At 30.0% G+C, this 72,089-nt stretch overlaps 3 protein-coding genes across 4 annotated transcripts; 2 read left to right on the forward strand and 1 right to left on the reverse strand.

The window, feature by feature from the left end:
* Positions 1 to 6,606: 6,606 nt before the first annotated feature.
* Positions 6,607 to 49,581, reverse strand: LOC111027740 (transcription factor 21). Of its 2 annotated transcripts, XM_022306159.1 has the most exons (4): positions 49,095 to 49,581; positions 48,049 to 48,131; positions 40,326 to 40,668; positions 6,607 to 6,974 (listed from the first exon to the last, which is right to left on the reverse strand). In XM_022306159.1, the coding sequence occupies exons 3-4, from the start codon at positions 40,659 to 40,661 to the stop codon at positions 6,825 to 6,827; spliced, it is 486 nt and encodes a 161-aa protein (XP_022161851.1). In that variant the 5' UTR covers positions 40,662 to 40,668; positions 48,049 to 48,131; positions 49,095 to 49,581; the 3' UTR covers positions 6,607 to 6,824. The 2 variants fall into 2 exon arrangements, with proteins under 2 accessions (XP_022161851.1, XP_022161850.1); XM_022306158.1 differs by lacking the exon at positions 48,049 to 48,131 and having other exon boundaries at positions 49,095 to 49,575.
* On the forward strand, positions 15,434 to 18,805 carry LOC111027739 (KRAB-A domain-containing protein 2-like). Its single transcript, XM_022306157.1, has 2 exons — positions 15,434 to 16,511; positions 18,202 to 18,805. The coding sequence occupies exons 1-2, from the start codon at positions 15,530 to 15,532 to the stop codon at positions 18,255 to 18,257; spliced, it is 1,038 nt and encodes a 345-aa protein (XP_022161849.1). The 5' UTR covers positions 15,434 to 15,529; the 3' UTR covers positions 18,258 to 18,805.
* Positions 49,582 to 65,028: 15,447 nt separating the features above from the next.
* LOC111027738 (UBA-like domain-containing protein 1) lies at positions 65,029 to 68,936 on the forward strand. Its single transcript, XM_022306156.1, has 4 exons — positions 65,029 to 65,633; positions 67,137 to 67,214; positions 67,274 to 67,382; positions 68,225 to 68,936. The coding sequence occupies exons 1-4, from the start codon at positions 65,526 to 65,528 to the stop codon at positions 68,326 to 68,328; spliced, it is 399 nt and encodes a 132-aa protein (XP_022161848.1). The 5' UTR covers positions 65,029 to 65,525; the 3' UTR covers positions 68,329 to 68,936.
* Positions 68,937 to 72,089: the final 3,153 nt, after the last annotated feature.

A 72,089-nucleotide genomic window follows, 5' to 3' on the forward strand; every position in this document is an offset into this window, starting at 1 on the left:
ACATCATGAGCATTTAATTATCAATTTTAAATTATAACTAATTTGAGTAGTAAAAATGAAGATTGAATCATAATAAGAATTAGATAAGAATGTAATTTTAATAATAATATTATAAAATACATATCAAAAAGTACTTGCAAATAGGATTCGGCGTATTCCATAGCCTCTTTCACCCCAATTACGCCTATTGTCATGTTTTAATCATAGTGCGTACTTATACCTTCGTTTTAACACATTCATAAAAAAACATTTACAAAATATATTATTTACCTGAGACGGTGCTATTTATATAAATTAACTAAAGAAAGTGTCAATAATATTTAATAATGCGCTGAGAACCAAGCACCTCTTATGTGTTTATATTCGTGTCCAGTGGTCATAAATAAAATGTATAAAAGTTACTTACACACTTTCAAAAACAGTAAGCCTAAACACAAATACAATCTGTTTATAATAATGTATTCATAAATATTCTATATGGGCCATTCGAATTGGAAATATTATAAACATTCGTGTAAGCTAAACATGATCTGTATAGGTACCGAAGACCAATAACGAATAGTAAAATTAAATCGAAACCTTTCGATTTGTATTCACGCGAGCCTGATGTCAAACATTTAAATAAAAGTAAAAATAAAATATTGCATGGTGCGCTAAAATGCTGTGCTCTCGAATTTCGTCGCAATTATTACTATGGTTTTTCAAACAACACAGTGTATCCAAATAGTGTACGTATGATGTTAATATACTATAAAGTAAGCTATTGTGTTATTTGATACTATTCAAAACAACCACCTACATGGCTACATCTATACATATTTATTAAATTAAATATCGTGCATATAAGGGCACGTTGTGCAATATAATTAAACAGATAACCAAGTTAAGACCGTAAATACCATCGAAACATAAAATTAATTTCAACTCTATATACGCTGCGCAGTGGCAGCCAATATAAATTTTGTAGAATATGGGTAATAACAACTAATAGGTAATAACAAGTGGGTAATAACTAAAATAAAATATACGGTGTAAAAGGAAAAGTGACCCAAACAAAAACAAAATACACTCTACATACATCGTGGTATTAATTTTAGCTTAAATAATGCCGCCGCTTTGATATTATTTTCCAATATCATTATCATTGCGATACCTAATTGGAAAAGTTTTCAGTACAAATAATTACAAAAATAATAACACTCGCTGGTTCAATAAGATATCACGTGATTGCCTACTCGGTACCTATCACCAATCCCTCGATTAAAATTCAAAAAAAAAGTCGACATGTCATGTCAACGACGGTAGTCGTCACTTATTGTCGGTCGACTGCACATCTTCTAATTGGATGGATATTAGAATAATATATTATATTCAATCCGGTACCCACCTCACGTGGGCAAATAGGGCCACCGGGAAATCGGGATCCGAGTATACAATAAATTAAGAATCTATACTTTGTGTATTTACCGTACAGAGAAAAATGTCTACAACATTGAATCCAAACAAACATTACCGTTTAACATTTTACTTTTTCACTCCGTGTATATAATTAACATTTAAAATTGACAAGTAAACTAATAATGACCGTCGACCGACATTCATAAAAAGAGAAAAAAAAATTATAGCAAACATTAAAGTGCCGAACTACAGTTTACCGTCCCCATCGAATGCCTACGCGATTCTTTTTTTCAACCTATATAAAAGTGTTGATGAACTATTGACAGAAACAAAATCAAAAATGGAAAAGTCGGCTTTTCAGTTATAAGAAACACTAGGTATGCAAAACACACCGTAAGTTGTACCTACTCGAAATCGTTGCATTTTACAAAAATTATGCAAAACATAAAAATGACTTTTTTCCCCGAGAATTCTTAATTTTGAACGTTCATCACGTTGGTGAAGTCTGAACTTGGCTTAAAGTTTAAGTTTCATATTCGAATAAAAAAAATTCGAAAACCACATGTTACTGAATACTGAAATACATCAACTATATATTTTGAGTAATTGCAAAACTTGTCGCTCCCGTAACTTCACTCTGAAAATGTTCCTGGACTTTTGTAAAATATCACATATAGGATAATATGCATCATGTAAACTTGTATAATTTTACACTTGTGTATTATACAGCAATTTTTCAAACTTTTTTTAACCCGTAGTCGAGGTCGTACCAACATTTTTAATGAACCTACCACCACTCCGGTTTTACATAAACGCTCATGAATTATACTCGTTAGATATATAATATAAACGACATAATATAGACTTCGATGTGATTTGAAAACAAGTTTCAAATTAACTTTGAAATTATTTTTTATTTCATATTCTTTTGAAATACTGGCGTCGCTCATAAGTCTTACGTCGATGGAGTTTTATTCTTAAAGGTGCCGTCTTTAAGTTTGTTAGCTCAAAACTCGTGTTTTATTTTTGTATTGTGAGGTGGAGTTGAGGTGAAGACCCTTCAAGCAGCCATCCGGTACTGTAGTTGTAGCTATATACTTCTTTGGGGGGGGGGGGGGTTGCTTGTTCTTGGATGAGTGACCCGCACGCAAAAATGAAAGTAACACTGCACATAATGTACCTATCTTTAATACAATATCAAAATCCATAATTGAGTTTTGAAACAATACATTTAGAGAACTAAACATTTTAAGCTACACTAAAAAAAAATTGCATACATTTTATTTTTTATTATGTATAACCTTTTCAATATCGAATAAATCGAATCTATATTAATAATATAATAAGTAGGTATAACAAATGCTTTGAGTTTATAGTCAATTAATATACAACTATTGAACTATATAGTTAATTTAAAAAAGTAAACGTAAAATTTTGATCTTGATACTTAATTTAAGTAATATTATTCCTATTATGTATAATATTTTGAACTTTTTTCGAATAAACAATATTACTTGATCAATTCAATTAGAGGTCGCAAGTATCCTTGAGGATACAATTGTATTTAAATTTAAATTCATCGTAAGCACTAAATAATACCCGAATGTATTTGATTAAATACCTAGTTAGGTTATTCAGATAAGTATATTTTATTATTCAGATGAATAATGATTATGTTTTCGAGTTGTACATAAAATTGTATTACACATTTCAAACCTGCGAATCCAATTTTACCATAACCAAGAGAAACCGTAGAGCAGAAGCAGTTTTAACTTAATGTTATTTTTCATTTAAATTTCCACGAATTTGAAAAATGAAAAGCAGAAAAGGCTTACCTTTCGATAAGATTCTCAAAATATATTTAAAAGTGTACACTACGTATATAAAGCAGCAAAGGACTGATCAATAAAACTATTTAATAATATTCAAAATTTGTTTGTTTTTTTTTTTTTATCAAACTCGAAAAATGAACATTGATAAGAAGGAGAACTAAATTTAATACAATTTAAAGAAAATTAAAAATGATATATTTTAAAACACAGAAAAGAAAAGCCAGAGAAAAGGGGTTGTGATCCCTGTTTCAATTACAACATAGCTGTATGGCAATAATTAAATTTTATCGTTTCATTATTATTTATTTTTTTAAATATTTGTATGTTTTTACATTATTTCTACCATCAAGGATGGGTTAGAAAATCAACTTTTTATTTGTCATAACATTGTTCATGATTTTTTAATTTAATTGTCTTACACTTAAAAATGGTAACATACTCCCATACTCCATATTTTATTTCATATATTATTTACTCCTGTTAATTTATTTTCCAATCCTTCGTGCAATTTTTTATTTCAAATGGTTTAAAAGTTAAAGATTTCAAATAGTTCGCAATTTATTGGGTATAAACATTTTAATAAACTGCAGTATCCTGCAGCTTATACAACAACATAATTGTATACTAAATTAAATTCGTATCCTTTTAAAAATTAATTTACCCGATAGTGACCACTCTCAATTGACCTTTGATCACTATTTTGCAGACTGCAATTATTATTAGACAGCATTTGAATACAATATACACGTTTATTTCATTACATTTTTGGTTTTTAAAATGCATTTAGTTTAATCTGCACTTTTTTCACGCGCGCAGTAAATTGTAATGACCTTAATGTTTTTTAATTTTTTATAATACATGCTTTAGATAGTGATCGCCGAGTGCTGACTATTACTAATATTGTATTGATAATGTTTTTTTTTTTTTGTATTTAACATTTTTAGTTTGTAACTATAAGTTGGCTGTTGTTATCCCTAAGGCCCTAACTTCTTCCACTACAAAATTGTCTACCACTCAAGTCGATACAATTGTTTTGTCTTTTAAAATGTATTTGTCTGAGGGTGCTATCAGATCCACTCACATATTTTTATTTTATAAAATATTTAAGTTCTTTCATTTTTATACTTTTTGCCTTCAACCCCCAACTGGCCATAGTACGATATATGATCGCATTTTTTTTAAATTTTCGTTTGTGTATCGATTTGTTATTGAAAATAGACTGGTCTCTGTTTTTTCAACAATATAGTTTTAAAATATATTTATTTATTTTAGTTTCTAGAAGTAATTTATCTGCGGGACTCCCGGACCCCTCTCATTTTTTCTGATAAAGTATGAGTTCTTTAATTGTTGATGCATATTTTATACTTTTTCCTTCGACTACCGAACCGACTATTTATCCTACTTATCATATTTTATTTATTTTTTCGTTTGTATATTATTATTTTTGGTCTGTTATTTAAAATAGACTGAAGTTTCTGTTTCCACTCTCATTTACTTGTGAGAGCATTAGTAGTGGATGACAGATGGAAATGAAATTTATTGTGTAAAGGTCCGTATCGGTAAATTGATAATTAGTGCTTTAAAATTTTTCATTTTTATGTTTTGGAATCAAAGAACAATGAACATAATATTATGATACATCATTAAATCGTACAGCTTTACAAATAAAGCAAAATATGTTATTCTTGCAGTTAACATGGTGTGGGTGGCTTTCTGTGAATCATGTTTTGTTTTGAGTTAAGACTTCAAACTCAAGATACAACAAAATATTTATTTTTTCTTATTTAATTGATTCAATTTCATTATTATTATACTATCATATTTATCATCATGTAAAGTTACATTATACTGTCGTACTTGCAGCTGTTATTATTTTTATGGACATAATTTGTTTTGTATTTTCGTTTTATTCAATTACGTTCTCGTTCTTATACGCCCTCGTATATTTCAAAATGTCGAAATTTCATTTTATAAATACAATCTGCAACGATGATATTATTTTAAGCTGGTGCATCAACATTAAAAGAAAAACGGTTAATAAAATTGAAACTCTCTATTTCTGCTTCAGTTTTATTAAAAAATATAAAATAATTATTACGAAATAGAATTCGTTATGCAAATGTTCTATTATTTCGCATAGTTTACATTTTATCACATAAGGTAAATATTTATTTGCATACACGAAAGTATTTTTAATTAAATGCATATTTTAAGTCCAATGCAATACTGAACAATAATTGCATATTATAAGACTAATAATGAACAATTTAATAACTGCACTGAATTTTTTCTTGAAAACCACCAGAAAATGATTCATATGACTTTGTTAAATTATTAAATGTTTGTTTATCATTCAATTAATATGGTATTTACAAAATATTAACAAATTATCGTCTAAGAAATACAAATTTCTTTTTCATTTTAGTTTCAGTCTGTCTATATAAAGGCAAAAAAATTTTAATGAACGAATAAATAAACACCCAATGGTGTTATTAAAAAAATATTATTAAAAATTAAAGGTTATCAAAGTCGTTTGGATTAAGTTGTAAAAACTATCAAAACAACACGTTCTGTCTTTAAGAAAATTATCGTAGGAGAACATTTGAGTAAAATAAAATTCTTAAAACGAAGTGATAAAACAGCAAGAATCGAACTCTTATAAACATAAAATACATTATGATACTTCAACCATTCAATCTCAGTCTTTCTAAATCAATATCGTTTTATCGATTCTGGCCAGCTAGCTTGGGAATTATTAAATAACCAAAAACATGAAACGTTATATTATATCTAACATAATATAACTTAATTTATACATCACTGTATAATTATTAGGTATAGTGAATGATGAAATTTCAAATCATAAGTTATATTGGTACCTAATTAAAATACAAATTCTCAAACATAGTAATTTTTTTTTTTTCAAATCATACTTGCTAGTCATTAAGTACGATAAATTAATCAACCGTTTTATCATATTATGATGATAAATGTGTCGATCAATATTAAAAACATTTTTTTACAATGTAACGTTTTCAGACGTTGAACAAAGCATTATATGTAGTTCACTCGTAGCTTGTTAATATCTCTGATACCAGTAGCACATATTTACAAGCAGATTATTTTATTTAAGAACCATCAATATATATTTGGAAAAGGTTAAAGGTTAGGTAAACTCGTTTTTCGATAAAATAATCACTTCGTGAATATCTTACACCTTATCCTAACCTTACACGTCGGATGATAGATAAGGTTTTCCCACAGACGATTTCATAATTATTTAGTCGGCATAATATTATGTCTAAGAAATTATCTATCTTAATTATGCTATACCATGTTTTATACGTACATGGTACATGCTCATAAAACCTGTTGGTTCAGTTTTCATAGTTTTTATTAAATCATCGTACAGTTTTTATTAAATTCCATTAACATTATTATGAAAATCCATAAATTAAACGTCAATCGACAAATATTACACGAATAGTTTTATTTTGCATGATGTGTTTAGTAAATAATCATGATGTATAATTTTTTAAGTACCTAGGTCTAAATTGAATAAATTAATTTGAGTACACGAATGGCACGAGTTATTCACGAGTTAATCGACGACTTGTAGTAAGTAGTGTCGTAAGTTGAATACGATTTTTCTTCCAATGTATCATTATAACAGTCGTATCTGTAGTCATCGTCGTCGGCCGATGAACATTCTTTAGCGGTGTTGTGTGCGTTATACGGCCAAGTCTGAAATAAAAAATGTGTAATAAATATTTTAAGTACCGGAAAAGACGATAATCGCATTTCACAGTTGTCGCAGTCGGTTATTATGAATACAAAACAAAATACCTAATGATTATTTATTTGTAGATGAAGTATTAACGAGGATTGTCAAATTCCTAAAGAAAGAATAGCCATTTATGCTAAAAGAAATTTGTACCGCCACATGATACTCCTTAATTAGTAACAATAATTTAGAGAATTTGAAAATAATTTGGTCTTTAAGTATATTTAAAAATTCCAAAATTCTGCTAGTGAATAAATGAATTATTAAAGGGAAAAATGGGGACGAGCCTACTTGGTGAATCAACATAGTACATCGAACAAAAAATAGTATTATGCATTCGCCTTATATTTGGCTATTCGGTGGAATCAAGAAAAACGTTGAGCTTCTAAATTTAAAAGTTATACTACTTGAACTATGCGTAAAGATCTTTTTACAAAAATATATTAATAAGTACAAATATTTTACAAAACTATAAATAGTTAAGAGCCCACAGTCAATTTTCTTAGGTAAGTTAAATTAACTTGATATACCTAACTTTTCAATTATAAGTTGAAAAAAAGGTACACAAATTATAAAATACTTACATAAGTACAATTATAATGCATAATTAATATTTATATTGACATTAATAAAATATATAACACTAATAAAATGGCTTTAAACAGTTTAATTAATTTCCTTAAATACAATTATTCCTTTTCTAATTTGTTTATTAATTTTCATATTATACACAAATAAAGCAATTAAACCAATATGACTTATGAGCATATTTATTTCATATTTTCATTACAAAAACTTCCTACGACTATATTATCCCTGATACTCTGGCATTGCGGTATCTCCGTAATAAAACCGATATGGAAAATGTCCACTGGGAATGTCCGTATCGTGCTAGAGATAATACCATTAGAATAACTAAAACCTCGATTTTAAATCGAATTTTTTTTTTATTTTTAAGATAACAATAGTAGGCTATAGGTAGTAAAATCTTTGAACGAATATGGATAAATAGTTTTTAAATTTCGAAGTAAAACATTTATGCTTTTAAACTATACAATGGTTTTAAAACGTTTTAAATAACTATCAGAGGAAAAATGTTCTTTTTTTAAAATACGGGGCTATTCAATTAAGGTCGGCACAAAATTATCAATGGGTATAGGGTATTTGAAAAATAAAACGTGCCTACAGCGTAGTTTCATCGACAGACATTATATTATTCTAGCGATCGTTTCTGAATATTATTGTGATAAACACGTTTCACATGTACTGCGGACGAGACCCGACCTACCCTTAATGCTTTGTGCGCATATCAATGCCCATTATTAGCTGCAGCAACAGACGGACACACACCATTAAAAGGGAACGACGGGTGGACAACCATTATTATAACCTTGGACTCTGTACACACCGAAGTCACAATGTGCTGCATGTGGTACTACCATAATATGGATAATATAAGATTAGATCCACTCCTATATATATTATATCGACAAAATAAGGGATCGTTGTCTGGAATGTGCGCATTATGTGACACAGAAACATTCTTATATTATACTCTATCGATACAACACAGCATTGCAATGTATCGATGGCGCCGAACCCGTGTATCAAGGGAAGTGCGACTACCCCCCCCCACCCTTTATGCTAGGTGAGGGAGCGTGTGGTAAACTAATCTGAGTATGGGGATTTGGGAATAATATTGTACATCAGTATATCTATAAATTAGCTGTATGCTGCCATTTCAAATTACAACACCAAATATAGCTATTCCTATTATTTTAAATTATATTTACCCGAGTATAGTGTATAAATAACAGGTCAACTGCCACGAGACCCTTTTGTGGGTCACACGAAGTTCGTCAAAACGTTTATCAGTTTGATTTTGCTAATCATAATAATATCATACAAATACTAAAATGTATAAGTATTATATTTTGATTGTGAACAAAATATTTCTGGTGCAGACGTGAAGATTTAAACAAGTATTATCGAGTCAGTCACTCAGTGGAATGTTGAATATTGTTAGGAAGACAGGCAACAGTGAAAGAACACAGTCCATATGCATAGCATATGTATGTTTGGTGAATACGCTGTGCAATTCGACTGAGTTTAATTATATAGATGCAGTAAGTAGTTGCACAGAAACATGTTTCATATTGTGCAATGCAGTAGGTTGAATTACTTTTTTCAAGTATTTGATTGAGAATAAAATTATTTATTGACAATAATTGAAAAACAAGTTTAAAAAATCAAAAATGCCTCAGGACTATACAGATAGCTCCAAAAGAGCTAAAATATTTTGTCGATTGTAGCATGTATGGTGAATGATATAACAAACATTTTGTGAATATTTCAAATAGCTACGGTAATTTGTTTTTCAATTTAAAAAAAAATAACAAAATAATTTATTAATAATATCCAATGCCCCAAAAAATTCAACCAAAAATGCTCATAAAAAATAATTTGACTTTTCAGTAAACTTGTTTTAATAAAAGTAAAATAAGTTATGAGCAATCTTGTCCTAAATTTTAAAATCTTAGAAATAATTACAAACAATTTTGTGAATTTCTGACAAATAGTTTGCAAATTTAATTGATTTTGACAGTTTATAGAATTACGAACGACTTTATTTTTATTTTTACTAACAACAGCTTATAAGGAACCTTGGATTAAATTTTCAAAATTAATGGGCGAAAATGAATCTCCAATAATTAAAAAAAATTAATACAAATCTAAAATGTCTTATTCCTATAAATAGCTCAAAATGAGTAAAAATATTTTGATAGCGTATAGTGAATAAAACAAAAAATAATATAAATGTTTGGTGAAAAGTTATAACTATGTTTTTTAGAGTTATACCTACCAAAAATCAAATTCAATTTTGTCAAAAACTGGTTTGTATAAAAATCTGGGATTTTCCTGACGCTTTTAAAAAGTCCTAGAATTTTCAATGTTGAACTCCTGAATGCGAATTGCTATCAGAAAATGAGATATTGCAGTCAAAAATTGAAGAGATATTTCGATTACTTGTCGTGTACACAAAAAATAAACAATTGAATTAATTAACTATTTTTATAATAAATTTAATATTTGTATTATATACGTGGGTTATATGTGTATACATAACACCTTTCCTATATTGCATTTTAATATATTTTTTTAATATTATACTTTTACATATATTCTTTTAAACAAAAAAACAATGCTCAACCAGTGTTGCATGCTTATGCACTTTATACATATTTTTATGCCTACTTATACCTTATACTTAATAAATAATATTGTAAAGAGACGTTATAATATACAAATATACTAATGGGTATCGGCGGCGGCGAAGCGACACACGATATCTCCAAGGGTGGCCAACATGAATATGTTTGGATAAATACAATTATATCCACAGCCAAAATGTTTCAATCATTAAATTGTGTACTCAACTTAAATTTATAGTTGCCGTCTTCAAAGAACAATTTCGAGACTTCAAGGTTTTTTTAGTAAATGTCATTGACAACAAGTGTCTGATATCACATCATATTTAAAAAAATTAATCAGATCTCGAAATAACTAAAATCTCAAAGAGTTCTTATTAAAACATTTAGGTGCTTTTACAATTTCAATTTTTTTTTTTCTTATACTCTTATTTATTTATATTTTATCGATTATTGTTTGTTCATTTATCAATAAAAACTTTTTTTTATAAATGTATACCAAAAAAATGTGCAGTAATGATAATAAGTCAATTTTTTGGTATTTGTAAATAAGGCGCGAGCTGCTCCGCGTTGGCTTACCTGCCTTAAATTACATAATATAGGTACCTATTGTGGCGTGCGACCGACGCCTTTTAGCTGACGCAATTACGGCGCACCGTGGAATGTGTTCGAGTGACTTTAACGACCCATTTACATTTATTGTTGAGATAGTATGTGGCCAGACGTGGTGCATCGGATTAGTATAGTTGTCACTTTTCGGTCTTCACGCTGTCATTTAGTAAAATACAATTTACGTTCTCAAGTGAAGTACCCCCTTCCCCTTAGTATTTTTACACTATGGGTAAATAAGTAAAAATATGAGCCTTCACATTTTTGTTTTTAAATTAGAGTCAGCAAAATCATATTATCCAATCAACTTAAAATTGATTTTATTTTTAATTTCGTAACAATTAAAAGTTATAGGCATTTGTCAAACAATTTAAAATTTAAAAATATTAATCATGATTCCTTTGAACAATTAATAATTAACAAAGTTTTATTAAAAAACTCACTGTACAAATTTTCTTTAATATTCTGATTGAATCGACTGTGAAATGTGCCATATGAAATGATAAATCAACTATTTTATAACATAGATGCATCTGTTTAAGCGATAAGAAATAATAATTATGCGATAAGTGTGATGACGCGAGCAAGGGAAATATGAATTAATTTAATATGATATAGATAAATTGTTGAATTTTACTTCTTGGAACAATTCTTATCTACACGCCGATCATACACATAAATTGACTGACAAAAAGGTCAGGTTGCAGGTAAATAGAAACCCGAGGGTCACTGCCATACCATACAATATGTTTACAGGCTTACAATCTACACGTTTATTTTCATTTATAACTTATTTTCAGCTCAACTTTCTTAATTTTATATTCCATAAGAACATTATCTTGACAATAACAAATACAAAAAAAAAATAATTAGCGAAATCGGTCCAGCCGCGATGCTCTTACCAAGGGAAATAGGGATTAAAATAGAGAAAAATATTTGGGGTGGGCCACCCTTAATACCTACTGGTTTAAAAAATAGTCCATGATCTATTCTTAAACCTACGAAATACACACAAAGAATTTCATGAACATCGGTCCACCTTCTGAGAAGTTTAATAACGAACACTGTGACCGGAGAATTGTATATTCATAAGATAATTGTTTAGATATACAGCCTATAACTTTTTGACTGTATTATTATTACCACACCAGCAAAACGTGTAATTTTTAAACTAAAAACTAAGCAAACACTAATCCTAAGTGTTAAGTCTTAAAGATTAAATAATGTCTGGGGAGGAGTAGGACATGTTACATTACACAAGCGAGTACTCGATGCACACATACAAAGAAGAATGTTATCTATATAATAAATTCTGAATAAAAACTAAATTTTTTTTAATATACAGTGATCGCTGCTTATTTTAATCACGGTTAATGTTATCAAACGTTTATTGTTATCGAAAAGTATAAGTACGGGCCGGATGTATACTTATATGTGTAAATTATGTCGGCTATTGTAATCATTATCAGTTTTAGGTCATAGAATCATCATTTTGTAACATACAATGTTTACAAAGTTTTCTCCAAATGTCTCACAATAAAGACATAAATGTCTATACAGTGTATAGAATGATATCACATTTATATCATTTATATCTACCTTTCGTTCGTACAGCATAAAGACAGTCGCTGCCCGTCGACCAGTATCGCTTTTGTATGCATCCGTACATATTAAACATATTTATTATTTATTTATATTTTATTTAATTTTTTTAAATTTTAAATTTTAAATTTTTCGTTTAGTGTTATCAATCGGATTATGTTATCAGTTATGTCCCGTACCAAAGTGATTACATGAAGCGGCGACCACTGTAATAAAATAATCATTGATACATGACATTTTAACAAAATATTTATAAAAGCATTTAACACTTTATAATTTTAAAAATATATTGACTTTTTTAATTATGTATAGGCATAAGAAAATGTTGAATTAATTAGTTTCTTTTAAATGATGTGAAAGTAAGATAAATTGTTAATATTTTTGTCTTTGCATGAGCAACTCGTAAAATATAAATAGTATATTATTATAGGTAGCTTAATAAAGTTAAAAATTAAACAATAATATAAATTAAAATTAAATGTATAGTCAATATTATATAATGTACCTAATCTCTATATATACAAAGGAAAATTACTTTAGCAATAATCAACGCAGAGCCAAACCTATTTGAGTTATAGACTTGAAATTTCGAGGATGGATTAATATTATAATGTCAAGTTCCACTAAGAAAAGATTTTTCAAAATTTTGATTTTAAATAGTTGAAATCGCAAAAATAAACTGTTTAAGTACACATTATATATATATCTCCAAATTTTACAGCACGGCGATCTATGGGTTTCTGTAGCGACATGCAACCATAACTTTTTGTCCGTCTAACTATATGTTTGATCGGTGTGCAGATTTGAATTGTTTTAGGTAAAATTTTACAACCTATCTATATCTATCTATGTATATAACAATAAATCCCTACTTCCCATAGTCGAGGCATTACGCTTATCGCTTATCGTTTACAACAGATCCATCTATCTTCTATCAATGACATAAAACAGTTAATTTATAATTTTTTAGAGCTCATTTCACAGTGGAATCAATCGGAAGATTAATGAACATTTTACATTATTTTGATAAGTGTTTGTTCATCATAGTTAGTTGAAGCAATCACGCTTAAAATGTTAAACAAACTTAAATCACCTTCGGGCCATCACCATGCCATACAATATGTGTATAGGTATACAATTTGCATGTTTATTTTAATTAATAACTTATTTTCCGCGCAACTTTCTTAATTTTTTAGTAGAACTTGGTATTTTTTTTAAATTTTTAGTTGCCGTTGGTTAATCCGGCAGATCATGTTTAAAAAGGCTTCAAATCGAATTTTAGTACATAGCCTACCAAGTTCACTGTTGGCTGAGTTACACTTATTGCCGTTCATCGGCATGTACACAGTCAAAAAATCAATTAAATTTAAATGAAACATATCGTATTATTCATATAGAGTGTGAACCTAGCGGGGTGCGCAATCCACCACAGATAGATAGCCTACCTGATAATATGCTACATACATTATAACAAGGGAGTCTCATATAGAATTGGCATTGTTAAAGGGCAACGAAGTGCAAGGGATCAGCTAGAAAAGATATAATATTGATGTAATAGATCTTTGTTTCGACACGACATTACGACAGTTAATTTGTCTACTGACGATCGTAAGTAGTAACAGCTGCAACCGCTATAATTATGACGTATAGGAATACTTGCTGAAATATTATAAACTACAAACTAACATAACAAATTTATTATCTAAGTTAAGAGTTGTATGGAAAACACTGAATAGCTGAATTATATAAATTGCGTTGTAAAAAAATAATGATACTTTTCTTATCGATAAACGAGTTTAACTATACAAATTATAATTATAGCCATAGAATCATTTTTTAATAACAACATGTATATAGAGTCATTAGAACTATTTGTAAATATTATTTTTATTTTTTGAAATGATTTTTCAAAATTAGACCTCTAAGGGGTAAAGGGGTTTTTTTATATAGCTATATAGTACACGGATAACGCCGTGACGGGACAGCTAGTATTTTATAGGTTATAGTTTTTGAGCAAAGTAAGAAAAAAATGTTTTGATTTTGAGTCAGCAAATTGATAGATCCTAGTTCCTCCCATGAATTGTATTTCGGGACAACACGGTGTTACTCCCCTCCTCCCATTGAAAATAGAACTGTGAAATTTCCGATTATTTTTGTAATATAATATAGTTTTATAACATGTATAGAGTATAATATTATTATTATTGTTGTAATAATAATTATTTAACACTGTGCTATGTTATCTAAGATATGTGTGTTACATTGAACAATTTTTTCTTCGAGACTATGCATATTAGAATTAAATATTATAAGTAACTGTTGAGTTAAACACAGTACCGTAAATTACAATTATACGCTTCATTTCTCGACAATAAATAAAATATATGACAGGAAGTCTTTCAAATTAAATATATGCCTATTTTAATACTTTAAATATTGTTTTAATGGTTTAGTAATGAATTAGTTCAATATAATATATAACTCGATATTAAAGGTTGGAATTCACTTAAAATTGTATATTGAAATAATAAAACAACAATATTGATGTTCTTAGAAATATTTTAGAAATACTATTGTACCTAAATTGAGTTAGGTCCTTAGTGTAGGTTCTAACCCCCATTAACAGCTGACGGGCGGATGCGCATTGTATCGACTTAAGGTTTGGGACAATCGGGTCTTCCTTCAAACTACATGTATATGTACACTGAAGATACACAGTGCTAAATAAAACCCAGCAATACAATATAATGCGTATAGAAATAATTGTGTACCATTATAAGTCGGGTCCGATAAACTAATATATAATATAATGTGGCACATGATAATCGCACATTAACAGTCGACCGGCGGTGGGTGGTCGGGTTTTTTTTTTAACTACCTAGAAATCGGTATTTTATAAAATGTCCGCCTATTGTGGCGATAGATTCTGGTGGGGCGTCGAATCGGTCGTGGCCGGCCAAAGGTCTTCGTTCGGGACGGTGTTCAGTCGAAAACGATTAGTGTGCGTAGTCAGTTACTCTATGCGTCGTGTGCTTGGTCGACGTGTGCTCCCATAGCCTAATAAACGTTACACACCTTATTTGCAGGCTGAGATCATGGAGTGGCAGACAAGGAAGTCATTTAACGACATGTGGAAGATTATTTTTGCCACTAAGCGACGTGGTAACAAGAAGAGTTTAAGCCGTGGTGAATATCAGGACCGGATTGCAATAGTTCGGCAACTGAAAGAGCATCTGAAAACAGGCAGAGGGACCGTATCGGCGAGGAATCTGCGATTACTTCACAAGTTTAACGTTATAATGAAGGGTGGTAGCGAATGGTTGGTAAAGCCATCGCCGTTGGTAGACTCGGACAAACTCCGCTTGTACGTGTCTAATGATGAACTGTTCGACGTGCTGCACGAGGCGCATCTGGAGACCAATCACGGTACTGAGGATCAAATGATTCACAGAATTCGATTGCGGTACTGCAACGTGACGAGGGAGGCGGTGTCCACTTACCTGGCACAGTGTCCGTACTGCCGCAACCCGAGAGGGGAGGACGCGGTGAGAGCGATATCTCCGAAGGCACCGATGGTGGTGGTGCCAATGCCGGTACAGGTATCGCCGGTATCGGCGGTACAGATGTGTCCGTCATCTCAGTTTTCTGAATATGGTTCATCGGTCTACTTCGGATTCATCGACATGCGTCCATGGACCCGTGATGGCTACTCATATATCATGGTCCACTGGGACATCAAGAGCAAATTTATGCACATAATGCCGCTCCAGAGCGTACACCATGTGAACGTGGCGGTCAGTTTGATGGATATTTATGCGACGTTTGGCATGCCACATTTTATCGACGCACCATACTGTGTGCAATATATCAAAGCGATAATCAATCACATAAAAGTAGTATGGAGGAATGAGGTGTTCATCAAACACAGGGCTTCAGATGATGTGAACGATATAACCAGTGGCTGGCATAATGTACAGGACTTATTGAAGCCATGGTTGACAAGAGAAAAAGTTAAGCGCAACTGGCCGTCGGAAGTCAAGTACATTCAATTTGCGATTAACAATCAGACATTTTCAGGTAACATTTATTAGCCACAATTTTGTACTTACAGGAACAATAGGAAGGGAAATTTAGGAATTCTTTTCAATTACAAATGTATGTATGAAAATGTATTGCCGGTTCCTTCGCATAAATTGTTCTTATAGCAATTTAAAAATATCAAAAATACATAGGCATAATCTTTTTATAGACATTCGAAATTCAATTATTGACGAAATTGAATATTTAAACGAACAGTTGAATTTCTTCTTTGAATGGTTTTATAATCAGTTTGTTGTAATTTTAAAAAATAACTATTTATTAAAAATCGTTTGAAATCCTTTCCATTACATATATTTTCATTTAGGTACTATTATATACAAAGAAATGTTCAAAATATTTAGGCTGATTTAAAGTTTTTTTTCCATAGAACATAGGTACCAATTCACCATAAATTAACTAAAAATGTAATAATTGCAATAATAGGTAAATGATAATAATAATTTATGATATAAATATTATAGGTGCTATGTACTATAATATTATAAAATATAAAAAAATAATACATTATTATTTATTACATTTATAATAATTAGGGTTGGGAATTTTATCGAGCAATTATTGTAATAGTCAAATAATTTTAAAAGTATTTTGAAAATAACCGAAAAAAATCTTATAATACGGGAAAATAATCAATGTAATTATTACAAATAATTAATTTTTTATCAACCAATTCCAAATGGGCACAAAAATAATTGTTGACTTATCAATAAAATAAACAGTTGACATTTTTTTCCATGTTGTTGTTTTTATCTTTATTTTTTTTATTTAGTATTTTATAACTATTTACGACTGCTTCATAGACGATAAATTAAAATTATTAAACTGGTTATTGTATTAATCGTCAAAAATCGATTATTCCTCAACATTCGGTAATCACTAATCGACTTACACATTTCTCAATCGTCTAGCCTTAATAATAATAACAATTTTGAAGGATTGTGTTACCACCAAAATTAATGTCTTAAAGAAATATAAATATATACAAGTAAGGTAGAAACCCACTGAAACCGAATATCTAAGATCCGAATCTATTTAGCTTGTCATTATGAGCTGTAATTCCAACAGGCAGGTGAATATAATATTACAAAATAATAGTTTATTAAACAAATTTTACGTTTACCTAAAAATGAATTTGTTATCAGGTAGTTTTAATGATATTACATTATTATTACCAATTGTGAAAAAGTCGATTCTTATTTTATTTTATTTATTTGTTCGCCCCATGTTTCGGCTAACAATCTAATCGGTTAATAGATGATGTCGACATTTATGAATTCGGAATAAAAGTCGTTGGCTAATTTATTCAACTTGTCCCATTGACCGTCACCCATAATAAGATATTATCTTTAGAAATAATATACACACTAAAGGCCCGTATCTGTTCAGAATTTCATTTTTCATGTAACGATCTATTGTCGAAATCAAATATTTAACACATCCATTACCACCCAATGACGTGGTACACTCGACACCTGCTATACAGCAGAGCGTATTCCCGGGGTGGTTTTTGTTTCTTTTGAACACTGACATATTTGCAATTTGCATACTTCAAGTGTCCCATACTATATAGTACGTTCCACTGTATCAAACCCTGCAGGCGCCACTACTAATTATCTGAATAGGTTTACCAATTATTCTGCTAACGTGTTTATTTGTTTTTTTACAGGATGCTCCTCGTCACTTTATACCAGACTGCCTTCGGATATCAATCCGTCGGTGTGATTGATCGTTTGATGTAAATTCCATCAGAAAAGGCGGCAGCAGCGGACGAGGGCCACTGGAATGATTGCACTACGGCGACGTTCTCGTTCTCCTGTTAAAAGTACAACTGCTGGCCGACACATCTTCCACATAAATTGTGTTCACTTTTTTTAATATTTCACTAGATTATACACTGTCTTCAACAAACCGGTAATTTTATTAGCATCATAGTATATCCCTTTAACACGTTTAATGTACACATATAAAAGATACAACATAGTATATATAGGTACATGTAATATGCTACTGTGATTGACAGTTTGAAGTTTAAATTCTCCCAGATTTATTTGCGGCTTTAAAAGCAATTAACAATCTGGTACATAATGGTTAGGTTACTCGTGTGACGCTTAAGTTATAATTAACTAGTATACTTATTACAATGTCGGTATATCCTTGTATTCAGGCAAAATGGCTCAGAACAAATAAGTTTTTTTACTGTTATTGAGATTAAAGTTTATTATAATATGTATATGATAAATAGATCTTTAAACTTAAATCTTAAAAAAAATCCATAGCATTAAAATATAAATACAATTCATTATTAATAGTATTGTTGTTAAATCATATCTAAAATTGTTATCTATAATAATAAAAAAATAGTATAATATAATAATATAATCATGTAAAATTTAAGTATTAAAATTAAATTTTCTTTTGGAAAAAAATTTTGCTTTACCAAATTTTATATTTATATATTCGCGTTTGTATAAATTAAATATTATGCATTGTAATATAAAAAAAAATATATGCCTAATGGCATATTTTTATACCTTTTATTATGTTTATTATGTTAAAGGGATTGCAAACTGCCAATTATTTCAACAAAAATGTATGTAATGATTATTTTTCATTGTGTTTAATTATTTCAATATATATTAAATTAAACTATGTTTTTTAAACTTTCTTAAATATGAATATAAAAGGATATAATTTATTATTTTGTCTGATTATTTTTTATTCAACGGTTGGTAATTTAAAGACCATTTTGTGCATTGTTTAACTCTCAATTTTTTTTGTTGCATTGCGTTTAATTTTAAAAAGTAAGTTTTTGATACATTGAATATGAATAAAGTAACATTAAATAATAAACTGTTTAAAACTGTAAATCATATTCTCGTTAACAATTAATGAAATATACAAGGGACTAATTCAAATCAATGCAAATATAATATTTTGACACTTTAATATTGTTTTTATGCTTTAAAAAAACGAATTAATTTAATGTGATTGGATATTAGAAGTTCAAGCGCATTTAAAATTGTAATACTTTTTAAAATCTAACGAATGTGTTTTATAAATTGTTATTATTTATTTTTAGTAGAAAAAAAATGATTACAATCCATACATACACTTATACAAATTATTAAGTAAAATTTCTATTGCAAACAATACGTTTTTTTAATTGTTTAATAGACATGTCAGTAGGTGCATACAATCGCTGGAACAGTTGTTTCACGACAATTTTACATTAATATTACTATTTTAGTCTTTTGGTTTTTTGTTACTGTAATAAAACAAAATTATATTTTATGGATCGCAATTTCAACCGACAATTCTAATATAATACCCACATTCTACGTTTATAATATGTATATTCATTACTATTAAGTTACACTAACACAAAACCAGGTTTATTATTCGAAAACAAATGAACGAGTGCTCGGGTTTTAAGCAGAGAAGAAAAAATGAGAGAGAAATATGGATTTCGTGTAGAATCTCGCGAAGGATAAAATTATGAAAAGCCTTAGCCCGTAGGAAAAAGAGTTTTTGCTTAAAGGTAAATAATAAACAGAAACGAAAAAATGTCTGGCGCGCATATGTACATTGCTTCTTATATAAGTAGGTATAAGGTAGGTAGGTTCACTATATAATATCCAGTCACACGTGGCCGAAAAAGCCAGGTACAATACAATTGGTAGGTAGGTAGGTAGGTAGGTAGGTAGGTAGGTAGGTAAGTGGTTAGTTTGTGGGTAGGGTAGAGTCATATTATTATTATTATTATTATTATTATTATAAGCACTCCGATCAAGCGTTAACGGTACACGTACTGCGCAGAATACAATATTATACTTGTGCAGTATACAGAGTGTAACATAAGAATTTAACGAAAAAAATGATGCCAGTATGAAGGTTGGGATAAAAGTTCAACCACAGATCGGGACATTTACGAAAATAATATCAACAACCTTTTTTCAATTATTCTCAATTATAAAATTTAGAACACAATGTAATATATGTGTGTATAGAATAAAATAGCATGACATTTTTAAATACTTATTTTACAGCGTCGTTCGAATTTTAAGTTTAAACATATATTATTGTTACAGGAATTAAATGAATGATACATTTGATTAATTAACTGAGATATATTTTTCTGACTTTTCCACCTATTTCAATAGCTCTGGCCTTCCCATGACATACGTATGCAATTTCAAACAAGTAATTTTGAAATTAAATTTGCTTTGAATGATACTTTCTGCAGTTTCAACTTGGAGACGGTTACGTTATTTTGTCCACTGGGTCATTATCAGTGAAAATATCTTCTCAATATTAGAGTTATGACCAGGGATAGCATATAAGTATTGGCCCATCAAAATTAAATTAAGTTTTCTTTCAAATATATCAGTTTTTTGAAAGAAATTTAACCATTTGTCATGAATATATTTTGCATATTTCCTTCAATTTCCTGTTTGTAATTTTTAAGGTACAATATGTCTTCAAAACAACCATACGTGATATCAATACTCTTTTCTAGATAGTTAAACGTGTGACAATAATGAAAATAGTATGGATAATAAATAATTTAAGAAATATAGGAACTTATGTCAAATAATTCGCAGAAATGATATTTTGAAAAAAGTTATTATAAGTTTTAAATTAATTTACTAGAAAAAAAATATTGCTATTTTAAAAATTCTATAAAGTAAACTACTTGACTTGCATACATGTTTTTAACGCAAAAATTCTTCTTATAACCCGATTAGCAAATTGGCAATTTTTGAATTGCCCAAAAAAATTTGAATCAAATTTATAATATAACGCAAGTCCCTATAAATTATGTATAACAAAACAATAAATATTGGTTATAACAAAAATTAATGGTGTAATCAGTTCATTCTGTTACGCCATGTATAAAAGTCATACGGATAAACGGGAAGATTTTACCAGCATTATCATACCTGTAAAATTATACGAAAACTTTTTTTTAATATATATATATTGATATAGCTTGAACAAAATTCAAACGAGTAGTTTCTAAATTATGAAAATGTCCATAGTATACTATACTAAAGATAATGGACAATTGTTTGACAAAAATATTAAATATTTGTAACATTTAATGTCTGGTAAATACAGAGTCCGGTTTTTGTTTTGTTTCTCTTTTTAAAAACAATTCAGATTGTCCCACCTGTGTCTGAAAAATTTGAATTTATGTTTGGTTTTGTTATCTTGTCCTTCGTGGACCGACATAACATGGTCATTTTAAACTCAGACAAATTTTACAATTTTAACAATTTATTAAATATTAATTAAAACAATTTATGTTGATTTTTAAATAGCTGTACATAACTCAATAATAATTAAATGTTGACCATTTAGTGAAATTCATGGTGAACCGTTTCATCAAGGTTGATCATGATGTAGAATATAAAAAACAATTGGCCTTTCGGTAGAGTATGAATATAAAACAGAAATAGACGAATACTTAAAGTATGTATGCTTAGATTGCCATTTCTTGATACACAGTCAGTCGGTGATTGATTTTCATTTAAACAAGTTGAGATATAAAACCAATACGTAATTTGTTAGTTGAAAATTATATTAACAATAGTTACCTACATATTCTCAATAACAAAAACAAAAGACCATAGTGTTTGTCTTACAATTAGTTTGATGTTTATGTAATTCGTGTAAATCTTTTCACTTAAAATTGAATTCCCAGTTTTATTCCACGCATCTAAATATTTACAATTTCAAAGATGTGTATTGTTTTTTCACCTAATACTTAAATTATAATAAGTAGCTCTTATATAAAAATAAATTATAGAAACATTATTCAAGACAAACTACAACTTATAGATAAACAAATTTTGAAATAGTTATATCCACAATATCAAATATACAATGTATATATAAGTATTAGCTTAAAAATGTAAGTCTACTAAATAATTTGGCTGAGGGCTCGATAAAATTTGATTTTAAATAATTGTTTTGTTTTTTTTTATTTTAGTGAATCATTATTATTCGTTTATAACTTATTAATATGCAGTTATGCAGTATAATAAATGTTATACTTAAATATGGGTAAATTAGGTACTTGTAATAGAATAATGATAATATAGATTTTAATATTATATTATATATTGAATCATTTTTATACGAAGACAGAAATCATTTTTCAACCATTTTGGTAACCAATGTGTCTATGATATAAACATTGAGATACCCGGTTGTGAAAATTCAATGGGTATCGACTACCTGGGTTTGGGAGCCGATTCAATTGCTCACATAAAAAGAAGATATACCTACCAAACGCCACGAGATACTCCCGTAAATGGCTTACGACAATTTAAGTATTTGAAAATAAGGTTCTTAATAATAAATATAATATGTCTATACTCTATACTGACGCCAGTAAGAACAGCAATGTGCACGAAATAGACATCAAATATGTATGAGTAAAAAATAAAAATAAAATAGAAGAAGTATTTCTGTACACTACATAATAATTGTTTGCTTATGTTTTCTTTTTACTGAAAAATTAATTAATTTAAAATATAATGTATATAGATATATTATTATTTAATTATTTATTTAATTAAAATATATATTTAGTAAATCCATTATTCAAAACGTAAGCTAAAGTGCTGGAATTTAGACCTTATAGACTCATTATCAAAAATACGAAGGTTATTACGGACCCGAAGTATTCGGCCTTTTGACTAATTTAAACTTTATATTTAACATATAATATGTTATCGAATACCTCATAAAAGATGGCCTTGGACCCTGTGAAAAAGTGAGAAACATCCGTCCCATATTTAGCAGGTGTTATTTACAATTATTTGAGTTAATGCAAAAATCAGAATTTCATTAGAGTGGTAGGTAACATTATTGATTGACCAGAATTTCAATAAACGAGATATTAAAGTAAAAATGTAGTGGTGATCATATTGGATAATTCACCCTGTATATAGTTATGTTATATTTAACTGTTTTACAAAAGTATAACAATAAAATGATAAAATAAAGTGTGGTCGTGCGATTGGTACCCATCCGACAAAAAATGCAACGACGACGTAGACCATATCTTTGACACTGGGAATTATGATACACCGTAAGTGGTAGGGAAGTCTTTAATATTATACGTTAACTATAGTATTACGTAGACTTGTTTGATGTTTTATTTTTTATTTTGTTCATAATAACGAAGGTCCGGGGTACTAGGTAAAAAAAACAAACTAGATGTGAGTTGCAGACTTGCAGTCGTTCAGAAAAACACTGGAAAAACATAAGAAAAGCGGGGTCAAATATAACTGACCTTTCGTAAAAAAGTATTACGCCTGGATATTATTTGGATCTCCTGGCTGACATAATATTTTGTACTATTTAGTATTTACAACGTTAATTTTGTCACGTAAATCGATAGATGTACTTCAAGTATAAATGCACGTGTTGTCTTTGGTAGTTTTTGTTTTGGCTGCAACACCTCGCCTAATTCGTTCCGACACGTCTCGTCGGTTGTTTATTTTAGTTTAATATTTTGGTTTTTGTTCTATTCTCCTGACCCACCGACGATGACTAAGAGACACGATTGACACACCATCGTCGCTGTGCGTTTGCCGCCGACGAGAAGAGATGTGACAAATTGCACCTGTCCGACGACCATTTGTCTCTTTTGGCCCGGTACCCATTAGTCAAACACGACCGCTGTTCGGTGGTATATTTATAAGTTTTTTTTATAGCTTCGGCAACCTCTCGTCGTGGAGTCGGCGGATCGTTTTTTTCGGAGATTGCGACATAATAATTATATTATTATATTATGGTGCGACGTCGTAGTTATGTTTCAGACTTGCCAGATCGGTGGTAATTTGAATCGAAAAGTGTATAGGTACTCACAGTGCATTGCGTATTCTATTATATCATTTGGACACACGAAGTACCACGGGACCACCGAAAGGGAGGGAAAGGGTTAGGTTTCGAAACTTTGGTCCTGAGGCCCGTGAAAATATTTTATAGGTAAATAATAAACAGTTAACCATGATTTATAATAATAGGTATGTGATGTGAACAAAATTATTCATAGAATACCATAATACACATAGGTAATTTAATATAAAAATAAATATTAATATTAAATTGTTTTTTGTTTGCATATCATAAACCGTATCCGTTTATTATATTATAAAAAGTATTAATCAGTAGTTGTTTGAGTTAGATTTGATTGTGCACAAAGTGTTATGGTACCTCATACATCGTTCATCGTTAACACACGATAGTTTATAGTATTAATTATTATAATCTATAGATAACAACGAGAAGACGAATAAAGGTATTATAAATAACATAATCGTACTAATTAATTGATAGGTAAGTATTATTATATTCGATAGAAAGTAAATCGTATATTTTATCTCTATCTAAATATATCTAATATTTGTATGCTAATAAAAGACAAAAAAAAATGTAAATTAGGTATTAATAAGGTATTTATATAGTTAATTAGTGACCAAAGTTACTAACTGTACCTGAGAAAAAATTCGTTTGTGAGGACCCTAATAGGAGGGGTAAGAGGAACGGTTGTAAATTCCACCGATTTATAGTTGGTCGATTTTAGGGTTGGATTGCCAAAGGATGTAAATTCCAAGGAGACTAATTTTTACCTGACAAAAATGTAAATTGCATCGGTAGATCTTTTTACCTTGGAAAACATGTTAACTACACCGATGGTACATCCACAGGTGACAGATTACAACTATACTATTTTTAGTATAGCTACACAACAATATCGTCTGATTTTAACTAGCTAGTGATCATTATTGATTTTTTTACTTGGTTTTTTAATTTTAAATAAAAAAATATGTATATAAGTAATAAATCTGTAGATAAACAATAATACAATACTTATTACCTACCTACATAGTGTTAAATAGAATTTGGAATTTTTCCGGTAACAACGAACTAGCGGATTTGAGGTTTTTTTCAGGTTATATAAAAGTACCAATTTCATACTATAAAAAAGTTCTAAAAAGTAGCAATTGGCCAAAGAATTTATACAACGATGTAACTCGTTTAAGCTCATTTCAATTTTCTTTACTTGAAAATTAACGACTGTTTTGGGCACAATAATAACTTAAACATACTCGTATGCGTATATATATATTTGTAAATTTATAACCTTTCTCTAGTAAATTAATTATCGGTCACAGACAACAATTCCAAAAATATAAAAAACAACTAGGCAGCAATCTTATACTACCTACTATACAGTGACCGATATTGAAGTGGGCCGCCATTTATGGATTTTACCGATACTGATCATGAATTTCGTAGAAGTAGGTTTGCAAATTTAATCTAGTTGGAACTTTTGAGAGTTCGATATTAAAAATGATCATTATTTTTTTTAAATAATTGGGAGTAAAAATACGAACAATTTGTTAAAACAAATTGTAATATTATTATTAAAATAGTTTGTAAGTGGCGTACTTATTATTAGTGGCTACCAAAAAGTTAAACAGTCTTCGCTTTGATCATTTTGGATTTGTTTTAGTTTTTTTTCTATAAATGCCAATAAAAAATGTTCACTCAGTCAAAAAGCTAAAAATATTAATAAAAGGGCCCTCATAAGTCGTCACTATATAGATATTTTAAAATATTAAAGAGGCGTTGGTACGATTTTTTTGGTGTAAAACATCTAATTTGCCTTTAAAAATAAAGAATATTTTTATTTTTTCATAAATCAATCTGAATATTTTATTTTCGCTTATATTATGTTTATTTTTATTTTATTTTATAAATCATACTTTAAACTGTCATGCTTGTTTTCCATGGAAAATAATTTTATTATCTGCCTGGCAATAGGGTCTTGCAATGGCTCACTTATTTTTCTAATTTTCATAAAATTTGTCAAAACTATGATAACTCGCTTACTATTTTGTAGTTAAAAATGTATCAACTGTTTATTTTTTATAGCTAAGGCTTGACAATTATTCAATACAATGTTCCTCGTAAGTAGTTCACAGTGTAACCAAAAAAAACTGAAAATTGTAGGATAATAGAGATGCAGATAACAATGTTTTTTTTGCAAAAATGAATTCAACTTATACTTACTATTACACTTATAGCAATATATAAAAAATATAAAACTAAACACATCTAACAATCTCCGATCAGAATGAGCAGAGTCATTTTTCGTATACAATATTACAATGATTGAATTAAAATTTAACAAATCCATTGCAGTGACCCAATCCAACATCTATAATACACACCAAAACGATACACACCATTTACCCACCTTGTTATCTCGAATTTATTATCTGTGAAAAATGAAAAGGCGTTATAGTCGATACAGAAATGAGACCTTTTTTCGTTTGACGAAAAGTAGTGATTTTGACTTGTTCCCTTTCACCCGCACCGCCGACCATGCGTTATTGCTTAAAACATATATACATATAATATGCTTAATGCGTAAATGTACGTGTTACTCCGACAAGTGAACAAAAACAATTCTTCGTCCAGTCGGTTAAGTGGATCTAATTTTGTCCCTCTTTATATTATCATTCTCTCGTTTTCTCAAAAGAACGTGTCCAAAACGTGTATGCCCTAACTGACCTACAGAGCACTTGTGTTCTGTTTTCTTTTCATATACGCGCTGAAAGTCCAGCCAAGACGTAAAAACCCGGACGTGCAACTACGCGATATAAGCTCTAATATAAATGTTAGTCTTTTATCGACTTTTATCAATTTTTAAAAAAATTAGTTCGTTTTGGCTAAAAGTGTACCCTGAGTGGGTTCGAGATTTTCGACGGTTCATTTTAGACGCAGAAAATAAAATCAAAATTATTTGGTAGATACGTCGCAATAAATTACCAAAATAATGTATTCCTTAATGATATTTTATTAATAAACTATCCAACGTTAGCACGTCGCCTGCAGAGACGAATCTATTAAGGTAGGTAATGGCATTATACCGTTAAAACAGTAATTACATTTCTCTAAAAATGTCAATATTTACTAAACTTTCATGTCGTATAAAAATATAAAACCGCATTATTTTGGTTTACGGTATTTTCACAAACTTAATTTTAACAAGGGATAACTTCTGACATAAAAAAAAAAATAAAAAAAAATAAAGAAGTTTGATCAAATTTTCAAACGTTTGCTTTTATTAGTTACTCGTATATTTTATAGTATAATAAAATATATAGTCAAGAATAAAATTGTTACTCGTACATTTTAATATGATGGTACGACAAATGACAATGAAAAAGAAAACCGTCTGAACTGTGGTTTTCGGGATCGAAGTTTATTATTAAAAATTTAAATTTAATAAAACTTCACTATTTATAATAAATACATACAACAACGCGTATAACATAAATGATTTATGAATTATATGAGCCCAAGGATATTTACAAGAAAATCTTTGTAGCCTTAGAGGTTAAACAAATTGGCATCTCGAGTCGACTTTTCCTTGATTAAATTTGAATATTACAGCTTGTTTGATTTATGTTGTATGTATAAATAATTGCCTACCAACGCCTTATAACTAGCGTATATGATTTTCTTTTATAGTTTTTCTAAACATTCAACTGTTGTATTTAACGACATGCATAATAGTGTAGTCATAAAATGCATTTAATTTTAACGCAAAACAAAACTTAGACCATTTTGTGAGTACTAATTAATTTTAAAACAAAAACAAAATAACATCATTGATTCATGATATTATTATGCTATCTTCGAATACAACAACGTCAAAAAAAAGGTATGATTTTCGATAGGACTTCAAAAACTATACTATTATATTAAATTGCAAAAAATTTTAAGAAAAACTACGTGAACAGATATTATGGTTCTGTTTGTGTTTACATTAAAATGTAATATTATGCAATTTTCATATATAGTTTCATAAGATATTGAAGTGGATTGAAGTTCAGCGAACTCCTTCTTAATTTTGGACCTCATAACTAATAAACATCATATTATACGATTGTTGAAAACATAAATCGTCATTTTTGAAAAACATATTAGAGGAAAAAATTCAACAAACTATTTCGAAATGTGTGTTCTTAATATTTAGACACAATATGTAATTTGATTTCAATTTATAATTCAGGTAAGTACTCTCTCTTTCGCGTCGTTAAATAATTAATACCTACTACCAGAAACGGCAAAAGCGGTGTACAAGATAAACATGATGTTATCAACGACATTATATCACAAAATAAATACTCTAATTAATGACTATATTTATGATGATTTAATAAATGTGTTTAAAATTCGACATTAACTGTTGTAGTTATTATCGCAGTTAGTTCCAACGGTTGTTTATTCGTGTACGGTGTATGTAAATAATTACATTTGAATTCCGGGCCATACGCAGGACGTAGCTGTAGGAAATACTTTAGTTTTGTATATTTTGTAACAAACAAAACCCGTCGTTATAGCCACCGCGCATGTGTGCTGGACGTGTAAACATAAATTCATTTTAAAAAGGTCGTGGGAACGCCGGCGATAAATACGCTGTAGGTCATGGCGACAAAACTAACCTACGAAAAATGCAAGTGACTAGATCGAGGGGGGCTCGATAAAATTAAGACCATAGGTCAACTCGTCACTCGTCCGTCGCTAAAAAAAAAAAATAAAAACGTGGGCGAAATCGAAAACATTAGAGTGAGCAAATAAAATATTAAATAAACTTTAAACGGTCCAAATTCAACCGAACAGTCGAAAAACAAACAGCAATCAAAACGTGTCGATTTATTCAGATATTCAAATGTAAACGCTCGCCATTAATGCTACTCGAAAATATGTAATATTAATATTACGATATAAATAATAATATTTGATTATGTTCTGATTAAATTGCTGTACTGCTCGTTGATTTCCAGCGAACACTTAGTAAATGTTAAAAGGTAAAATACAAATTATTGTTATAGAAACAATAATACAATATTATTGAGATCGTTTCGTAAAGCGAAATGTAGCTAAGCTAAGCGACAGAGCTAATACTTTTCAGAAGTGTAAAAACTACACTGTCGATTGCACACGAATGTGCAATGATAATGTCAGGTTAGACTCAAAATAAAAACACAGATAATACATGATTCGTTACTCAACAGTCATCGAAATACAGACCAGATCATCATATAATAAGAGTGTCAACTAGTGTCATTACCTACTATTAAGTACCCTATACATTAATATTCCAATATTAAGCCATTTACCATTTATGTTTAGCCGGTCCAATAATATTGTAAATCGTGTTTAAACTTTCGTTAGTATGTTTAGTGTTTACTCTAGATAGAAGTATAAGACCATAAGACTATGAGATTATGTTATTAATTATTATTATTTTTTTGTTGATCTCAATACAACTCGACAGCAAAGACCATGAGTTATCGTTACTTAATTTCTAGTATCTAAATATAGATTAACTATAGTTAAGCTGAGTTACAGTATATCACAAGAATTTAATTTTTTTAAGACTATATTTGGTTGGTTAAACTTAAATTGGTTACTTTTACCGATTTAATACCAATTGAAAAAAAATACTTTTACCATTGGCTACTTTTTAAAAGTTTAGAATGTTTTTGTTCTGATCGGGCTCCCAACCAAGTGCAGCTCCGATGCCTTCTGTCACGACCTGGGGATTTCGTCGATCCTGTTCATATGGTTGACATCTCGTTATTATAACGAATTGTACATTACTGTGAGGGTAATGTTTTTATATAATTGTAAATTATTTGTGTGAGCGATGTTGTTAGATACATATACATTTCGTTGTTCAATATGCAAATGTTAAGTTGTATGTATTTTTATCAATTGTTATTTATGTAAAAACATTGGACCATTTGTAAACGATTTTGTGTAAAGAAAACGGTGGTCACAGTTGTACAGTGCCTACTGATCGTGTTTCAAAGCATACAGATAATAATATGAACGTTTAGAAGTGTAAAGGATAAATGTATACAAAATGTCTATAAATATCAAATTCAAATCATGTTTGTCTCTACCGGAAGAATAGGTTTCTACTATCTATACGTTTAATCGTTCGACTCTTGAGTCACAAGTTCATCATTTTATTATTTTAGTTCCTGGAGGTCTGATTGTTTTAATCGCATTCTGGCTAAATGTTTGTTTGTATGCATCATTACAGAGAATAGGTGCAATTGTTTTTCACTTGGAGGGTACAGCACTCAGGTGAATCACTTCTTTCAGTGGTTTCAATGAGTACCAACAGTTCAAAAACACAAAATTAACTTTTACATTATGCTTCTACGGCTACTTGAATATATCGCTTATAATTTATATCTATTATTTTCCACGTAAAACTAGGAATTAAATAAAGAAATATTTCATGTTTAGTATTTATTTTTTATTTGTTTTTGTAGCTTGTTGTATAATGTGTTTAAATATTAATTTTAAAGTTAGGTACACGAGCGCATGGCTTTAAGTCATAAATAATGGGTGATCATTTCCTTACTTAACAGTATACCTACCAGCATAAATTATAATATATTATTTGAAAAAACATTTTAGGAATACAAGAAAACAGCAATCAGAATATCTTGAAAGTATTTTTAGAAATACACAATTTTAAATGTACTCAATTTTAAAATTAGAATAATACTTGTAAAATATTATATACATTTCATTTTTCACAAAAATAAAATATTTCATAGAATATTAAAAATTTCTGTCAACCACTAAGCAAGCTCATTAACCAATAACACAACTAATGCAATCAATAAAAAAAAACCATATATTTTAATAAGCTGGTATTTTTAAGGTTAGCTGGCACTTTACTTTGCTTTGATTAGGCTTGATTTGACTACTTTAGATAGGAGATAAGTTTTAAATTTTTTCTACAAATGTTTTGGATCAGTCTTCGTTTTCATACTTTTGCAACAGCAATATCGGCGATTTTATTCGAAGTTGAGAGATTGTATTACGGTCCATTGATTGAATATTATTATTATGGTTAGATTGATATTTAAAAAAAATATTGTTGTATCTACTCAACTGACAATTTGACACTAACATTTATTGACATTGACTACATTTATAAATAGTATGTATCAAATCAAATAGTCGTATATGTATACAATCGTTTAGTTTGTTGATTCGAGAAACTTACTTATTTTTTTCTACGAAATCATTTACAATTTTTGTATTGTCAAAATCATTTTTAAATAAACATTTGTATAAGTATTGTTAAAATTATATTACAAAAGATTTTGACGAAGAACCTCTAAGGTTCTAACAATATACTGTTAGTGTTTTTATCAATTTCCGTGCAACACACTGAACAACATGATCAAATAATTATTATGACATTTTACTACTCAATTTAATACTCAGCGATTTAATGAAACAGTGGTTCTAAAAGATTAAAATCAAAACCTTGTTTCAAATATAACGTACATTTATATTAAATCCAATACATAAATAATATAAAACATGATTTTAATAACACTATAGTATAATTGTAGTATAATTAAAATAGCATATTGACATTTAACTTGCATTTATATATGTACGATGTACCTAGAATGCTGTGCATGACTAATATAGAGTAATGTTTACCTGTAGTATAATTTGAGTTGTGTATATATATTTACATAATTTATGTATTGTTACTTCGGCTTCGGCTATTGACATCATTCTACTGAATTGGATTACAACGAATACGTGATTGGACGAGACATTTTGGGGACAGTCTGTTCTCGGGGACGCGCAGTATTTTTTTTTTCTTATTTTACTTTAAATAAACTATAATTCCTCATCCGGTAAATGCATATAAAAGTGATACATTTTAATTGGTAAAATATCGGACGAAAATTGATAGGTTGTGTTAATTAACATGGTACCTACCTATAATACAGGTATATACAGAAACGGACGAACAAGAAGTATTTGTTTAGGGTCTCCGGTGATCAAAGTGTATTGGTTCTACCCTAGTGCCATCTGAATATGTGTTTGTTCAGTATCTGGTGTTTCAAGGGCATAATTATTCAGGTAGATATGACCGCTCATTATAGATTCGAGTGAAGTTCGAATGTAACAGGGCGAAAAAAAAGAACGAGTTTCATATTACAATGTTAAATATTAGTTAAATATTATATTTTATTTATGATATTATTACTTGACTCGCTACCGAGTCAACAATTTTTTTTAAAATAAATATTTAGCGAATAATAAAACGTCACGAAACTTGAATTATTAAAACAGACGCAGATACAAATTTAGTTCTTGCCCTTCTTACTTCTACATGGCAGCTTAAAAATTCTATAATTTGCTGTCCACGTAACAATAAATTATAAATCTAAATCTCCTTTTTCTCTCGGAATTGAACCGTTCAAGTTTCACGGTCCAATAACGACATGAATTTCGTCAGAGACAGGATTTCCTTAAAATGTTAAGAATAAGAAGTTTTTATGCTCTAAAAGTCCATTAACGAATTATTTTATTGAGAAATAAGATATACTTTTACACAGTTAAATTGAATCAATAAAAAAAGTAATAATTTAATAAAATTATGTGACAGCTGACAATAATAAATTATAATATTTAATCTTCATATAATTAGTTAAAATAGGTTCAAATAAGTCAAAATTTCGTTTAAGAGAAACCTAAATCAATAATAGTGAATTATATTTTAAATATTATGAAGTAAAAAAAAAAATAGTTATACGAATTTAAACGGTTTTACATTTTTAAAACAAAAATGTGAATTAGAAATCAAATGAAATGTAAAATGTATGCGTAAAAAAAATCAATGTATTATTATGTACTTACCTACCTATTAAGATGATTTCGATACTATAATTTAGTTACAAATTAATGTAACTATAAATTAGTGTATTAAATAGACAGTCGTACACATTTCGATAAGAATATTATACAATTATATAATAATATAATAAGTAATAACTCGTATCCCAGAATATATGTTTATACTTTATGTATTATCCTATCAATGTTTTAATTAAAAACAAAACCGATTTAATATCACGGTAAATTTCTATGAATAATTTTCACCACAAACCGAAGGATAAATTGTGAATATGACTTTGAATTGTATTTAATATATTAACATAAAAAATACCGATGTATTGTTAAGGCATATCATATATAATATGATTATTAAATATTATACTCTTCAGGCTCGAAATATGCATTTTTATGCAGTAAAAAAAAATTCTGTGCGTGCTGGGCACAAAAAGGCTTCAAAAGGGACTGGAGAAATATTTACATAAAATTTCTTTTGATACCTACCTGTAATTTATTTTTACGTCATGTGCTCGTCTAGCATGCATGTCTCGTGTATTTATTCATGCACCATATCACTAATTAATTGGAGAATAAATCGTCAAGAAAGTTTGGAGCCACATATTCTCAAAAAAAAAAAAAAAATGAAACGTGTGACAATATAAAAACCCTGTCCCCGGTGTCCTTGCAGCATTGTAGTGATAATCAACAGTGTAACAATACAATTGTTGGAGCCTTAAACACGTCAACACGTGCAGAACGCACACGAAGTGCACAAAAATAATTTAATAATATATATATATTATTATGTATAAGTACACTTCGTATGTGCTCCGTCGTCGGCGCCGTTTACACGCATAAACATACAACTCAAACGGCATTGATTGGTGCGCAACGGCGTGCGGGGAGGGTGAGGGCAAAAAATTCAAGAATATAGTTACGGAAAAAGAAATATAGTCCAAATAAAATCCGGCGATGTGGGTTTACGCGATCTTTAGCAGGAGGTTTGCGAACGTTCGGCCTGGCGTCGTAAATCACGACTCTTGTTTTCGTTCGAAAATTTATATTAACGACGCGCCACCGGGTTTTTCATGTGTAAATAATACAGCCACGGCGACCCTGCTCTCGGTGTTTTTTATTTATTTTTTTATTTTATTACTCTCTTTATTTAATAAATAATAATACAACAATATTGTAATGCTGTAGTTATTAATATTATGCGCGCGCTTATGGCCGATAACGACGCGTCTATATGATCGATAGTATTCGAATGCTTCTGCTGCACGTGTACGGCTACACAGCCGAAGTTCGACAGTGTTATATCATTATGGTTATACATTTATAAAATAATTATAATATTTATTTTGTACGTCATGTGTTTATATCTCTGTCCGAACGCTGTTCGGCGAAAAATAAAACACGTCGTGTTCGCAACGATAAACTTATATTATATACTGCGCCGACGATCGACTAACGCCGAGACTCCGAGAGTATACGTTTTTTATAGACAACATTAAAAAAATCGAACCTATGACCTATAGGTCGACTAGGCAAATATTGAGGGACGAGGGCCATGTGGTGCAGAACATTGTATGAAAAAAAATGTGGAAGGGCCATCATATTTCTTAAAATCTGAACGATAAATTCTTAATGCTGAATAAGAAAAATAAAAACCAAACACGTTGTAGTTAAATACGGTTTACGCGACGTATATTAACACACTATATATTTTTAGAAGAACAAAATATTACGAAAACATTATAATATTTATATTATCGTATTAGAGAAAAAAAAATATGCCACCGGAATGGTTAAATACTTAAATACGACGATTGTCACGGCGTTTGCCGACATGTCTGCTGTGTTACAACTATTAAAATAAATAAAAACACTTTTGATTTTAGTAGGTAGTGTGTTTTATATTGTGATATAAATCGATATTAATCACACACGGTGGTTAATATTCGTTTCTGTTTTGTTATACGCTCTTTAAATTATTATTTTCATTTGAAAAGTGTCACGAATTTTTGAAAATTGTATTGAAATTACCGTCAAAAAGGTTCTAATTTTGGTGGATGAAGAAAATGAAACATTTTGTTTTTAACTTATCCCCCTCAAAAAAAAAAATACACTAATAAATACTCTAGCCCAATGACACATCGGATCTGCATTTTGCACTGAATTTCGCAGGAGTATAGAGGCATAAACATTTAATTTTATCAATCGAAAAACGATACAACCCTCAAAAGTATGTTTTATTTTCAAAAATTAGAGAACCTTGGCAAATATTATTTCGGTGTGAATTTATTGTTCCCGTTGTGTTCGTACCTTTAATATTCGTTATTTATTTACTCAAAACATAAGATAATATATTCTAATTTTGTTCTGATGTTAAGTTCTTGAATTATTTTCTTGATTAAATTAGATTTTATATTACGCCTAACTTTGGTCCAGTAATATTTGAACTAAGAAAAAAAAGTATTCTTTGTGTTTTGTACTTTACAAGTTTCAATTACTACAGTTGATTAAGTAAACAAGAGTACATCTATGTACACTCGTATACTTTCTTTTCTCTCAAAAAGCAAATGACCAAGATAAAAGTATGAAAAAATCATGTGTAATTTAAAATGCAATTTAAAAACTAAATAAATGTAATAAAAACGTGCAAATAATAATTAATTGAAAAAATAATGGATCTTTATGAAATATACAATAACTAGTTAAATCGTCTTGACTCGATAATATTATTGTGTAATAGTTTAAATGTTCTGTAGACCGAATTAAATAACTGTAATTGAGTCAACGAAATAATTATTTTTATTGAAATATTATTTTCGAAACATTAAATGTATCAAACAATTTAATTCTATAGATTGCTTTTCGATTTTTCATATATTATGTGTTACCAACAGTTATTTTTAAGAAAAAAATTTCATTCAGACTGATATTAATCGAAATAAATTATTTATAGATGTAACTTGTAACTGGTTGGTTTTTGTATGATTTAATAATTAGTAAATACAAAATAAACTGTTGATAAAACTATAGTTTATCTGAATTTAATATCAAATTAATTAGTATAATAAGCACTTAATCTGTATAGACTGTAATTCGAAGTACCTACCAACTTATGGTTGAAATAGTTCTAAACTAACCTTGTGAACGATTTTACTATGCTTATGTAGTTATATATTATTATATAATATACAATAGGTATATTAAATATTTATTTTGTCGTTTGAACATTGCTTTGGTTCATTATTCAGACTATCCTTTGAGTTTCAAACTTCAATATTCCTTCTTAAAATTCGATATGATAACAACCTGTGTTAAATAAATATGAAATATGATTTAAATAACAAAATAGAAATATCTAATATTGATCGTAAAAACGTAGATATTAAAATATGTGTATTTAATCTAGTGTGTAAGAAGAGTACTTTAACTAAAATGACTAAAAATTATAACATGATGAAGTATCTAAGCTTAAAAAAAACTAATTTTTATATTGTTTTTATCTGATAGATTATTAAACAATTATAGTTATTGTACGTTATTGATTGATAAACATAAATCATCGGCATAAAGATTTATTATTCATACTACAGTCAACGAAAAACAAATAAATGAAGTTTGCTAATTTACTCGAAATATGATGTAATATAACATAATGAGCAAACTGAATTAAATTAATTTAAATGAGTAGGATTATTAATTCGATTTGATAGGTATATATATGGTACGATTAATATAATATAACGAACATTTTAATTATTAAAATAATGTCTGAAGTATTCAAATCTATTAAAACAAAAATAACCAATACCGATCGGCAATCACAGAGAAACGGACCACCTCAAGCGATATTTTGACTAAAACTAATCAAGTTCGTCGCATTGCAATTATACGTCAGGTAATAAGCGAGTTACTATCATTTTCCCTTTTGCAGGAATCAGTAACGGACCTGCCAATTTTCTTCACGCGACGAAGATTTGTCGAACCCTCGATTAAATTGTGTTAAGTTAAGTCATTATTATACTGTTTTATATATTGCGAGGTTGAGCGAAATCGCATTATTTCAACGGAAAGAACTTGAATAACTACGCCCTAGAGGACATGGTCGTATAAGATTTAAAAATTCAATAGTCCCGCAGAACAATTTATCACCACCGATTCTGTACGACAGAGGCATGCTATATTTATTAATTTTGTACATGGACTGTTTTTAAATGCAATGCCGCGTAGTTAATGCACCGTACAAGACATACATTTATAATTATTAACTCTATTTACCCTACCAAGAACATATTATATTAAGTACATAACCGATATGTACGCGAGTACCTACTATGTACTCGGTGTACCTATATGGACGACTATAATACACTAATATTATGTGGGACAAACGGCGACCGCAAAAATTGCAGCCGCCATATAGATATTATTATCGATATACGTGTGTTGTTGTTCGACAAAAATAAAAAGAGCATAATATCACATGATGACAATATTTCGGTCAGAGCATGACAATAATAAATAGTGATCGCACGGACAAGCCGCCGATTGCCCATTTCGTGGTCTTTATTGTGTGATTCTACAAACGAAAAATGAGTTAACTCGACGAATCGTCTAACGTCCCGCAACATACAGACAATATAATATTATGTCGTCCTATGATAGATTGTACGTTGTATTAAAATCGACCGGCTGCGGAAAACGATAAGTAGAGGTGCAGATAATTCATAGAGAGAGATTTCAAATTGGGGGGGGGGGAGGGGCACCCAATCCGAACCCTCGAGAAACTTTATATGAAAATTGTAATACATTTTTGAATGTCTCACTCATCGCGATATTCAAATCATAACAACTTTGCAATTATATCCGTTCCTGTATAATACTTGAATACAATTTTGAATGGTCAGAGCTTTTTTCTCTGCGGTGAATTCTCGTACACATTCATGTCTCGTTTCTGATTGCGTGTATGTACGATATGACGTGGATAATTGGATATAATATCATATTAAGTACAATTGAGCGTTTTATCATTATTATTTATTGGTGATCTAAAAAAATCATCTGAGTCCGGGGCCATCATGTATAATATTACGAGTATATTATATAGGTATCTACCGTCAATTACAAAGGCATTTCACCGGGAGTTATTTTTTTTAATAAGTTATTTTTTAATTTATACAATATACGCGTCTTAACTGCTAAAGTTATTGGCTTTTTCAAAATACGTTAAATTTTAAAGATTTAAGCTGAATATTTTAAACATGATGATTTAAAGGCCTATATGTTAATTTAATTAGGGACATGCGATTAACCTATGTGTATATTATGTTATTAAATACGTCTTAATTCATAAACGAATCTACTATAACACATAGTACATTAAATCGAATTATAAATAGCTGCCTTATTCTCTAATAAGAAATCAAAATCAGCAATGTCGCCAAAATCGGACTGGATGTGATCCCGGACCCAATAAATGGGCCGCAATCCGCAGGGGATGTTACTCGAGCTGATTGTGTTTAAATACGTACACGCCATAGGTATACACACGGTAACTGACGAGTTATATACAATAATTATCACGCAAACACCGTCGGCACAATCGACCATTCGAACAAACTCGATCCTCGTCCGGACGACGACCCTCATTCGAGGTTTGCGAAGAGATGTTTCATCGGTTTCGCACCATCAATTATTATACCGAAATGGAATTTCAATTAAGCGCCGCAAACATTTGCAGTTATTATATAACAGGCAATATTGCATTGTCCTCATCCGCTTTCAAACGCAATATAACCTATGCCAATAATAATATTGATACACCCTTGTCCACTCGTTCGGGTCCCAAATAAATTAGGAAAACTCTATATTTTCGACATCTAGTGCACGGCAGTTGTATGTCGCATAATGACAATTATTGTATCATCCGAAACTACATAACGTATGCTGATCATGTTAATACTCGTGACTGACCGAATTCCAATAATGGCTATTAAAATGGTATAGACATTTCTGAACTTAAAATGCCTACGAACGAGCCAGGGTAAAGTTACTCTGTATCTACTGGATAATAATTATTATTTTGTCCATTTATTTATTTACTATTAATATTTCGAGACGTAGTTTGACACATAAGTACAATTATTTTTGGTTGAATGCGGTCGACTACCAAGCCAGGATTCGCATACACGTAAAATAAGTGGATTCCGTAATCTAATACTGATATTGGTAAAACAGAAATATCGAATGTGCAAGTTTAGTACGCATTTTCCTATTGCAATATTAAACTATAATAGCGACTAACAAAAGCTTAATATTCAACTAAAAGTTAGCGTAACCAACGAGCTCGAGGTTAATTTGGCCTGCGGCACTGTTATTTTATCATGTAATACATTGTACATAAATAATTTATTGTGTTTAGAAATGGTATCATGTTTTAGTCACCACCTTTCTATTTCGGTTTGATTATTAAATTGTGTGCATAATTAAGTATCAACACGTATTTAGATTAAACCTATAGGTAGGTAATAAATGATTTGACGTATTTTGGAAAAAATATCTATTATACACTCTTAAATTTTACGAGAACATAATCACTAACTAGTATTAGTCATTAATATTGTTGTTTTCGCAGCTTATTATGCAGTATCGACCGTTTTCACAAATAACAATACGCCAGAGGAATACCTAAATATCGGTGTATCTATACTACGTGTTATTTACCACTATATTATTATTGTCGTTACTCAATATTTCAAGAATGCATAAGTATATAACGGTTGTATACTTTGTAATTTTCGAATACGAACCTTTTTTTTTTAGTGGTGATTAGTGGGTTAGGGCAAGACCGAACATTAATTTAAAGCTGACTGATATAGGGATAACACACATTATACGCATATTTGGGGATAATAATCTCCCTGTGGCCACATTTAATAGTCTATACCTACACCTATGACGTATACATACCGGATACTCGGATATTATGTAGCATATTATAAGCGTGATATTTACCATGGCGTAGTTTAGTGGTTGCGCGGACGTGACCGCGACCTGGGTCGCGGTCTCTCCCTGGTCCGCGGCTTCCGACCGATCGGTAGTCGTCAGCAACGAGCTCAGGTGTGCTATGTAGGTGGTGGCCAACCTTAGCGTGTCCAACTTGGACAGTTTGGTGTCGGCCGGCACCCACGGCAGTGTCGTCTTGAGTCGGCCAAACGCCTTGCTCAGCACGCGCATCCGAGCCCTCTCCCTAGCGTTGGCAGCGTTCCTCGGACAACCGTCCTCCAGCAAGTCCCGTTGCTGCTGTTGATGTTGCTGTTCCAACCACCAGTCCGGTCTGCGTCTGCCCATGTCACATCTGCAACAACAATACACTATCGGGTACACTATTGCCGTGCAACACTTGTACGAGTGATGTGATTTTTTTTTTGGGGGGGGGGGGGGGAGGGTGTGCAAAGAGTGGCTCGACACACTATTATCATAGCCATCACCAATATTGTTTGTATACCATGGTGTTATATTTGTGTTCATTGTATACATTTTATATTTCAATTCAATTTAAAATGTATAATCAACATTATTTTTAAAAAAACAAGGCTCCCCTCCCCATATTTTATTAGAAAATACAATCCAACATCTATTTTCTTCATCTTTTTTTAATCTATGTTTACCATTAAATGTATTACATTTTTCCAAAAACTTTATGGAGTGGTCGAGCAACAAATAAATGTTAAATATATTACATTGAACCACACACGCATTTTCGCCACTGACTTATAAAATACACATCGCAAACACACAAGTGTATAGGTAGGTACTCACACCAATCTGCCCTCCTACCTACGCAGAGTTTATACTTTCATTAAGAGTGACAGTAAAATTCGCCTCTATGTATAGACTTATTATTAGATATTGATTGTTCCAACCATGACTATACGCTGGTCCTAAAATTTCTTAAATTAGACACTTTAGTAAATCGTAGGCAAGCAGCAAATCTCACCTTTTTAGCCAAACTATTGCAGGGGAAAATTGACTCCCCGTACTTCCTATCTCAAGTGTCTATTAATGTTCCAGTCCGAACATCTCACCATCTTGTTCCTTTGTCACTCGCCACCTCCTCAACTAACTATGGTAAAAATGAACCACTACGTCGCTGTATGTACTTAGCTAATTTAGATCCCTCCTTCTCACTAAATAATTTTTAATTTTTCCTTATAATCTATTTATCGTACTAAATGTATTATTGTAAATTGAAAAAATCCCGAGTTGTATTATAAAATAAAATAAAATAAAATTATTAGTTATTACACCGTCCCAAACTATGCTAATCACACAGACGGCTACATAAACCAGTGTTTTTTTTTTATACGAGTTACAAACGTAGAACGTATATTTGTTTTATAATACGCACTTAAGTCTTAAATAAAAATGAAAATTGAAAAAACAACATTTTTGTATTATACTTATTTTTATATTTTTAAATTTCAACCACGTTATACGGAGTCATTAAATAGCGTGCATATTAGTAATTTATAGCTTAATAATGTTTCTCATTTTCTATTACACTTTTATAAGAGTCACATAGCGTATGTACGCATTTAATTAAGTTATTAAAATACTGTACAATGTTTATATAAATTAAAACGTTGATGCTCTGAACTCGCTATACTGTCAACTCGCTATAGTCATATAATATCATCTACGACGATAGACATAACATGGTATAATAGACATTATATGCCCAAAAATGAAATAATTATTATTTTCAAGAAGTAGAAACCCACCCGTTTTCTATTAATCAAAATAGATTCTATAAAATCTTTTGATACAATACAAATGAATGAAACATTAAAGTTGTCTTAATAATAGTCTTAAAATAGTCAAATAAATAATTTAAGCAAAAAAAGGTAGAGACATAATGTCATGAATTATACTTAAATACATACCTCATATACCATATTATTTAGATGGTAAATATTCTTAAATTTTAATATTTTAATTATTGCATAAATAATAATTTATGTGAAACTACTAACGCAATTATGTACGTAGTAATACATTTGTAAACAGGAAACATTTCTGATATAATGAACAATATTGGTAATGAGGCAGAAGCATCTGGACTATTTATTATTCTCAAAACTGTAAATAAAAACCTCCCCTAAATAAAACGTCTAGATATAATAAAAACAACAACAAAAACAACAACAACAACGACGAATTGAAAGCCTAAAATATGCTTAACAAGTAAAAGATTATATCTCTGTATTCATTGTTAATCCTTTAACATAATATAACACATTATACATATAGATACATTTTAATGACCACGCGATGTATAATTTAAACTCTACTTCATTTGAATATCACTTTATCTCTCCATAATTAATTTTAAATACTTTGTAAAATTGTCATAAGTAATCACAATATTTACCGAAACGTTAATAATCACATAACATGAAGCATTATATCTAAAGCAAAGCACTGACATTAAACGAGTATCTGAATAAATACAAATAATACTAAAAAGATCATGATTGAGTATAAGACTAGGCAAAACACGTCCCATTAATTAATTTGGAGTTATTAAAAAATGATATGGAACTTAATCTATACAGCTATAAATCGTTCGATCCCGTTTCTAAACATTCAGGCAAAACGCAAAAATAATAAAATTATTGTAGTTGAAAACAAACAACGCAAATTAAGTGTTTTGAATGCACAAACAATAATCTTTTGTCCGATTCTATTCTTCTAAAAACAAATCATTCAAAATAATCGTTCTCGTTCGTAAAATAATTTTGAAAGGAATAAACAGTGGGGTATAAACGGTTAATTGTATTATTTAATTACTATTTATTAATAGCTATAATACTGTAATCCATTTATGTTTTATTTCATTCTTGTATACATATTATTTTATTTTACCCTGTTTTTACATCTAAATAATATTTACTGTATTCTTCAGGTATAATATATTAATTTATTACAAATATTTTTTATGAAAAAAAACCTAGGACAACTGGCCAGTGTTCACTCGTTACAGTGGTTAATACACAACTTACTATTGGGAACCAGTTTAAAATATGATTTATTATAAGAAATATTTTTAGGTGTACCTACCTACCTATTATAGGTATTGCAAATTTCAATAATATCGTCTTTCGTATGGGATTGCGCATATTTCGTTTAAGCGGTATTTTCATGCACTTCACACGCTCAACCATGTGTAATATATTTCAACGCAGGATTGGACTTAAACGCATATTTTAATATAGTAGTTTTATTCCATGGAGACTAATGACGCAGTTGGCAAGGTGGCATAATATTATGTTGTATGGCCTACGACCATGACTGTTGAATTGCAGACCAGTGTGTATAATGATGGTACAGAAGAAAATTGAGGGCAATCGATTTTCGTGAAATCCGACGCACGATACGAGTTTCGATGTGAATTCGAGAATGATTGTTATAAAAATGCAACATGAGAAAAGCCGGAGCAAGTGGATATATTTGCAGGTTTTAAATAAATACTTATAAAAATATGATTAATTTATAATTGCAAAATACATTTGCTGTTGATTTGTAAAATCAAATTTTGCAAGAAAAACCGATACAACTATAGTATAAATATTATTATATATTAATATTAATGTTAATCATACGAATTAAATGTATCGCCTACCACACGTCTACTGCTGGTATAATAAAATTCTTAATTAAAAAAAAAAACGCTTTACCATCATATACCCACCAGTCGGATCAATAGAGTTCTATGGGGTTGTACAAAATGAGTGGAATAGTGTGAGTGTGTGGAAAAAATGAGCGGTGATGCAAAACCTGCAATTTTTTAAGTGAACCTCTATAATGTTCACCCTATACCATTACGCATCTCCCGTATAATATTGTGTGTCGGTCTAATACGATTATATCATATTACACGGAGATGGACTCTCGGCCTAACCTCACGAACGCGATGCAAGAGGAAGTGGAACGTATCCAGATATTGTTTGTCGTTATGATTACCCGCAATGACAATAACAAACAAAACGACAACGGCAATAGGACTGAGAATAATGAAAAAAAAAAAAAAAATGTTATATCAGGTGGGTATGATACCTAATAATAGTAATAATAATAATAATAATAATAATAATATAAAGGCGCGATTGACTGCGATGGCGACCATTATTGCTCGTCGCAGACGATAAAGAAAAATGGCATTTTCACCGCCACAACGCTGCTCGCGATCGCGTAACACGTGTGCAAAATAGAATAATATGTATTCCACTGCTCTCTTTAAGGCCATTTTGTTCGCGGTAAACCTTGCGAGCCCTTTCTTCTTTCGACATCCGTTCGCACACACACTGGCTCGTTTCACACGTCCACTGCGAAGTCACTGCTCGTAAACAATATAATTTCACTGCGATACACTGTGTGACACGCCACATTTGCGCCACATTATATCAATATACAACCGTAACACCTGCAGCGGTGCAAGGTATAATATTATTATTATTATTGAGGTGTACTGTATTGCCCGCGCACACACATAGATACGTATAAATCTCGATGGGTACCGATAAAATATTATATCGCTGGAGCGTAGAAACGTGCACCGCGTCGTCGACGATCGTACGCCGTGTTTGGCGCAAGCACACCGTAATATTATATTATATTCTATAAGAGTATAAACACGCGCGTGGTGCGATACATATTTTAATAAATGACGACGACGACGACGATAATAATAATATGCAAAACTAGTTTTCCGACCACCCGGTTACGTAATAGTAATAATAATATGAGAAAGAACGCGAAATAATACGCCTATATTCATTTTGAGCTTCACGAGCGACACGTTTATCACTATTGCGGGACTTGCGCATTTTCTGCGACGACAGTTCGCTAAACCATATGTGTTCGACGTCTGCAGAATGCGAAATACTCTGCTGCTGCTTTTCGAACTGCAAGTAGAGCTCCATATCGTGCAGTTTATAGACGCATGCTCGTAATCGATTGATTGTATCGGTATTGTATATTACGTACATCTAGACGTGTGGGTATACCGTATACGTCTCGAAAAAATGGTTCTGTAGAAGTCGATTTTATCGATCTCTACTGCAGAAACGCACATTTCCTACTATAGGAAACGAGCATCACCGTTGAGCGATGGTCAATTTTTTTAGAAGTTAAAAAGCAATTCATTATATTTTATAATATTGTCTAACCGATACTGACGTGTTGTCTACACGTATTGTACAGGCAGTACATCTATAATTATATAGATTATAGATTTTGTGTTAAACTGTTTAAGATAGAATTCGATAGAATACACGAAAAGTCACCAAACGGGGTACAAACAAAATCATTTTTACCGATTGTGTCCCGTTAAAATAATAACGTTTCCACTGCCACTGAAACGTTTTGAAAAATGTTCAGTCGCGTTATTACTTTTTAGTGTAACTTCGTTCGTATGATAGTAATGTGTTTTCAGAACTATTTGTCGATAAAATATTTGTTCCCTTTCCTTGTGTAGGTACTTTTCTCCTATGTGAAAGTTGTCTGACCGGTAAATGAACAGAAGATAAATATTTCTCGGATAAAATAATTCTTTATAAATTAATTAAATCGTATTAATAAATGTTAAAAAGAACTCCTATTGACACAATATTACCCAGAGAAATTCGTTTTTGAACAAATTTACTTTTGTTCGCATTAATATTAATTCGAAATAATTAGATATTAACTACCATAGCAATCTGTTCAAATGCGTATAAATCAATGATTACACCCACTGTTTATATCGAACTCCAATAAAATGGAAAATAAACTGCACGGTAGTTATTTTATTCCTACAGACTAAATTTGTACGGTTTATTACTTCGATGTAAGCTATATTGTGAGTATTCCACTGTAACTATTACATAATATTATTTGTTACATAATAGTTATCACTCGCACAAAAGTCTAAAATCCCGTTATCTCGTTCCATCAAAATTTACTATTGAAATATCATCTGATCTATGTAATACAATTTAAGGAAAACTGTCGTGATCTGATTGTCTGAAAGCGGTTTTGCATAATTATTTTTTAAGCTTTGATGCGTTATGGGTGGGTAGGTATTTGTTAGAATAAAAGGTCCGTCGTTATTATTTATTAGATAATATTAAGGTTTGGTTAATATTATTTTAAACTATACTCATGCATGTAGGTACGTAATAATTTCGATACCTTTTATTATATTTTAAGACACTTGAGACTTGAACGTACGCCAAAAAAAATTGTTTAACTATAAGTTATGCAAAATAATTCTATAAAACATTATAACAAAACAAAACGTACGTACCAATAGGTACTACACGTACATAGATATATATATTATATACATTTTATTTTAAAAATCATTGAAATGTACTAATCTGACCTTCATATCAACAGTTAACAGGATATAAGAATCTATACACATTTGTTTTAGCATGATTTAGCATGATAATAATTAAATAGTTGAATAATATTTCGATTCGGTTGTACAGATTGGTTTTTTTTTTTTAAAAGAAATTCGTTATTGCAATATATTATAAGTATTAAGTATAGCTTATCACATTATTTTGTTTAATAATCATATCGTTAAAAGTCAACATAATGTATGTACCTATATTATATACAGGGTCAATCCTTTCACGATTTTTTTCATTATTAGTATTAATCTGGTCGTCTTAGAAATGAACGGGAAAGCTAAAATGAACACACATCATATTTAATATGAACTCTAAGTCATACATCTATATAAGTTATAACTACATGTGAGCATGCGGTTCATGGAAGTATTACCGCGTAAGTCATTAAGTGTATAAAATATATTATCATGTGATATTATTCTAGTATCATGGTACAGTAAATATTATTTTTATTGTTATTTATGCTGACGTAACATAATAAAATCACTAACGTAAACATTATAAGCTAACAATGAATATATTTACGTATAGGTGCTGTATACATAATGTCTACAATTTTATTATGTTTGAAAATCAAGTTTTGCATTAAACAACCAACAAATTAATTTCACTGTTCGGTAGTATTCAAACTAAAAGCTGATGTAGGAAGCTATTGGTTTTAACCTAAAAAACTTAGCCTACTGAACGAAAATTACCAAACAATACAACCGTTGTTTTTGTTTGGTTTTCATGCAACTTTTAACTTTTTATCATACAATTTTGAAGTTCTAAATATATTAATTAATTTTAGAATTGTATCCATGTAAAACTTAGAAATAATTATAAATAAGTGTATTTTATTTAAATTGTTGATGTTTAATTTATTAAAAAAACATTAACAATCTGTGATCGATTCTGCACCTCAACAAGCAAATATAAGATTTGCAAAAGATTTTAAAAAAATTTTTTTTAATATATAGGTAGGCACTTGGCACAATACAGTGAACAATGACCAAATATTAGGAAGGTGAGTTCATCCAGTGGTTGGCAAGTATAGAAATTTATATTTTAAATTCTAGTACCAATGTAATTACTTTAATCTAATTCTAATCACGTTTACAATTTAAAATAATTCTCACAACAAAAAAATAACTTATCTTATTTATTGTGCCTACTACCTACATAGTCCTTATAAAATAGTATTAATAATGAAATGATTCTAACTAGATAGGTGACTCCTACCTAATTAAGCTGAATTCAATAATAATTATTAATTAATATATAATTACTATACTTACTACTTATATATTATATAATTAGTAGATAATCCTACTCGGTTGTTTTCTTTTGTTTCACAAAAATATTTTCGGTACAAACGTGTCTATAAAAATATTTATAATATTATTTATCAAATTTAAATCAGTCTGATCATTAATATATATTTTACAATTTAATTATAGTCATCTTAATGTTCAGATATAAAATCATCTAAAGTGTGATATATTTTGTGCAAGTGATGTTACTATTATACGCTGAAAAATGTTAGGAAAAATAATTTTGTATGTTATGAGATGAATTGTATTACTATGATGTCTTGCTATAATAAATATAACATCGTAATATAAAATATTATATTTAATGCGTGATTGTATTCGTGTAAAAAATCATAAGTAGGTATCTTACGTTTCATGGTCATTCCTTTGGAGAAAAGATGTTTATAACAAATATTAATCTAATACAAAATACATAGATCTTATGGTATTCAATAGTACCTACATATACTAAATTAGTAAAGGTACCAAGACGGTACCTAATATTTTACATACTTGTGTACCGTACAATTTTAATTTTTCGATGAATAAATATAATACTACACGTCATTGTATCATCATAAACATAAAAAAGTTGTTTCATGCATATAAATAAATAATTATGTATGCATCTATTACAATAAGGAAATTATGTAATTATTTAATATTATAAGTATTTTCCTTACTAAACAACCACTTGAAATATATTTACGAACACAACTTCTACCTGCAGTACCTACCAATAAAATAATGTTTGTAGTCAATTTTTAATTTTAATCAATTTACAATTATTTAAGGGTAAAATACTAAAATACTCACAAATTGAAACACACCTATAAACACTTTGTAACTTAATAAAAAAACAATTTTATAACAATAATAATACCTACCGTCCTACCTATTATATTTTATATGAAATAAATAGTAATATATTTTATTTTCAAAACTTAAACTAAGCCATTTTTTTAAAAAGTTAGTTAAAAGCTATGTAAATAGAAAATATATTGCAGTTTTGTACAATTAAATACACTTACAATGAATTTTCCGCTCGGCATCCGACAGCAAAATTAAACACACTCAGGATCCAAAAGAGGCTCTAAGCTACTAAAAATAAGATGTTTCCGATTTAATGCGATGGGTGGAGTCCCGGTGGATTCTCAAAAATTGTCTACCAATAGAACATGGTTAGAGGAGGATTTTGTTCGTTTTAAATAGACGCCAACCCTGCAGTAGACGACTAGACGAGTTTATTTTTGTCCACATGTGTGTGTTAACCGTAAACCGAAGGGCCCCCTACAAAAGAATGTCGTGGTTCAAATGTGAACGTACCAATGGGAAACGTGGTAAAAAGGGTACACTACACCGGATAAAAATGAATAAAAAACACCTTAAGGAATTCGTTTTTTGAAATTAGGTACAAAAACCATCAATCATAGGAAACCGCTAAGTACATTACCGATAGTTGTATACTAGCTAATTAGATTAGAAGTTACGATATTTAAATATTTAATACATGCGAGTACAGTGTCTGAATTATTGTAATACGAATGCTTAAACTGTGCAGCCGTATGGCTATATTAACATATTATAAACAAAACAATTACGACCGTATAGTCATTAAATGAGTTATTAACGATGCCGTTATCATTCTCATTTAAACTAGGTAGAGTCTTTGTTGATTGTGCAGTTATTGTTGACCGTGCATCATACCAATACCTATGGGCTAAAAATAAAATGTATTTATTATTTATCTAACACCCCAATATATAATATTATCATTATATACCATGCCCAACACATATAATAAAACAAAACAATTTTAATGAAAATGATTTTTTTATTTAGCTCCTCTATCATAAAAAATTGTATTTATTAAGTTCATATTATTATTGTGGAAATACCTTTTTGTGGTGATCTGCCGTTGTTGTACTAATATGGCATAAGCATAAACGCATAAATGCATCAGGTGCAGGTTGACCCGTAAAGAAAAGATAAAAGAACCATAAAATATTAATTATTAAACATAATAATTATATAGCCAGTGATATTTAAAAAAAATGAATACTTTTTTATGTAGATACTTACTAAAATATGTTTCCCCATTTTCTCATGTTGGCCAATTGAAACAGATTTGTAAATAATGTCTTAGTATTTCGGTATACCTATATATTACCTAAAATTTAGCAATTTTAATACTCAAAGACATTTTCCCTATCCAATAGTCTTATGGCGGACGGGTTTAAATTATTTTGTGTTCGTTAAAAGTCTCAAATCTCTGGTAAGTAGTAGGTACCTATCGACGGTATAGAAATCTGTGATTATATATAAATTATATATAGTCATTTACAAGTATACAAATCGCCTAAGCCCCTTGTCCACTTAGTCCATTGTACATACTATCCTTACAACACAAAGTTGCATAACTCAAAAGCTAATAGCTTGAATTTTGATTTAGATGAAAAAAAGGAGGTTCCTATTTGAAAAACTGAAGTTCGTATTGTCACAGGACCATCCTTAAGTGCAGGTGCAAACAATTTCAATGATTCGAAAAATGGTCTTTAAGCATGTATTTAAAAATTCCAAAAAAACTGAATTTTAATATATGCATAACTTGAACAAACAAATATAAGGATGAGCAGGCTTAAAAAATCACCTTGTATAAATAATGTAATGGTAGCTGTTGCGCAGATTTGATTGCGCGCTCAAAATTAATATATGCCTACCGCGTGAACGTATAAACGTCCGAGAATAATGTAAATCGGATAAACAAAAATGTAATCGGCTCGCAGAAGATCTCAACGAGGCATCAGTGCAGATAATATAACCGCACAGTGTATGGCAATTCAACGAGCTGTCGGTCAACACAATAACAATCCCGTCGGCTGAGGGTGGGCTACTTCTCGACAATAAGCGAATGTTGCGGCGAGTGGGTCTACACACGCCACCCCGTGCCCACTACCCTCCACTCGTCCCTACAAAATATTACGTTTTGTACGGTGTGAGATGTCATTTATTACTATCATCGTCGTCGTAAAGCTATTATACATGCTATATTATTTATCTCCGGGCGGCTCCGCGTGCGGACACCAGCTGCAGCGCGAATAGTCGTTATCGAAATGAAAATTTTAAATATGACACCTAGCCGATCGTCATAACCACCGGGGGAGGGTGGTTTGGGTCATCGCTGGTATTATTTTAATAGGTACGTCTCAGACATACTACTGTAGGGGTCTGCGCCTAAATAAATAAAACTGTTCCATCCGCCGCATGGACTATCCTTCCTACCCCACTATCAGCGTGTTTGTTCGTCTGCTCGCTATTAATCTTGCATTCGTTTCGCTCTGCAGTGATGTTTATTACTGCTGTGCGAGTGACTTCACTCGAAAACGTAGATTTATTTTTGTCCGTTTTGTTTTTTCACGTTCGACCATTTATCATTTAACAACCATACGGTTTGGTGTGCTGCACGGATACGAAAAGTAATATGATACATATAATATTTTATTGATGGTATTTTTGTGCTAGTTGAGCTGTTAAATATATTATTAATATTGTGTTTAGCAGCTCAACAGTGCGATGTATTCGTGAAAAATTAATTAATATTATGATTAACCGAAATAATGTTCAAACTAAGAGATTACTATGAAATGTCTTCAATTTTTTTCGCATATGTACTATAAAAAAATACGGACTATCATCTTTACGGTTAGGTCTAGTATAAATATTTTTTCATATTAGTATATAAAATAAATTTCAAGCAATAATTCATCGCTTTATCTAACTAAACAATAAATATTTAAAATAATTTTAAAAATATCCTATTTAATTTATGAACTCATAAAAACGCTTCAATGAATTGTATAGTTAATCAAATGTTTTTAATGTTTAAAACTTATAAGCTATATAACATCACTATTCGTTATATACACGTTTCAATTTCTAATATTATCTGTAACGATGAACAAATATAATCATAGTCCATACTACAGTAGTACAGTGTTAAATGAAACATATGTTTTACATGGTTACATTCGTACACGTATAATTAATTAAATTATGAGGTCATTGATTTGTTACTTTCGATAATTGCTTGATAACAATAAATTAGAAAATTATCAGCGAAACTATATAATGATATTCGAACACATTGAAAGAATTTTTAGATATTTATTCTAATATTATTATTTATTAATGGTACCAACATACAACATAATATACCTACCAACTCAGCATAATAATATTTTTTAAGTATTTACGAAATATTGTATAATAAATATTTAAATTTTATAATTAGGTATCTTGTTTTAAAATATTTTAAAAATATTTGGAGATCACTTTTTGGCAGTCAATCAAATATTTCTAATATAATAAATATATTTTTCTAAAACATTAGACTTTCCTTGGTATTATTATTTGATATTTTTTTTTTCCGAAATATTAATATTTTAGAAATATAATATTATTCATGTTGTATTATATATTTTATTCAGTATATACCTATTGAACATTTGACCAATTCATAATATGCATTATATTGAAATTGGTATAATAATATTTAATTTAAAAAGATAATTGAAAATCTATAATACAAACTTAAAAATTGACTAATTATACTCTGAACTATTATTTATTGTATTTTGTTTCTCTGCCTGTTTTTTGATTTTATGGTTTAGTAGGGGTGTCAGTATATTTTTCAATTTTATTAATATTTACTCTAAAAAAATAACAAGTATAATGCAAGTTAATAAGTTAATAATATAACATCATAAAGCTGACACAGTCCTCAAAAATAACTCTCCTAAAGTGAAATAAAAAATTATATTTTAATTTATAGGTAATCATTAATCAGTACCTAGTCACTTTTACTTAATGGGCCAACTGCTACTTGCAAACATTTTAACTATCGTATATTTTACTATTTTTATTTTTATCAATGTGCATATTAAGTACCTCTACCTAGGTATTATAGATTATCCTCTTACTAATTTAAGTTTCTTAAATAATATGTAGACAAAGTCTCCTTTAGGCCATCTTAATGTAGTCATCAGTTGTAGTTATCAATTGTTGCAGCCTAAACGCTTTCGTGCCAACTAATGATTTATCCATCTAGTAAATGTTTTGCTGACAGTTTTTGCCAAATAATTAATGTACATCCATTTTACCAAAATTAATGAGAATATTACATTTTAATTTCGACATCAATAACTTGTAAATTAATAATTATTAGAATTTATGTTGAAACATAAAATGAATTTTTAATGATATTAATAATAAGTAATACCTAACGTACAACGATTTACATTTTGTTATTTAGAGACGATAGTTAATTTTGTTTGTAATTTTGCGTATAATCTATGAATACTAAATATATATTACACGATATGGACTAAGAAACTACCATGACTTATTTTTCTGTAAACACTTTTAAATTATGATTTCATATCCTATACATGTACATTATCTTCACCAGTCGAGTAATGAATAATAATTTGCATATTCATAAAATATTTCTTTTATATTTGTAATAATATATCTATAATTGCATGTTATCATCAACAATATAATATACTCGTTACTCATAGACAATACATAATATGATGTACCGTCTTAAAATTTGGTTAAAAATATCTCGTAACTTAACTGTCTCGACACAAATAATTTTCAGCGACTTGGTCCCAATTGGTTGATTGGTTTGGCATGGGTGATGGCAATTTAGGAATTTTGATTTGACTTGAAGCTGAAGCTGCAAATAAAAATATTTCAATCATTTATTTTACAGTTAAATTATTAGTTTTTCGACAACTATCCAAAAAAAAAAAAAAATTGAAAGGCATTAATATTAATACAACTATATTAATCTATTATAAGTTGTATAAAATATTAACTTTTAAAATTGCTTATATGCACCTAACTAAGCTAACTGATGTGGTTTTTTTTTAAGAGTTGATATTTGTGTTTTATAATATATTAACGTGTATAACCTAACCAAATGCTACTAAAAATTACCCAGATAATATTTTCAAGGTAAAATAAAAATAGTGCATATTATAAAAAGTTAGTATACTAATATTTTGTACCATAAACGTTTGAATTAATTTGATATCGGGATATACCTACCAAATATTCAAATTTTTCTACTATTATTATCAAAACCAACATTTCACATACATTTTGAATTGGAATATATAATGTATAGGTAAGTTGATAGTACTTCTCAAGTTTAATGGTAAGATTTGAATTTTTAAATTTATTAATCATTATAGCAAAATTATTGTCCATACCTAATCAATGTTAATTTTTTTATTAATGATCATATACTGTAATAAGTAGGTAGGTATTTTTTTTAAATATGATGTATTGAAAAGTTGGAAATCAATTCATACCTACTATTTAAATGTCTTAAGTGTGTTATAAATTATAATATTCATTCAATAAAACATTATTTTAACATCTGGACAGTTATGTTATAAGTTATAAGTATAATTTTATAACGTGATTGAAAAAAACCAATATTTATTCATTGAACTAAAAAAACTAGATAGAAATGTGTTTACTAATCTAAGGTACCTACTACTTATAATTTTAATTTCGATGAACTCCATGACGTCATTGATTACACATTAATTTGAATAAATATTATTTTTCTCTTACAATAGATTATATTATGTTTGTATAATTATTTTTAACTGAACATGTTGATGATAGCAGTTTGTTACATTACAGCTAATTATAAATACTAAATATTCATTAGTCAAGTTAGGCATACTACTTTCTGCATCAAACGTTATCAAAATAATTTTGAAAAGTTAGATAAAAATATAAAATATAAATCAATATATATTATAATAACTATTAGAATAAAATTGCAATTTAACACATCATTTGAATGATGGTGATAAACAAATGAAATAAAATATATTTATTTATTTTACAATCATGATAACTGCTTTTTACTCATAAAACGTTTATTTTTTATTTAATACAAATAGAAGTAACAGTATTAAGATTTGTTTTATTTAATGTCTCGGCTGTTATAGTATTCCTGACTTAATTTCCCCTTATCTTATTTGTTATTAATATATATATAGCGTCTTTTAAAAAATAATGATGCTATATGATCGTTAATTTGTTGATGTAAAAATCGAAATACAACATTTACAATTAAGATTGTAACACGGTGCTACTGCAGTATACTGTTTGGGAGACCGGAGTTTGCATAAAACAAACACTACAAAAAATAAAACTATCGTTGATTATTTTCTTTTAAGAGCATCGCCAGATGCGTCATGTCAACGTTAAATCCCTACGAAGACACGTCGCCCATTACGTCTATTTTATGGGTTGTCAGCGAATTTAGAACAACATCCGTTAAGTCCCATATCTTTTACTGTGGCCATTATTTTAGACTTAACACGACCAAAGCTTACAGAGGTATAATCTGTGAAAAAATATTTGTCCGTCCAATTATCAAAATGTTCAACTTATTTGATAAGTATATACATAATACATTTTTTAGAATTTGTATGACAATATTAGTTTCGAAAAATAAAGTGAAAACAGTATTGGCAATGCACACATTATTATCATGGCTATATTCAGCCATGCATATTATCATATACAATTATTATAAAAGTGTTAAGCGATTAAGCCCGTATAGGATAAATAAAATTAATATCAATGTGACAGACGCGCTGACGCCTTATATTTTATTTCGATACCTGTTATATTTTATTTTATATATTATTAATGTTTAGTCTTTCAGAACTGAGATAATGAACATTTGATGGGAGTAAAAATAAATGTAGGTAGAGGTAGGTAATAGATGATAGGTATACAGTGTGTATAACCGGTATAATCGTATATTCAACTATGAGTCAAATCATTTCGATCCTTACATTGAATTTTATGTTGGGAAACAGCAAACTAAGTTTTTCAAATTTTCATAGGTACCAATTGCATGTCCACAACAAAATGACGTTTTGAAAATTCCAGGAAAATTCATCTATAGACCTGCTTTCACAGAATAAACATTTTACTCGAAGTTATCTCGAGTATTATAACTTTTCCCAATATTATTTTTATTCGTAGGAATATGTGAAATCATCTTCAATTTGAATAATTAACTTTACAAAAATGTTTTAAAGTTCAGTATAATGTGTAAAGAAGTTATAAATAAGATTTCCAAATACATATATTGTGATGTTTCTAATTTGTATTATTAAATTAGGCATTTCAAAAAAAAAATTAAATAAGCACTAACACTAACACTTTATTTTTTTTTAATATTTTCCAACTTAGGTATAACCCAATTTTATTTTATAATTTTTATGATGTAAAGGTGAAAAATAAAGTTGGATAAAAAATATATTTATTTTTATGAAATCGAACTTTGATGAATTGTTTTTACATATTTTGACAAGTATAATTTTATTAACATCAGGTACCTACCTATATAGTTTATAGGAACTATGTAATAACGATGGAAATATTTTTAACATGCGCAATAACTAACATACCCGTATTGCCTATAATATATTTTTAAAAAAAAACAAATATCAAACATTTAATTCAATTCATTTCTGAAGGACTCTACGTGGATAATATCAAAACTTTTTATTGTTTACTCTTCTTACTTTTCGTGTTTTCAATAATAATGGAACTCACCGTCATGAAGTGCTTGTAAGAGACTATTGAACAATACATTTTACTCAAAGAAGTATCAAAAGAAAAAACTTGGATCGTACCGGTACCACGCTTACTGCAGCTCTTTATAAATTGTTGATCAAAAGTATTTGGACGGAAGACGTCATCAACAGCTAGCCGAAATTAATTAAACGGCAGCATCATAACAATGCGCCTTCGTGAACTCTAAACAACATCCATACCTACCTACCTTAGATATTCACTAAGGAGATGAGAATAATAACTATATTATTATTTTATGACGGACGGGACATTAATCAATTTGGCATACTTGGATGCACTTTTTTGGCTTTCCAGCTCATCCCAGCATTTCGTCGCCGTTCGCACGTCTTATACAGTACAGAACGGCAAAACGTCGATTAGCTTTCTCACCCGCGAGAATTATCTATGCGTATAGAACTCATCTCATTTACTCGGATTGTATAGTAAGTCGACCCAAACTAGACCTTTTGCCGGGGATCGGTAATTGTCAGCGAACAAAAGGTTCTACTAGACGAGATGTACTATGAATCAAAGGTCATGCAAATACAGAGGAAAAACGGCCGGCACCAAAAAATGTATGACATTTTTAACAAATAGTATTATTATTTACATTGCAATTTATAACATGAACCTTATTTAATGATTCGGCATGGTCGACACTGCCAACACGAACTGCATAATGTATAAACACTTTATGTACAAGTTGCTTATTCGTATTTTGTGCATATATAGGCATGCGCTTACCGTATGTACTATATCCCTGCAGTAATTCCGCTGTTTGGATTGTTGGTATAAACCTATCATCTTCTATTCAAATATAATATATAGTACAAGATTACAATCGTAATAATTTATGCTTAGGCATAAGATAACTTAAGAGTCGCATGGTAAATTACTATTTACATATATGAACTACCCACTGTTATTAATACTGTACATAAGTACATTAGAAATCCAAGTTCCGATAACCCTATGATATTGTCATTGGATCGTCATCAAATGCGTATACAATTGTGATAAGTGATAACTAATGAGTAATCAAAATATATTCTCATAGGTGACTAATATAAGTGGTGTTAAATTTGACATTATATAATATGTGAGTTACTAATCGTAGTGTCACATGGACTATACTACCATTACCTATACGGTTAGGATAAATAAAATGTTTAAACCGAGTCATTTATGTGCATTAGTTTATGAGTCAATACGTCATCATATATAATATATTTTCGAAATATAATTACCAATACGGCCATACCTACTAGTTACTCGCTAGCGTTACTGCAGGCCGCAGCTGCTTAATTAAACTGCAATAATATATTATACGTGTATCTAATTAGTTAATATTTTGTGTACTAAATAATTATGTTATATTTTATGAGCTGTAAAATTGACAAAGCATCCGCGTATAGTATCTGATCATTATTTCTAAGTATACATATAAATTGCGTCATGCAATATACTCCTTCATAATATTGTAAACGAACAATATCTATTTTTAAGCCTTAAAGATTTAACAAAAAAAAGTTTTAATTTCTTAGGAAAGGATATTAATTGAATATTAATAAAATATTAAAAAGTATAAAATATGTGTGTATAAAACTATAAACTGTATCCATACGACAGAATAAACCTATATGTATACAATATTGTGGTACTCGCTACTGATAAAAATTCCGAAAATATTGTGTCCGAACAGTATGGTAGCCGATAATATGATTACTAAACAAAAACTGTAAAAAATATAAGTTATACTTATATAATTAATATTTTATACTTGTATATAATAGTAGGTATATCTAAAATTATATTGTATGGCTAAAGTTCAAAATATGACTAATGTATACACATCATGCATTTTTGACGTACCACTTGGAAAAAATAATATATTTATATTCGAAATTTAAAATAATTATTTCGTGCATTAACTGACTAGATAGGTATTCTGGTATTGTACATAATTTTCATAGGTAGTCGAATGGAGGAAATAATAATCCACTTCGATTTTTATGCTACTGATGTGTAGGGTGAACACTTATCTTATATACACTACGACAGTATGACACTATGACAACCACTCGAAGATGTGCAGACGTGAAGTTTAACACTCAAGGCGAACGGTGAACCGAAAATGGTTGATCGAACACTTGAAAATCGTTGAAAATCATTCGGGAGTAAACGATCGGAGGCAGCCATACGACTATTCCATTAAAAATGACCGACAACGGAAAATATCGAGGTTACCCGGTTGCGAGTAGGAATATACCGCGGTATAGACGTTTAATATAGTGTTCGCAGTAATGTGTATTATATGTTTCGCGGTCGTCGAATTTAAACCACCATTCACTGCACCTGCAGGACTGTATACCTACTCTCACACAACCTCTCGCGGCCTTACCTATATGAAGCATAATATAATATCGAAATATTATGTCGCAAGACGCATTCAAATGTTTGTGATTCATCCTTCGGACGTCGCGTGATTTCCATCTGCAGGTCGTGTATCGCCTCTCTCAAGAGGCATTTTATTGCACCCCTTCAGGAGCCCTATCCTCGAATATGGTAGAGTCCTCTGGAATCCGTGTACTGTATATTATACAAGTGTAAAAACAATATACAATTCCATATGGTTGAAAGAGTCCTGCGATGACTATTCCTGTGCACGTTAACCTATCAAGACTCAAACATGGTTATATAGTGATTGTTCTCTCCGCGATGACACTCCGGTCAAAACGACTCCTGCAGAATTAATCAAATCTTTCGAATCAAATGCAATCAAATTGATGATAAATTAAATTATCATTGATAATGTTTCATTTCTCGTTTACAATTTTAATTTTTACTTAAATATATCCGATCACCAATGTATTAATATTTTATACTGAATATCTAATTATTTTATTCACAAAAAAATAATAATTCACAGTGTTTTTTTTTTTTAATTTGATAGAGGTTGAAATACCTTCAATTATAGTTATCAGTAATAAATAAATTCAAATTAGTTTTGAATTAAATGTATTATAGTCAATTAATAAATGTTAATATATCTAAATAGCGTTCTAATATTTTGTACAAAGAAAAACATGTATTTATCATGTAATAGTAAATTGTGAATATGATCAAAAATTCATCTCCACGCACACACGCTACCTAATTTAAAAAACAAAAGCTAATAACTTTAATTTACAGTCTACATTAACCAATTTCATTGTATACTGGCTTTTATTCTGCAAAAATATAACTACTGTCCAATTAATTTCCTAATAGAAAATAATATTATAAATTTATAACAATAGTTACAATATTTTGATCAATAAGTTTCAAGAATATCCATGTAGAAAAAAACAAATAACAGAAAATCTTATTAATACAATTAATAAATTGTCAAAAATAAGTTACTTATGTCTAATGTATACATTTATTCCACTTTGATGATCTTTGGCCAGTGGATCTAAGATATAGCATTCCACTCTACGTCAATAATTAAATTATTTACCTATATAACTGTACCTTAAATATTATGTTGTATACAATAATTGTCAATTACAATCGGAATAAGATGCATGTTTTTTGTACAAAATTATGAATATTATGACAAATCGTATAATTATCTATAATAGGTAATATGACATTGTATCGTTAATGACTTATCTATTTTTTTAATACAATTCCAGACGACGCCTTACCTATAAAATATAATTGAATACCTTGGAACGAAAAAATATAAAAGCGATGTTTACATGTGGATGTGGATCATGGAATTTACAATGTTATCTATGGTGTTGTAGGGCTTGGTATACGGTCCGTCACATAAGATGCCTTTAAATTCACGGACGGAGAATAGTTATATTGAATAATGTTATGATGCGAAGTTGTAAGTGACTAACAAAAAGTGTTAAGGCAATGCTGCATGTATATATCAATATACTATTATATTAGTATAGCAGTATTATACTATTATCCTGAAACAAATATTTTAGTGAACCTTTTGACTGGGTCGACCAAACATATATAAATCCATTGTTGGTAAATGTCTTGGAACATTCTGATTTTGACGAACCATTGTTATATTGATTTATTTCAAACTTAAACAGCTATATAGCGACCGCTTACGAAAGCCCATAGAATATAAATTCGTAATGTCGACGTTCCCCATAGAACTACCTGTGGTCTGTCTCAGATTCTTCTTGCGCCATTTAATAATTGTATTAAAAGTGTTGAATCTACCATTGTCCATGTTATTTTCGAATTACTCGAAAATGTTCAGAGTTGAAACAAAACATTGATTGTTGATTTTGTACAATATAATCTTAACACTGTGTAATTATTTAAGCTGAAAGCTTAGTGTTCATCATCTCTGAGTGTAACTACCAGCTGTATAATACCTGCCTACCTAACTCTATATGACGTTATTTACACATTATAATACTATTAATTATTGTTTACATGTTATACAATTTGTCAGTGATATAGATTATGTTAATTACACTTATCTAAGGCACGTCATAAATTAGATTTATTTATCTAGAATATTTGTTTTAACAATGTACAATATATTATTTTATTGAGTACATTTTTTCTTGATTTCGATGGAATTTTGATTGCACGTCATTGAGACCATTCTGAATTCATAAGGTGGAGGATCCGTTCCTTTGGTATTTATTACAATTTTAGTATAATTTTATCCACACTTACGTTTAGTTAATCGTCAAAATATTATAATTTATAAGCTATGAGGTTTCTTTAAAAAAAAATGCACTTATAATACTTAGAAGTTTTCTAGTGAAATGTAATCGTTTTATATAATGTTATATTATTGTTTTAAAAATATTTTTTGTATACATTCCGTATCACTGTAAAGTTCATTGGTAATCGGCCCTTATTTATTCAAATTAAATTATAAAGATAAACAAAAATACTAGACAGCAATCAGAAATGACTCAAATAACTGCCAAACGAGCCATCGCGTACTTTGTTCTTACATATTATGTCGTTCATAGTTACTTAATAATTAAGTACCTAATACCTATTGTTTATTATTTTCGTAAAATCTTTTTTCTGTTTTTATTTTAGTTTTTATTACATTTCTTCAATATTATATTGCGTTTTATACTTGTATTGTCTCTGCACTGCACTTTCCTTCTCTATTCGAGAAACTGAACAATACCAATATATTTTTAATAGAATTTGATACAGAAATATATTTTTATATTGCACCATCAGTTCATATATATTTCCTTTGTTTTATTAACCTTTCGGCTATCGTCCTTTTTTTTTATTCGATACGTTTTCAATATTTCCTTATTCGTCATTGGAATAGCTGTATAAACTTGCATTTTATTGAAATTACTTTTTAGTTCTTTCACATATCTTTTTGGAGTGCCTACATATATATTATTATAGTATATTTCTAGTGAATAAATTATTATTATTATATTTTATCTCTGAGTTAGGTAATTTTGATAAAAGTCGTATATTCAGGTACCTACATAGACAAATATAAATATAATAATCATTAATATACATAAAATAAACTATACTAGAAAATGGAACAGAAACATCTTCAATGCGACATTTAAAGTACTCAGTAATCACTGACAATCATATCATTCATTTTTCCAATGTTTATTTTGTGATTAAATTTTATCCCTACACTATACGGAGTGATCCATTTAACGTAAGACATCGTAAGACATCATATGTTAAATGGATCACTCTGTAGGTATTCTACACGGTCATTCATCAAAAATAAATAATATTTTCCCTACCCCACTGCAGCCATACAAACAGTATAATTATTTTTTCGAATCCTGAGGTTTTGTACCACCCATATACGTCGGAAAAAAAACATATAAATATCAACGAATGATAACATGGACATTAGGCTTAGGAATTTTCAATAATTTAGCTACTCGTGGGTTGAGAACCACTGCTGTTTCACATTACATGTATCAATGTGTCTACACAATAATTATAATTTATAGCTCAACAAATGAAATACACGACATGACAGAAATAATTATAATAATATCATAATATAAATTATAATTTACATATGTTTTGTATTTTTATCGTTGTATATATAATACATATATCAACAGTATCTATACAGTGAAATTGTCGTCGATTACTGTAATAATTAGAGATTATAGTGAATGACGATTACTGTAAAAAGTGATTAGAATGAACATTTTAATGAGATACGATAAGAAGCAGGAGCGAGAATAATTTGTATTTACTTTTCTTCGAATAATATGTATGACGGAGATATTGTATGATCTCTTATGTGTAACGAGTAAGAACTAAGAGATAATACTTTAAGGGAATGTCGACGCAATATATTTTGTCAAAACATAGAAAAATAGGCGTTCACATACCTACATTTTTTTGTTTTTTGTGTTTTCTGTGCCATATCGAAGTCAAATCACGTATAACAAAAATTACGGGGAATAATATTTTTGATGGTTTGACATATTATCAACTTTATACTTTATTATGATTTGACCTCATATAGGTACTACTACCAAGATAAATGAAAAAAAAAAATGTTTATTTAAATGTACATTACAATGTTTTTAGACAATATTTAGACAAATTGGTCTGTCAAAAGATCAAAAATATTATTCTCTGCTACTGTTATTGTAACGGGTGATCGTACACACTAAGACTATACTCAAAAACATAAATGATAGTAACATGGTTTTTTGGATGAATGCGTTTTGTCTGTTGCTCGTTGGCTAGGAAGAGAAAAAAAATTGTGCGCCGTCTATCTGCATTCATTTTAGACCTAACAAAATGTTGTATTATTTGTTGAGGGTATATCGAACGAGCATTTGAAAAACGACTCCATGAAGTCCCCGGTATAAATATACTATTTTATAATTTATAATCTAGTATTTGTATAGTTTTTAAATTTATAAGATTTAAAGTGTTCGTAAAAAAAAAAGTACGAGATTTTCAACACATACCTAGTAAGCGTTATTCAACGTACCTATATACAACGAATAAGTGTTATTATACATTTATACATTTTTCAAGAGCGACCCTCCCCCGCGGGGAATGGTCGGGAACTTAGGCGGGAGTATGAACCAGGATTTACACATAATTCAATCCGAAAAATAACACGATTGAGTCCAGAACATTTTTTCGAAACATTTTCCTTTCCATTACGCAGACTTCAAAAAAAGTTAGAACCGTCGGTACACACACTATGTGTGTGAGAATTACACAGTTAGAACCTCAATTGCCGAACAATTGGGCTCAATTAGGCGTACACTATCGAACGGAATTCAGCCGTTTAATATCACAATAAAATGTGTCCACGTCGCGGGCTGGACCTGTAATAACTCGCAGTCGGGCGAATGCGAAGAGTCTTATCACTGTCGACAATTAATAATATTATTATTAATATCGTATTTACGCGCGGGGAAACAACGAAAAGCCATTGAAAAGTGGTTTTAGAGTAAAAATACCTATGATACATTTTATAGAGAACAATATTTCGGAGGGAACCTCATCGGGGTTTTGTATTAATCTAAATACACAGCTAGATATCGAAGGCACAAAAACCCTTTTTTTCTAAATTTTTCTAATAACCACAACTTTTTTAATAGTTAATATTTCAAAAAACGCCGATGAGGTTCCCTCCGAAATATTGTTCTCTATAAGTTTTATCATAGGTATTTCTACTCTAAAACCGCTTTTTGATGTCGATTCGTTTGTTTTCCGCGGACGTGTTTTTACGGCTGAAAATGACCGGCGTGGCGCCCTCTTAATAACGTAATATCGTCACAATTATTTGTGCATATTTGTTGATATTTTCGAACGACACGGGCCGCGTTTACCGTTCAAACCATAGATTATTATCTGTGGTTCAAGCCCGCCAAACGCACGGCTGCGGGCCGCGGGGCGCCGTTCGATCTGACCGATCGGGATCAGCTGCTGCGGACAGGCCGACATGGCAGCCGCGGCTGTGCGGACACGGCGCGACACGATACGACACGACGCGACACGATCGGTCGTGTACCCGCCGGTACGTGTTTACGATAGGTCGTGTACGGGGCGGTGCAGTGTACCGCCGTGCGCGTGTGCGGCGGATAATAATAATACCGCGCGGTAGGCCCGGCGGGCGGGTGTGTTCTAGTAGGAGGAAGGTCGGCGGGGAAGGAGGGGGGGGGGGAATATCGGGCGCGGGCGGCCAGCGCGCGTGTGTGTGCTCTGTGCGTGTGCGTGTGTGATGTGTGTGTGTGCCGTGTGTGACGACGGTACGCAGAGGCAGCGCCACTGTTGACTGTTTTTATTATTGTTGTTGTTATTATTTTTTTTTCCTCCTCCTCCTCTCACACCGTCTCCCGCGCCGTGCGTGCGTGTGCGTGTCGGCCGAGTCTTCTGCGCGTCACCGTCCAGTCCATATGCGTTGACTGCTCGTCGCGCACACAATATTGTTATTATTATTGTTGTTGTGGAGCGGCTGATAAAAACCGAGTGAAAATCGGAATAGAGAAGAAAATATAATCCCTTCGATTCGTAATAATTATTAACAAGTGTTGCTACCGCAGTACGGACGACGATACTATCGGGTCGCGCCGACGTGCGCCTGTCGTTCCCTGACATTTTATATTCGTTTCCCGGACGCCAAGCGGTGCTCGCGCGCGCGCGCCAGTCGAAAAAACCGCGCAACCGTACGCCAATCGTGCGATTACGCTGCACCGCCGTATACCGTCGTCGCCGGGCGCGCGCCGACAGGTTTTCCGGAGACACTTTTGCGTTGAACCAAAATGGATTCGTTGCGCGAACAGGTGATGATCAACCAATTCGTGCTTGCCGCCGGATGCGCCAGAGACCAGGCCAAGCAGTTGCTGCAGGCCGCCCACTGGCAGTTCGAGGTATGCGGTTCGCATATTATATTTTACGTCCGTCGACGCGGCCTTTGCACACCCGTTAGGCGCAACGCCATTGTTGTGGACCGCGTCGTCCGTCCAGTTCGCATCGTTCTCCCGGCGTCGTCGATCGATGTAAAACAATGTTTTTACATCGTTCTTCGCCCAACCTGAGCCTAACCCACATATCGCAGTGGGTACGAAGTCTGGTGCAGTAGCTCGACCCATTGTCCCTGCGTTTTTCGTTCGTCCGGTGGTTGTGGTTGTACCCCCCCGTGACCTTGAACTTCAAACGAGCTCAGTGGCCATCTATAATATTCGTTTCTCTCTGTATCTGTTACGTTTTCCATTCTTCTCAGTACCAACGGTTGATCAATCGTCTTACTAGCACGGTACAGTGGTCGAAAATTCACCACTGCGTAAGAACAAATATCGTCGTCTCTCCATCGTAACCTTGTCCTCTGATGTTATCGAATCCTTACGTCTTATAACAATTCCTTTGTATACCTGTCTGTGTCAAAACTGTTTCTGATTTGCTGAAAAATACATCACATTCGTTTTGTATATATTTTCAATGTTTTCATGAAATGTGATGACGTCAATTTATGTGTACTTAGCGGTTTAATGATTCTTTTATGCTTATTAGACATTTGTCTCTCTCATTTTTGTTTGCTTCTACCTTCAATTTGTTATATTTGTATACAGCCGATTGGTCAACTTAACCCGCCCAACGAGACATTTGAGAATTTGCTCAGTACCTATGAGGAAACAAATATTGTATCTACCCGTAACCTTGTCCTCTAAAGTTGTCGAATCATTCAATTTTATGCCAATACTTGTACCTACGTCAGACTGTTCGAATTTGCTTAATTAGACAAAAAAAATTGTACTTAACTATTCATTGTGTTTTTAATGTATTCACCGGGGTTTTCACTATGTCTGTTTGATGACGTCAAAATATTTTATTACTGACAACGATAATCTTAATAAAATATCTGTGCTTTTTTAAGTATTAAAAATATTTTGGTTAGGTATACATTTTTATAATTCGGCCTTTGATAACTAGGTTCTGAAAAAACAAATCAAATAAACCTAGCTTCACCTATCAAATAATTTTCTATTCTAGAGTCATATTGTAAAAAATTTAAATACAAAAATTGTATCAAGATACAGTATTATTGACTAAATAGGTAGGTAAACATAATAGAATATAATCTAAGAAACCAGAGGAGCTCATAATTTTAACAATGACAACAAATACAATATAGTATGACTACCTATTGATAAAAATAAATACCTATTATACTTTATATTGTTTAGAGTAGTTTATGTTTACATGTTAACGATAAAACGGTTTAAGCACTTAAGATTCTTACATTCTTGCAGGTCCAAGTACATTGGATATACAAATATCAATGAATCTAAAACCATTTTAACGCCATCATGTAAGCGTAATAAATGTTATATTTTTGTAAGACAATTAAATACCTTGAATATTTTGTTTTTCAGACTGCATTGAGCATATTTTTTCAAGATTCTTCTGTATCCAGTTGCAATCAAAATTCAGCACAGTTTGGATTTGGACAAGTGAGTTATTTCTATTGAAAGTTAATAACAGCATTTTAACATTTATATTATTATTTCAGATGACACCGTGTAATACTCCTGCTACGCCACCCAATTTCCCTGATACTCTGATCGCCTTTTCACGTATGACAACTTCATCTGAAAATTCAAAATTGGGATCATCACCAAGTGAGTATAGTTATAAATAATGTCTCAAATCACCATACATTTTGTGTGTGATAAAAATATTCTTTGATTACATAATGTTTTTGACATTCTATCTTTAGCTTTCCACTGTGATACTGCAGATCTCGCGTTAACCAACGAACTTATGAACAATACTCTTAATGCATTAGCCTCTGTCTCCCACCGTGTTCTTACCTGTTCCACAAAAAATCAATCACTATTTTCTAATCAGATCATCTCACTTTTTTATTACACTTACTTATATATTATATTTACTTTTATGTAACCAATGAACCTCAAGGTGTCTAATTATCAAATAATTAAATAATAAAGTTGATCATACACAAAAATAGATACTAATACTATAGTCCGGATTTTGCATTTTTAAAATTTTTTTATGTCTCAAACGATACTTTCCCATAGCTAAAAATTTCTTTCAATAACAAAAATCCTGAAAGGGCTAGTTGCGTTTTGCATTTCTATGTCATTTTGAACTATTTTTCACTTATAGGGACCTAAATCGTGATTTTTATTATATTAACTGTGCAGATAATAAACCAGTATGAAACGGTTAACTGGATAAAAAATAACTAATTTAATTTATTTTTAAATTCAGCTCCCTCAATTAGCATCAAAGTAAATTGTTCATCATTAATCCAATATATTGAAAATAAAACACACAAAGTTTATTTTATATACCCTTAAAATAAAGTTTTAAAATATTAATAATAAGTCATTAACTACATTTTTTTTCATTATAAATATTAAATACATAGTGTGAATTACTCTTGTGTTAAATTATAATTAAAATACTTAATACAAATTGTTTTTATTTTATGTTCTAGGTATGTCTGTTTCTCCTCAAAATAGAACCTCGTTAGAAAACAGTCAATCAAAGAGGCACCCATATGCACATTTAGCACCAAACACAGTTTCAAATAACACATAGGGAACAATCATGTACATTTGTTATTTTTAATATAAACTTAGCCATATTATTGTTTTAGTGTCCAAAGATGACACATGCTTTTTGTAACTTTTTACTCTAGAATTATATTGTTTAGAGATATTTTATCATTTGATTGTTATTATATATATATTATCATATATATTTTTTTTTTGATTTACTGTTTTTTTTCTGTTAGAAGATATTTTCATTAAAATAAGTAATTTATGAAACATATAATAAATACTCAATTTAAAATTAAGTTAATATATTTTAATCATAATTCAATTTCCATAAAAAATCACTCTGTTATTGCAAGATGCTTAACATAATAATTTTACTTGTTTTTGATTAAAGAGAAAGATCAAACTTGACATTATTTTTTTTATTATTATATATATTTTTTTTTATATACATAAATAATTTATATTATAATAGCTAATATCTTATTTTTGTTTGTACAACTCAAAATTACATAATGACTGCGTATCGAGTACAACAATTATGTTCCAACAGTGCATAATATGGCGCATAACTGTTGTGGTGTAATTACAAAACTTATTTTAATTGAAAAAATAAATAAATAATTGTAATAAAGTATATACATTATTTTGTTTGAAAATAACGTTTAGTTTATTCTATCAGTCCCATTCCCTAAGCGTGTTTCCGGTTAAACGATTCAGTGTTGTCATCACTCATTGTGCCCGTATTGTTTTTTTTTTTATCAGAAATGACAATTACATCGGACGATATAAGTGCGTGTGATGCGCATGCAAAATGTAAAACAGCTTGCACAAAAAAATATATTGTGTAATATAATAAAGCTGCACGCTTAGAACAATATATTATAATATTTATTACCTAAGTACATAATATAGTTTTCAGTGACATATTTAATTTCTGTTTTATCATTGCCCCGTTATATATATTTACTCATAATATTTACGTATAATATGGCATGCACATTAGAGTCGTAGGTACCATGATGGCATGATGTATCTTGAACACAATAAATATATTATAATTAAAGTGGGTAATTGTTATGCCGTCCCTCTCTCCAACCGTGTGCGGTAAAAAAACAAAAACGGTGTTGCACGTAATTGGTAAATTAAAAACCGTTCGCGTGCGCAGTTTTTTATTACTATGCAAATATCGTCATCCGAAGGTCGTCTAGTAAACCGTTAAGAGTCCGGTCTGTGTCGTAACAGACAACAGTGGCTCTAAGAACATAACAAATGTACATACCCACATAATATGTTTACTCCCTGTTACTCGAGTACGCGTAATTTAATATGGCAAATTTTCCGTTAATAATAATGCTTTTTGCTCGGTGATTTTAAATATCAGAGCAAACCAACTTATTAAGTATAGGTATCAAATTTAAATGTTTGAATATTATCTACGGCGTTTTGTATGGTTTTTGTTCATGTTGAGATTTTGAATCCAAATATTAGGTATGAGCATTTTAAAATTTGCATTGAAAATAAAACGTTCAAGGTGCCCTAGATAATATTTGATAATAGATAAATTTGCTCAAGGATTAAAAATAAAAATAGATTCTTCTTAACGGAAAATGTGGCATGTCATGCGTTAGTAAGAAGGAGGCAAAACAAACGCTTCACGCCCGGATACGACGATTTCGGCGTTCTCAGATCTCAGTTGTGTTTTTTTACTTTTTTATCTAACTTCCTAGTAATAGAAATCGAATAGGACGTCCAAAAACATAAATTAATTCGTCTTGAGTAAGCCTAATTGAAAAAGACTTGTCCACTATTTTCAGAAATGTTATTGGATAAATAGGGTTGTTATTGCAATTGACAAAATATTAATATGTTTACACCTAATGTTAAGGAGTTCGAAAATAAAGAGTAATTTATCTTGAAGGGGCTATAAGTAATTTTAGGCATTTTCGCCGGTTAGTGGCATGTTCTTTCACTGAACACTAAGTCGAGAATCCACAACCTCGATAATTTCTGGGTAACAATTAACATTTAATATTTATTGATTTAAAAATATGTGTCATATTATGCTTATATCTTATTATCTTACTATTAATAATGTGTGAAAATTTCAAAGCACATTATTAGTATTAATTAGTTAATACTGGTCTAGTAAATTGACAATTGGTAAGTGTGTGACATACCAACATTTATCGTGATATTTTATTTAGAAAAGTAGGTACTAGGTACCTAACCTAACCTAACCTATTATGTACAAACTATAAAGACTTGTACGAGTTGTACTGGTTGTATTTAATTTGCATAATTAGGAGTTAATTAAAATAATTATTAGGTACAATTATACGACCTAAGTGATAAAAATTATTTTTACTTTACGATTATATTTTTATAACTATCAAATATTATAATAAAATATTATTATGGTACGTGCAAGGCTTATAGGTATGTATATTAAGGGGGATAACCCGTTTGGGCGCAGTGCCGCAGTATAAAAAATTTACATGAAAATTGTTAACACATTGGGCGTATTTATGAAAACACTTTTGGGAATAATACTGTAACTAGTAATCGAATGTTTTTTTGCAATTCAATCTAATAAGTACTTAATTGTTTACATTGCTGTAGACTATATTATCTTAATTATTGGAAAATACTGCATCAAATATAGCTATAGATATTTATCTACTAGTAAGTACAGATAATTTAATATTTATATTCTGTGTTCGACGTTTGATAGTTTATGATCGTAAAATAACTAATAAATTTAAAAAAGAAACTGAAGAAAAACAAGTTTGTAAAGTTTGTACCAAATAATGGGAAACTTATGAAGTTGAAAAAAATATATTGAATATTACATAAAAAATTAGGACCTTGGGGGAAAAAATTAATTAATCACATACAATTATAAAAATGTACATTAGGAATACACTATGACCACAGTCTACAATCTCCAAATAATTTAACAGAAAATATTATTGAAGGTAATTAGTTTATTAAATAATGATCATTTGAAGAGCAACGCTGGTTATCAAAATTTAAATACAATTTTCATACAAAAATGAACTAGAATTAAAGTATAGAAAAAAATGGGAATTGGAAGAGGAATAAAAATAAATAATTTAGTTGGCTAATACTATAGACTACAATCTACAATCTTCAGATATATTAACCTAAAAATCTGCTAGTTATTTAGGTAACAAATGATTAACCGAATATCTCATTGACGTGAAAAAATGTATGAAAAAATAAAACTTAATTTCATTAATGAAAAAAAGAGAAAAAAAATTTTATCAGAGTTCTATCGACTTAGCTTCAGTATAATAAAGTAATGTGATAAATGAATGAAACTTATTTTAGATGCAATAAATTTAATTGAAAAAGGTAAACGGCACTTTTACGTAAAAGCAATATTGGAAAAAATAATATAATGTTTAATTTAAAATTATATTGTGCTAAAAACTGGGACTAGGGTCAGTTTAGAATATGTATTCAAAAATACAAATACAATCATATTTATAGTTCGGGTTTGGTCTTAAATATGTGGGAAAAATTAGATTAACTGCAATGTGGAAAAAAGTGAAAAGAAAACATATTGGGAGAATTCTAAGACAATATAATTTTAATAAACAAAACCATTATATCTTAAATTAAAACTAGTGAATAAATAAATACTGAACACCTAACAATAACTCTGAGTCTCTGAATACCGTCAACACTAGGTGTCTAGATTTGAAGCAGCTGAAAAACGTATTGAAATAATTTTATTTTGAGATTCTTGAAGCATTATCTGAATGATAAATATTC

This window comes from Myzus persicae, unplaced genomic scaffold (assembly GCF_001856785.1).
Source record: "Myzus persicae strain clone G006 unplaced genomic scaffold, MPER_G0061.0, whole genome shotgun sequence".
NCBI classification, from domain to species: Eukaryota; Metazoa; Arthropoda; class Insecta; order Hemiptera; family Aphididae; genus Myzus; species Myzus persicae.

What these genes read in the sequence shown, in the direction of transcription:
- LOC111027739 (XM_022306157.1), top strand. Translation starts at nt 15,530, where the DNA reads ATGGAGTGGCAGACAAGGAAGTCATTTAACGACATGTGGAAGATTATT. An exon ending in TAACAATCAGACATTTTCAG is followed by an intron (nt 16,512 to 18,201) that starts GTAACATTTATT and finishes GTTTTTTTACAG; the next exon opens with GATGCTCCTCGTCACTTTAT.
- LOC111027740 (XM_022306159.1), bottom strand. Translation starts at nt 40,661, where the DNA reads ATGGGCAGACGCAGACCGGACTGGTGGTTGGAACAGCAACATCAACAG. An exon ending in AACCACTAAACTACGCCATG is followed by an intron (nt 6,975 to 40,325) that starts GTAAATATCACG and finishes TTTTTATTTCAG; the next exon opens with ACTTGGCCGTATAACGCACA.
- LOC111027738 (XM_022306156.1), top strand. Translation starts at nt 65,526, where the DNA reads ATGGATTCGTTGCGCGAACAGGTGATGATCAACCAATTCGTGCTTGCC. An exon ending in CACAGTTTGGATTTGGACAA is followed by an intron (nt 67,215 to 67,273) that starts GTGAGTTATTTC and finishes TTATTATTTCAG; the next exon opens with ATGACACCGTGTAATACTCC. An exon ending in AAAATTGGGATCATCACCAA is followed by an intron (nt 67,383 to 68,224) that starts GTGAGTATAGTT and finishes TTTATGTTCTAG; the next exon opens with GTATGTCTGTTTCTCCTCAA.